Source organism: Python bivittatus, unplaced genomic scaffold (assembly GCF_059951505.1).
Source record: "Python bivittatus isolate LINGU-HERP-01145 unplaced genomic scaffold, Pbiv_v1 ctg000320_np1212, whole genome shotgun sequence".
Lineage (NCBI taxonomy): Eukaryota > Metazoa > Chordata > Lepidosauria > Squamata > Pythonidae > Python > Python bivittatus.
Window position 1 is genome coordinate 7751892 of NW_028277052.1, and position 72089 is coordinate 7823980.

A 72089-nucleotide genomic window follows, 5' to 3' on the forward strand; every position below is an offset into this window, starting at 1 on the left:
ATCACCTAAGGTTTTCACAAAGGTGTTCTGTTTTTCAGAAGGAAGGGTTGCACGGTTTTGGCCCACACAGTATTTTTTATAGTCTCCCGTGGTTTCATGCTGATATCGGATCAGCGGAGGAAAAAACGTTGTGGCTTAAAGCAAAGAGTGGTGTGACTATATTGCAGAAAGTACAGAATGAATATTCCTATGAGAGACCCATATTCCTATCTATACCTGTCTCAGCATTACAGTGCATCCATCTCAAACATGGCTATACCAAGAAAGAAAATGTTTAGACCCTTAAAATTTCTCATTTCTAGGCAAAGCAAGGATCTGTTAACTTCTCTAGCCTAGTCTTTCTCTGTGGGTTCTTCCAGATTTTTTGGACTGCACCTCCCTGCTTTGGCCATGTTGGGTGGGGCTGGGAGACACTGAAATATCAGCTCTTTAGCTGTCCTGGTTAAGCACGTTGGGCAAAATCCAACCCCTTAACCCTAGGAATTAAGACTAAGTAATATATTAGTACGGCTATCAACAAGCAGTGATGGAACACTGCTTGTTTCCTCTAATGTGTGTAGACTTCTACTGAGTCAGAGGTTGTAAATAATCACAGCAAGGTGAACAGTATGAATGACCCATTTTTTTAAACTTTCTAACGACTGCGTTCTGAGACCATTTTGTGGTTTGTTACTGCAAAGTTAAATCTTTTGATTATGCTATATAGCAGGGGTTCCTAAACTTTTTGCCATTCCCTTTAGTGGAATCTTAATGTACACACCTCCCCTAAAAATCCAAACACCATAATGAACACTGAAAACCATACAATGAAACTTTAGGAAAGGTGGATTTATTGTAAGAATGTAAGTAAAAGGTTCTCCACGCTTCCCCTGGACTCTGTCTGTACCTCCCCAAGGGAGGTACCCCTCACAATTTGGGAAACCCTGCTATATAGGAAGTATGAGCCACTATCAAAGTTTATTACGTACAGAGAACTGCAAATGCAACTTTTCTTTTTATACTGTGCTCTAGTAGGTTTTCTGTTTTATACCTTACTTTCTTAGCGAATATATTTAAGAATAGGACTCCAGAATGAAATAACAAAAGAATATGCTTTGAAAAGCATATGGTTAGATATTTCATGACACATCTGTCCAGAAATGGAGAAAGTGAATCGAAAGTTATACCCACTCTTGAGTCTTCATGATCTGTGTTGACTCATCACAACATATGCAAAGAGTAGCTAACCATAAACTGTTGACTTCTAGAGGAATTGCTGAAAGTGTCTTTGACATTCCACAGGACTCCAAAAGACTTGTCAGAATCACCCCTCCCAATGACTTTAACTGTACTGTATGCTTCAGAATACTGACCTAACATAGGAAGGCCTAATGCATCTCTTTGGAAGTTTAAATAAAGCTGATTTTTGCTGGGCTTTGATAAACTGTATTTCCCCTTGGCTTACCTTCCCAAACATATTTTCCTTTCAAAGCCAGACATCAGCAGGACCCAAACCAGAACAGAATCAAGAATTTGAGCTAGAAGTTATGCTTCATTTTAAAAATAAGCAAATAACTGAGCTTGATCTGGGCTGTCAAAAGACAATTATGTGATCTGGGAGGGATTGTTTTTCATAAGAGAGCTATTATCTGCAGTTTTAAGGTGAGCAGAGAGTCACAACGAATGAATCAGCTTTTGTGATGCTGCAAAAGTTAACAGTTTAGTCTAGGGCAGAGAGAATTGAATGTGGTTTATGCAACAGCAGGACAATACTTATAATTAACAAGTGGTTTTTCCTTGTGAGCTAAGCCAACCCTGGCATACCTTGCTTTTGGAACTGTTCCTTTCACTGGAAGTCAGTATGAATGAGAGGCAGTCTCAGAATCACAAGAGAAATACTAATTTTGTAAAATAGTTTACTGAAAGTATGATCTGTAAAACAAAAGGATGGCAATATATAAAGAAACCATAGAACAGAATATTATGAGCCATAATAATATAAAAAGCTCCTTATTATTTGTAGAACATACTTAATAGAAGAAACTATAGACCTCAGCTAATAGGAACACACTGTCAGCTACATTTAACATGCCTGTTTCCTAATTTAAAGTTAAAAGTCTCTAAATGTCAAATGATAAAACCACCCATGTTATAACTTCAGATTCCTGAATGGGTAAATACCCTAAAAGATTGTATCATGGGCAATAAATATAATTATAGATGCACCTAGAAAAGAAAAATGAAATAGGAAGGGAAATAATAAAAATACTTTATGAAACAAAAGGTAGGAAGTCTCAAGACTGATAAAAAGAAGGACTTTGAATATAATGTGTAGCTGGACTATGACATTTGCTGCTATCAGATGTGCAGATGACCACCAGTTTTGATGGCTGTAAAGAGGCTTTGGGCCAATTCATGGAGGGAGTTATCATTGGCCTTGGAAGGAGAATGGTATAAACCATTAAAACAAATAATAGGTATGGCCATTTACTACTTGCCTGAACAGGAAAGAATAAAACATAAACACTCTTGAGTCAAGCTCAATTCCTCGTTACTATAGTTGTTACTATATGGGCACCTCCAAGTAACTTTCTCGGTGACAATACAGAAGTGATTTCCCATTACCTTACTGTATTCTAGAATGACAATCTAGCCTCCTGCTCTGGAATTTTCTAGTGGTTCCTCTTCCAAGAACTATCTCGGTCCCAAGGTGTCTCCCCTTTTTTTTTTAGATCAGAGTTGGGCCTTGAGTCACAGCAGGTCTTCCCAAGACCATCTGGTTGACCACTGTGGGCCACAGAATGCTGGATTACGTGGATACTGGGCCTGATCTAGCCTCAAGGTTCTTCTGCTATTCCCCATTCTTAAACACCAGCCTTCCTTGCCAAACTTCAGCTACACCATACCACTATTCTCTGACCCACACTGTGATTTCAAAGTTCCAGCTGGTGATTAGTGTCCAAGAATGGCAGCATCTGGCATTGTCCACCCCACACACTCCCATTCAGCCCACCATTTATGCTTGCTTTTGCAAATAGTGTGTATTTTTAACCTTCCAGGCACTCTTCATTTAAGCAAAAACATCTGCCTATCAAGTAAAATCCCTTAGCCTGCAGAGTTCTTGTTCATGAGGCCCTTCACTAACACCAGGCTTGTTTAAAGTCAGTTTGACAGTAAAACAAATGAATGCTTGTGTTCAGTGTGGCCCTTTGCTGCTAGAGTTCACCTAATGTTTTCCCAAAGGGTCTGACTTAATTATTTTTGAGGGTGCAAAGCTGAAAGACTGGCTGACAGCACAGGTTCATTGTACCCTCTTTCATTCCCATGGAGAAGAGACTTCGACCTAAACTTCAGCCAGATATTTGAGTCAGTCAAATTTCTGCCAAATTTAGGGGTGCTTGATGGGTCAAAAGATAGATGATGAAAGTTCATTTGTCATGCCAATGAGCAACCAGAAATAGTGGTACTACGATAACACAAAAATAAATATAGAATTGGCTTTTCACAATATTTTCTTTTATTTCTCCTGATGCAATTTAAGAAATTATCAGGGGAAAGTAATCATTGGAAGCAGATTACAAAGCGATACTCATGGTTATCATTCAGTTGTATTGTAAACAAAGGCATTAAATGTTGGAATGCTTTTACGGCGGAGAATCCCATAACATCACTTTGACTTAACTGTGTTGAGAAGAATAGCCAGTCTGGTCATATGCTTGGGTACAGCCCTCAGATTTCTTTCTAAATGCTTCTGCCAATTATTTAACGCATGAGGAATAATCATGCAAACTGCATTTATTTAATATTTTGTACGTATAAAGATAAGCCTGAAAACATTCTGCATCCCTACTTAGGAGGAATCATAGCAGAAAAAGAGATACAGTCCAAATGCCTAACTGATGTTCCTCCTAAATCTTTCAGTCATTGGCTCATTCCCTGCACCAGAAGGAACGAGTCAAAGAGGTGATGGTAACTCCTCAAGACCGTTGGAGAAACCAGTTTCAGGAGTACTGAAAAGTTCACTGACCTAAATCTTTGAGTTCTACAGTGATCATTAGTAAAAAGCAAAGTGGTTGGCGATGGGAAGCAGCTTTCCAAGGGTCTCATTTGAATTCCAGTTTATTTATCTTTGCTCAAGTGAATGTTTTGGGGCAGAGCCATCTTCTGATCTTCTTGGGGTTGGATCCAGTGACTAAGCATTCCCTGCATTGCTTCAAAAGACAACTCACCTTTTTTACAAGCCAGGGCAATGCCAGCATGCCAAAGCTGGGCACTTGGAATCACCCCAAAGCAGCCTATGAAGTGTGGTGGTGTTAGATTAAGTGGGGCTTCAAAAGCATGAAGGACATATCACTTTGAAGGGAGTCTTGAAAAGGAAAGTGTCCCGCAACTGGGACAGAAACACCTCCCGCCTTCCTCAGCTTGAAGGGGATCTGATTACCCACAGAAAGGAAGGGGACCACTTCAAAAGGAAATCCTTGGACCTCTCTGTGTGTAAACTGGAGCTGGTAATATTTTGATTCTGAGTTGTGTCGGGGCTGCAGACGTGTGAGGAACCTCAACCAGCAACCTTTACCGGTACTGCTGCCATAGATGAACTTTTCATTTTCCTTTCATCAAGTAATATTCCAGGAAGAAAGAACAGCAGTTGTATGTATGCCTAAGAGTTTTCCCAATGGCCCTATCTACAGGGAATGAACAAAAGACTGGAGTTTATTGGATCTAATCCCAAAGATCAAGCCCCCAGTACTGCGCTCATAACAGAACGTTCCTCCACCATCTGTGACAGTGTCTCTGGACTATGACCCTGTCCAAATTTCATGCCCACCAAGCTCTGAATAGCAATGGCAACATCATGTTGAAAGACCAAGACCACAGAGATGAAAGAGCACCAGAGTTAAGGAGAAGCACCATAGTCAAAAACACTTTTCGAAGAAAATGTCTAGATCCCACCAAATTGAAACAAGGTATATTTTTAAGCATCCACAAATCCTTACAATGGGCTCTGGGAAATATCATTCTTCTTTGCTGTTTTCTTCTGCTACCCAAGAAGCATAGTTTTGTTTTTTTATTTGTTAAAAATTGGTGGATGGGGGATTCTGGAAATTGTAATCTCAACACATCTGGAGGACATAGGTTAAGAGAAATGCCATTCCAGAGATGCATTGCTAGTTTCTCTTTGAATATGAACATAGAGGTGAGATGCAATCATTTTGGAATATATTCCTTTTTGATGGCTTCTGTGTGCATTTTCCCTATATTCGGCCTTGATTCTGGACATGTCTCTGATCAGCCTGTTGGGCTTTATAAGATAATGAAGTGCACAACATCACGTACATTTTTACAAATAAACATACTAAATTCTGCTTCTCAGAAAAATGTGGGAAATGACAAGTGGGGCTTTTCCCGAAGTCCTTGGTGCCTCCTATTTTTGCCCATTCTGATATATATCTTCAGTTTTCTGGGTAAATACATTCCATTTCATTACTGTATGCTTAACACAACCTAAGTGGGTATTTAGGGGAGGAACTTTTGACTGGAATCACTAAGAACTTTTCAACTGGGGATGGGAAATTAATGTTCAGAATAATACTTTGATGTCAAAATAATATTTTTTTAAAGAAAAAAATATTCTCCTAAGGCCATAGTTTTCCCAAGTTGAGAAACGTCATCTACTTAGAGAATTTCTTGTTCCAGGATACATAGCAATTAAAAAAAAATGGATCCCAAGAAGATAATCTTCCAGTGCCGACTAGCTATAGGTTCAGAAGGCAATTAGCAGAGTTCCTACAGTACTTTTTTAGTCAAGTCATCTCTTCCTTATTTCTGTTTCCACTGCCTATTTGATTATCTTCTTCCTCTGTGCCCAATCTATATAATTACCCAGGAAAAACATGTAAGGCGAATAGAGTTAAGATGTAAATTGGGAACATTTTAATACATCTTAGCTACAAAAATATAAGACTAAGGGAGGCCCAATTTTGTTCTGTGTGACTCACACAGAAATCTGTATTTAGGTCATCTGGAATGCTGGATAAAAGCCCAAAAACCGAATACAAATTGTTAAGTTGATTTCAAATCAGGAGGAAAAATAATTGTATCTCACATGATTCATAAATCTGCAGGATTTTATCATTTCCTACGCATTGCCTTTAAACCGTTTGTTTTATTTAAGTACCCATTGCCTGCATATGGCATTTTCTCAAGGTCAACCTAGAGAGTTTAGCTTTCAGTTCACCCTTCTGCCTTTTCTTCTCCCAAACTGCTGAGTCTGGACTACCAGGAGACTAAATCCCCTCTGAGACAATGTTATTTTTTAATCAACAGCCATTGTAATTGTAAACCAGGATTCCACAAGGAATCAGCAATTCAGAAGCAGTGGAAAGTTTCTCATTCTCAGCCCTGAAGAAGCTCCAGGAAGAAAGATTAACCTAAACAACACACAAATCCATTCCTCTTAAAAGACAGTTGTGATGCTGGAGTTGTGAAAAGATCCAAGAAAAAAACAGTTGCATCTGGCTGAAAACTCAACCTTAGCAAAATGTTTACTTTGCAACCCATCCTGATACTTTATTTAGAATTATGAAAGGAACAGTTTTTTAAAGTAGGCTTCCTGATTGTTTATGTCTGAATTGTATCCCTAAAAATGTCCAGATTTTCTAAGCATTTCTTAAAGTATGAGATCCAAATTAACACACATCGTAAGAATTAAGTGGTGGGGTCGAGAGTCACAGGACTTGTTGCATTCTTCAGATTTAAATGAATTAATGTTGTAGGTGGTCAGCCAGTGCCATGGCAAAAAGTCATTGTTCAAGTTGATAAAAGAGAATTTGCTTTCAACCTTTCTGTCCAGGGAGGAAAGAATTTTGGTGAAATCCTTCTTGCATTTAGTATGAGCTGGCCATAAGTGTGTCCAAATGTCCTACTTTTCATTGTGTAATCGTCTTTCTAGTAGCCTGCAGCCTCCCTGGCTTCCCATATTTCTGCTAGATCCCAAGGAAAGATGTCACAAAGGAACTCCTACTAAACTGGCAATGACAGGCAGGTATCTGGCATGATTGCAAGCAGGTGCCTTCTGCAGGATGGAAAGACAAGATGTACGGTTGAAAACAACACCAGCAGTGGACCCACAATCACCTTAACATTCAGGTCAGCTCAAAACCATCCCCTGAAGAAATTAAAAAGAAATGCTTAAGCACCGTGAAGAAGATATAAAAATACTTCATTCCCAGAACAATAACATTTGAAAAATGGCAAGGTAGATTTAAGCATTAAATGGGGTCTCTTCATTTTTCCAGCTTTAAGTTTGGCTCAACCCATTTCTGCATCAGTTTATTTGAAGGGTTGTTTTTTTCCTTTAAAAATGTAAAGCGACACCTCCCCCCACCCCCCAAATTACTCAAGAGCCCCTGCAGGTTCCTACTCACTGTTTGAGAAGCCTTACAGTGGAGTATGCCTGGATAATATAAACGAATAGGGTGATAATTATGTGATTAAATATAAGAAATCATTGTGATTTTAAAGAAAAGATCCTTTTTCCAAGTTATGTTTCAATTATCCAATCCAATTGAAGCCAGGGAACTACTCCTCTTTTCTCCAATAAACACCTACCAAAATGTAAGACAGTTTTGCTAGGTGTACCACAACAAATGCCAACATAAAATATTGAAAGAGCAGGCTGCTGCATCAGTCATTGCAGGTATGATGTTCATTGCCAAGGTCTCACTCTATTTTTGCAAACAGAGAATTTGTCTCTCTGTCTTCTTGTTTGGCACATTTTGCAAGTGCAACATTCGTGCTTGCTTATTTCCTTCTTGCCTCCTTCAACAACATTGAAAAAGTTAAAGCAGATTCAAAATTAAATGACTTTTGCACCCGGATTTCCATAAATGTAATAGCCATGAGTATTCCATACTGAGGTTGGTTAATTAGGCAAAATGCAAAAGTCCTGGAAATTGAGGGGGGCATATTCAGAAAGCCCATCTAATCCATTCACACCAAAATTGCAGGATGATTTTCCTAATTAAGGCTTATAATGTTTTACAGCTGACTGATTTTCCTCTACTTCTTTTATTCAATTGGCACAGAAATGCAGATATAAGCTATAGGAAAAGGACATTGATCTCCAAGTGCAGACCATCGGTCTTCTGAAGGTGAAGTCTTGCTAATCAACTCAGTATAGGGGAGAAAGGCTATAGGATAGTATAACTCCTGTGTACTGAAGATCCCAAGTGTAACCCAAGGGGCCTCCAGATAGTACTGGGAAGGATTTCTTTCCAAAATTCTGGGGAGTCTTTGCAGTCAGAATATTGACACAGACATCTCTATGCCCTAAGAGCACAAAGACCACAGATTTACAAGGATGTCTGCAGGGTGTGGTCAAAAAAGTCAAGAGGATGACTACAATGATGTGATCAAAACGCCATCTGTGTTTTATGCCCTAGTTTGTTGCAACAAGGCCTGAAAAGGAAGGGGTTGTTGCAGAATAAACAGCCTTTGAGAAAGGAATTGAAGAAAGTAAATAAGAGGCCATCACACAAGTTTCTGGGTGCCTACAGGCAAAAAAGAACAATGGGTGGGTAAAAGCCAGTGTCCTGGTTCCAACATTGGACTTAGAACAAAGTTGCATGCACTTTTCCCTGAAAAGACAGATCTGCACGCAATTCCTCCTGATCAGCACCGTTTTATATAGAACACTCCTTGATACGTGCCACTTTAATAAAACTGCCTCCAATATATGTTGGTTTTGGTTTTCATTCTTCCCGAATATTCTCTGGTGTTTATAATTCTGACAGCCAGGAATGATAGAACCTATGCAGATTTCTCAACAAAGTCCATATTGGCAGGACATACCTTCCACTGATTTAAAAAAAAATAATAACATCTGTCTTTTACATTCCTATTTGCTATATTGATCTGTAAGAAGAAGAGTGTGAGGGGGAAAAGGATGTCTGTTCTCTGATCTTCTGGCGTGGGGGTCATGCTCATTCTAGCCCAGCTGTTTGCTCTCAACTGCCCTATTACAAAGAGATGAACTGACAAGCATATGCATTTTTTAATCGACTCATGCACCTTTTTTATACTTTTGCCAGAATTTCTAACCTCCAACTCAAGTGCCACCATATTTTTTTAAAAAGAGCAAAAATAACATTCCCCCCTACAAATACCATTTAAATGTTGATGAGAGCCGAGATAGAGCAAAGACACCCAAGAGCAGAAAATAATATGTTAAAATATGATCACACTTCTAAAAGAAACATTTGCCCTGTCAAGCATTGTCCAAGAATCACATGTTGAATGATTGCTTAAACATTCCACTGGAATTAAGGAGGAGGATTGTTAATGAATGAAAATGGGAAAGGAGGGAAAGAAAGCATTCAGTATCTTGGTGGTTCTTCTGATGTGGGTCAAGTTTGCATCTCCACCTGAGGTACTTTTCTCTTTTTAACAGTTATGCAGAGCTTAAATTAAACAAATTCCTGGGAATGAACCAGGTACCGTTGTGTCACCCTCACAACTGTCAATCATTAAGAACTTTCGTGGTTTTATCTCCAAGAGTGCCAAGGCTTGCCTGGGCCATGGGGAAGTTGTCTCTCTTGCCCAAATAGTACATTTCATTAGGTAATAAACTGTGAATTGTGAATGTGCCTACCCAGTTAAAACTCACCTACGCATATATATGCATAGTCCAAGTAAAGCCAAGATTTCAAATAAACCAGAAATTTCACTGGTTTATTTGAAATCTTGGCTTTACTTGGAAATCTTCACTTCAGCATCTCACTTTAAATAAATGCCTCCTGGGAATCTGGGGCTTTGTGGACCTTCCTAAGAAGCTTCTCCAGCCAAGTAGAAACCCTCTTCAGGTTTTGTAGGTAAGGAAGAATATTCTCCATTTGCTTTAATGGCTACTTTCGATTAGTGTTTTCCAACCTTGGCAACGTCCAGGTTTGTGGATGTCAACTCCCAGAATTCTCATCAATAGCCATGCTGGTTGTGAAGTTCTGGAAGTTGCAGTCTACACACTTGGAAATTGCCATGACTGGGCAAAATGGCTTTAGATCATGGATGGGATCTCCGTGGCCCATGCTTTTTCAGATCTCCAAGAATTTAAACATGGAGGGGAGAAAGGGCTGCGTTTACTGTCTTTGCCTGAGTCCCTCACCTAGGATTAGCTCGATTTTGTATGTTCTCACTCCACTTTGAACCATTAATTGTTCAGGTTGTATTTACACATTTTAAGCTAAAATGTGGTTGACTCATTTCAATGTACTGTGTAAATATAACCAGTCTCTAGTTCTGTACCCTCCGTTCCTGACTGCAGCATTCATCTGAATATCTCTTTAGAGCTTTGTCTGATTTGGGTATTAGGAATACCTTGTTCCACAAACCCTAATCCATTAATATGGATAGAACTTCCATGCAGTTCCACTTCAACATGGGGATGATGACAGATGGAGAGCAATGGATCAGAAGGTGCGAAACTGGAGTTATATTCCCATTTCCTCTCAGCATTTCAGTAATATGTAAGCTTGAAAAGGATAGTCAATGTAGAGAACTATATCTTCCTACATGTTGAGAACAACTCCTGGCATCCTTCACTGTTGTCTATGATGTCTGGAGATACTTGGATTTGTAGCTCTTCTGGGTTCTTCACCCCTGGGTTATAAAGATTTCGCTCCCAAAATCTGCCAATGGCAATATAACTTTGATTTTATTGCTTCTAACCCCAAGCGTCTGAGAGCTGTTGGCAGTAGCCTATCTCTGCCTTCACTTCTTCTGTGGATAGATTCAAGGGCTGTTCCAGGGAGTAAAATAAACCAAGGGAGGTAAAAATATGACCAAACAAGTAAGGTCCCTTAATCTTCGCCTGAGGAACAGTGGAGCAAAGCAATGGGTTATTCTGACCTTGCAGTGGAAGAAGTAGAACAAAAGGTTCTCTTTTTTATGATAAACAGGTTGTATTTGCAAAAGGTTGATCTATCTAAAGAGATTGTAAAGTACTGGATTAGATGAGCCTGATAACAAGAAAGAAATGAAGAATTGTGCCTTCTGGAGACAGCAACACACAACACTCTTGGCAGGATCTGTAACATCAGAATATGCTGGTCTTTGCCCACAATAAAGTTTTTGTTTGTTTGTTTGTGACATCAGAAACAGTATAACCCAAAGCAATCTTGGTACCACAGACAATTCATTTAACTAGCATCTTCTTCCCCTGAATTACTGGTGCAGATAAATAATCTGTTTCTTCTGACCAAATGGGCTATTACAGAAATTTGTACACATCCTGTCCCTGCTAAGCCTTCCCTCAACTATTTTTAAAGCCCCAATGCAGGTGTAGGATCAGGCACAAACTAAGAACCAATCAGAGACCAGCCCTCACCAACCTACATCAGTCAGAAACCAGCTCAGCTAAAGATCAGTCAGAAGTCAGGACACCTGCTTATACAGGCAGGAGCCGAGTCAGTCCCTGCTCAGTTGCCTATGCTTTGTGGAGTAGAACACCTCATCTCTCAAGATGCCAGCCACAGTTGCTGGCAAAACATCAGGAAATCTGTTGTCTAGACCATAGTCATTAAACCCTGAAGCCCAACACTTCTCAATGCAGGCTTCAAACAGACAAAAGTCTAAGAGTATATGTATGAGAGTAGTGATATTTGGGAAATATAATAAATGGAAGTCCCTAGAAGATTTTTGCAATGAAGCCTTTGGCAGATACATTTCTATGCCACAGTGCAGATCCCCAGTCCAGGGCCCAGCAGTAAATCTTAGTCTCCTGACTTCACACAGCTTAATTTGGCTGCTAGGCTCAGATTTATGGCTGAATAGGAGTCCTGACTGGAAACCAGAAGGAAGCCAACTTGAACAATTGATTGCATTCTGCCAGTATGAAAGTTCCTTTTTCTCTTATACTCATGGCAGTGATTCTTTGCTTCTTGCCTGCACTTGTAAAGCCAAGCAATTGTTTGCTGTTAACATAACCAAGTTCTCTGACCTGAAAGCCACTGGCTCTCAGCTTCTGTCTTAAATGACCAATGAACTAAATTCACTCTAGGGTGACTTCCCCATATGACCCACCAAATACTCCTTGTCTCTCTTGAAATCCTAATTAAGATGGGGGGAATACTCACCATAATGTAGAAGCAAGGCGTGATTAATAACATAGCCTCATATATGTGCATAACTATACGAGTTAAGAATCAGGGTTGTATGAAAGATGTTGAAATCAGAGGAAATGGCAATTTGGGGTCAGTTTAACCTGCTTAACAATACCTGCCAAAAATTCTCTCTCTTACAAGCCAATTCATTATCATCTTGTTTCACATGAAGAGTGAAAGTGTTGGCTTTCCAAAGCCACACACAACTGAATCGCATGTTTACAAAACGTCTCCAGTGCTATTCCTGGTAAATCTCTGTTTTGAACAATGAATTATTGGACTGAATAGCCTCAGAAACTGGAACAGAGATAGCATTTGCCTGAGAAGGCCACAGAAAACAGAGGTCTAAGAAATGAAGGCCAGAATAAAAAGAGAAGAAAGGAGATGGGAAAGTCAGAAAGAAGTGTTGTGCATGGTCAGGAGCTGAAAACATAAGTTTAAATTCCCTTTTGATTTCAAGCCAACCACCAGTTAAATTTTTCACTCCAGGCTTCTGGGCCTATATATTATGCTTCATAAGAATTAATTCCAAAGCCACATTTTTCCCATCATAGAGGAACACCCGTGGAGGAATGCAGGGGAGGAAATAATGTTGAAAAAAATGCAAAAACCCATGTGGAACGCCCAGAAAAAGATCTGAGAGCAAAAGCTTGCAGGCATCTAATCTGCTGCCCACAGATCTTTCCTTCATCTGCCTTGATGTTGCATCCAGACAAAAGATTTCTCATGAGTATTTCTCCATGCAGGAAAGAAAAAATATGACATCTATAGACAACCTTATGATAGCCAGATCCCTCATATTACTGGGCTGAACTTTGATCGCGATCTTCAGAGAATGTCCATGAGATTCCTTGCCTCCAAATTTCTCAGCAAATTTTGTTGCTTTACTTCACATTTCCTGCTTCTGTTCTGCTTTCCAAAATAGAACTTTGGATTTACAAGGAATTATTGTAATTATAAAAGTATTATAGTACAATCTTTCATCATTATTTTGTGTGATAGAAGTGGCTGATCATTTCATTACTTAGTCCTTTCATTCACATCTGTCTTATTGCTATATTTTACATGGCTAAAACATGTAAAAATTAAGTCTTCATAAATTTGATCTGCATGTAATGCACTAATTTACAAGAGAGTGTATGTTTATTACTAAAATGCTTTACAAGAGAACTTTGATACAATTTCACATGTGTTTGCTCCAATTTATCTATTATTTATTAGATTTATCCCCACCACAATTAGAGACTCTTGGGAACTTACAGCATTGATCATTACAGAAAAGTAAATGTCCAAAGTGAAAAGGAATAAAACAGAATAACATTTTTTTTTAATTATTTATTATACACATGTCTATGCCACCATGATCTAAAGAGGCTCTTGGCTTACATAGAACAGATACAAACTAAAACATCCACAGTAGGAATAAAACAGCTATGAACACAAAACAAGTAAAAGCCAGATAACATCCTTACAAATAACTTCAACAGAACTAAAGATGGCAACATTTGCATTAAGGGAAAGCTCTCTGAAACAATTCAGTTTTTAGAAGCTTCTGAAAGACCAACCAAGAGGACAAACTTAATAGCCAGATCCTAACATACATGGCACATAACTGATGAAAACTCATAATCTGAAGGCTTCCTGGAAAAGCTCCATCTTTAAAGGCTTATGGAAGTGGGCGACCACTAACACGTTTTCCCTGGCTATACTTGTGACGTCGGTTGAGATTGGTTGGAGAAGATGGTCCTTTAAGACCTCAGTGCCAACCATGAAGGGCTTCAAAAGGTAAAACCAGTACTTTGAACTGCACTCAGAAGCAAATGGGGAACCAGAGCAGAGCCCAATACATGGGTATCAATACACACAGACCTATGTCAGCCGTTACCTGGGTAGCACATTCTGAATCAAATGAAGCTTCTGAAGCAGCCTCATATAGAATGTGTTGCAGTAGTCCAAATGGGAGGTTATGGTGCCATGAATTACAATTGTGAGGGCCTCCAGCTCTAGGTAGGGCCATAATTATCCCGCCCCAGTCAAACCTGGTGGTAGGCTCCCCTGGGCATGGGCTCTACCTGCCTGTCTAGCAGCATCTCTAAGTCCAGGAAGAAATCCAAACCATGGATCTGCTTTTTCAGAGACAGCGCCACAACGTCAACAGGCAATACCAGAACATCAGAAAACCCCAATTAACAAATAGGCAATGCAAAAGTGCAGGGCTGAATTGGGGGGGGGGGGTAGAGAAACACTCTGAGCTTTTATTATTTTCCAAGCAGCACTACAATGAGCCGAAGACCATATTGTGTCACATGATAACCCAGTGCCAGTGCTAAGGAAATTAGCAAGTGTTAGCTGATAATAAAAACATGTCTTGGAACTTAGAGTTATTGTACACATTCCCATCCATCTGCCAACAGGTACACTTAAGGAGACTATCAGCACATTTTACCCTTAAGCCTAACTACTTTCTTTTTAACCAGCTACAGAACTGCCAGTAAGCTGTTTTTACAAAGCGGTCATCCCAGGAAATCACTCTTGTTGCTATACCCCTCTCATATTCAGCAGCCCTGTGTCCTGGGGCGGTAGGGTGACCACACACATTTGTGGTATTCCACCTCTCATTTTTCTCCTTCCTTTTTCCCACCCACTGATTTTCCTTCTCTTACATGCATTCCTCCCCACAGCCCACTCTGTCTGTCTCTTCATTCTTTCTAGAGACTCCTTTTATTAGGGGATGACACTGGTGACTATTCTATTTTGCTCTTTTGTCACCAGAAATTGGGTATGCTGCAGAGCACAAGCAGAACTGTGCCCTGCATCTTTTATTCTTCAAAACAGAAGAAGAGCAGGATGGCCAGTCTAACACATTTTTATTTTTTTGATCTTCAGCAGACTGCTCAGCCTGGTAGTCCTAATAATATTGCTTTTGAGATTGATGACACAGAGGCTATTAGTGACTTTATGTATGACAGTATTTATGGGGAATATCATGGCTTTCCAAAATTGCTTCAGGGAAGAACAAAGCCTCTGCTGTTCTCTATATTCTAAGGGGTTATGACACAAACTTCTAGGCTCACCATATGTGGGCTGCAAAGCCCTAGATGACCACCAGATGGCAGCATAGAGGCACCAACAACCCGACTCTGTTGCCCTCTAGTGACTGCTCTGAGATTGGCAGCTCAGATCTGATAGCCTCACTCAAGACTCAAGACTCAAGTCATCTGTCCCATGAGCGCATGGCCGGATGAATATTCATCTCCAGAATTCTTCCCAGACTTGTCATTTTTTAACGGGCAATGCCAGGTTTCAAGCTGGAACCATTTACATTTGTGGCATGCATCCTTTTGCTACCACATTGTATCCCTCTTCATAGCACTTGGCTCAAAGTCATGGTCATGTGTTTTTCATCAAACTAGTTGTCACAGTAAAATGGAGCATAAAGAGGAACAGGGGGTTTTTTTGGTAGAACTCAAATTCATCCATCACTTTCTGGCTCTATCCTTGGGGAGTTGGGTAGAGAGGGCTATTATTGAAAATCATCATCATCGGCATTGACAAAATCACCATCAGTCAATTGCAAAAGGCAGCTTTACGTGGAACAGCTTACATCTGTGACAATACCTTTAACACCATCAAACAATATCTGCCTATCCCAGGGAAGGATTCGATAGGTGGACAAAAAATCTGGCTGACTATGATCAACCCTAATAATACTACCATCTTTACATGAATATGCGGTTTCCCTGGCCAAATTTAGAGGCTGACAAACTTGCCAGAGTAATTTCAAAATGATAATCTTTCTTTCTTTGGAGGGGGGGACTATTTTTTTTAAATGGGCAGAACAGTGAGGAGAACAACTTGTCCTGGAACAACCTTTATTTTTCTTTCAACAGACATCTCAGTAGAGACACAGTTAAGACAATGAAGCAAAAAACGAAACAAAACAAACCACACGAGAAGGCTGCACTTCTTGTTTCAAGGTTGGCCCTGATAACGGCTCCCAATAAATGGATGGAGTCACCCAAGGTGTCCTGGGAAAAGTGGCAAGAATCTGGATTCATGAACTTTGCAATGCCTCTAATACGACTCAGCGGGTGGAGGTTGGATTCTGCTGTCCTTGCCATTATTCTGTATGATATTTAATTGTGTCATTTTCCTACAACACCCTCCTGGAAAGCCTTTAATAGTGAGCTCATCCCAAAGTGTTGCCATAAAGTAAACAGCTATCAGTGTGCTCACAGATGCTTCCTCTTTGCCATTAAGCTCTTTAACCAACTATTTCTAAAAAATAATAATAATAATTAAAAATAATTGGGAAGCACAAATCTGTGAAATCATCCTTACTTCCAGTAGTGCTGCTGGGCCCCACTTCGTAAGCATTCTTAGAAAATAAAAATGTTGGGTAAGCAACAGCAGTCTGGTATTTTATTCTGCTCACCTGACTACTGAAAAAAAAAAAAAAAAAAAGGAGGTGTCCGTGACACCCTCCCAACATTCCTAATGACCATCATAAAATTTAAACACTCAACATCAAAAGAAGAAAATAATCTTTTGCCGCATTCTCGCTGGGTGATTGCTAGCCCACTGAATGAATGGAAGGGCTTGTGAGGTGGAACATGGTACCCTATGCCTTGGCCTCAACAGAGTAAGGTAGACCCACTAGATTTTGGGGGGAGGGGGTCCCTTCAAGTCAGTTTTGACTCCTGGAAACTACCTGGACAAGTCCCTGCAGTTTTCTTGGCAAGATTTCAGAAGTGGTTTGCCATTGTCTCCTTCCTAGGGCTGAGAGAGAGGGACTGGCCCAAGGTCACCCAGCTGCCTTTGTGCCTCAGGCGGTACCTGAACTCACGGCCTCCTGGTTTCTATCCCAGTGCCTTAACTACTACACCAAATTAGCTCTCACTAGATATTTAGGAGCCATTTTATTAAGCAATCCTGGGAATGTTTGCAATTGAAAGGCAGGATTAAACCTCCAATGAAGTGAACTGCAACTCATGAAATTTTATGCCTTTGAATAAAATTTATTAGTTGGAAAAGGGGCTACCAGACTCCTTCTGATTCCATCCTTCCTCCAATGGACTGAAAATAATACAAAATGCATAAGGTAAACAACAAGGCCAAATTGCAACATAATGCTGATAAAATGATTGAATCCAGGACTCAAATCATCTCACAAAAGACAAACTGTTTAAATATTTAACCGTTTTTATTTCAGGTTTGCCACTGACACACGAATAGCAGAAATTGACATATAGTATACATGGTATACACCAAGCACCCAGTACCATAGGCATTTCCATCCTTTTGCTGTATATTTTGCAAAAGAACTATTAAAAACCCACATACAATTAAAAGCCCTTCTCTCCCCAATATCACCACAACCAAAAAAGGACTTCAGTGCTGTATAGTTTACAAGACTCAACTGTTATGGAAGTGAAAAGTTTAAGGCAAGCCTCAGAGAAACACGATAGACCAATCCATGAATAAGTGGGTAGGAGAAAATCTTTAAAAAACATCAAATAAGATTCGTTCTCAGATTTATTGTCGGATATTCCCTCCTATTTTTATATTCAAGATATCTTGAAACTCTTTCAGCAAGTCTAAATCTCTTCAGCATCAAATTCCAACTTTCAGAATTCTTTGGAATGTAATCACAACTCATCTTAGCCAGTAAACATAGATACCTATGTTTTTGGTAGATGAGTAATAAAGGTATAAAATCTTTGACTCTGACACATTTATCAGTCTAAGGAAAGGAAAGATATCCCTCTATGAACAATAATTACATAAAGATTCAGGTGTGTATTAGGCAAGGTATGTGTGTGCATAAATCATTTGGTATTTGAACCCCAAAATATACACACATCTGCAAAGCTTTTGGGTCTAGAAAAGACAAAACAGTTGAGCTTGGTGGACATAGCTACAAACCTAAATTAGTTGAACAGCTGTTTTTTCTCCCAAAGGAAACTTGGAAAACACAGCTGTTTGTGTCAAGGAGAGAATAGTAACTTCTTACTGACAATTCTCAACATCCTTGCCAAACTGCAATTCCTGGGATTCTTAAAGAGTTCACATACATACAACCACGCATACACACACCATATCTATAGGAGGAAGACAGTCATCTTCCACTGTCTTTCATTTGCTTTCCATAGGGACATAGATATTGTACACCATAGAATTAAATGGATTTAGTCATCTTTTTCTCTAAATAATAGAAGCTATGGATTTCATAATGTCTTTTACCCTACAGACTCCAGAATTGTTTAGAGAAAGCAATGGCAGAATAATAAAAATAAAAATGGACAGAAGCTTCTGGTATAATCATAACCAGAAACCAAACTGACAATAAGAGGAAGTGTGAATTTCTATGAGTTGGCTGGAGCCAGAACATCTATCTGGAAGATTTGTTGCTTTTAGGCCTTAGAATCTTTGACATTTTTCTTTTGCATCTGAAGCACAGAGCATACGAAGAGCCATGCTGGAACAGGTCCACCAGCCAACTAGTTCAACATCCCATTTTTCCATAAATATTCCGTGACTTATTCTGCCTTTGAACTTGGAAGTGTGTCATAACCAGCATGACACACAGACACAGACCATGATTGATTATTCCCAATGAGTCAATGAAAACCAAGTAATGGTGACCAAGACCAGCTGAAAATATGACAAGTAATATCTAAATCAAAAAAGCTCTGGAGCTAGTTCTAAAGCCAACCTATTACACAACCTAACTCTCCTCTTTAGCAACATTCACAATTTTACAGTGGAAAAATACTACTTTCTGGAATTTGCTCATCTCTAGAGACACACTGGAATTATTAACATCCTCAAGGGCATATCCATACCAAAAATATATATTATTTTTATTCTAGGATAGCTGTCACAAGAAACTGGAAGAAAAACTTGGGAAATGTTATGTAGTGAAGAACTCAAGTCTTCATTGTTAGCAGTCCTGCTCTAGTGCATGCCATAGCACTTTTTTGAGAGTTTGAAATCAGATAGTTAACTTTTAAAAAGTGGCTGAATTCCATCAGAAATTGATAAATAAATTGATAAAAATTCAAAGAAAATGTGTACTTCTTAAATGTATCAGGTTTGATATTTCCAATATGAATATTAAAGCATAAAAATTTATATAGGAAGCATGAGAAATTTCTGGTTTGGACTCAACAGATTAATTTTAGAACCCTTCAGAATGTTATTATCTATAATACTACACAAAGGTCTAGAAATATAATAACAGCAGTCAAGCACCTTGAAATTACAGTACCGCTAGAGGAGGAGGTCAATGAAAACCATTCTGTCCGCCCAGTAATTTTCCATTCTACACGCACTACACTGTTGCCAATGAATCTGATGTCTTTGCAATTCTTCTTCCTTCCATCTCAAGGTAGGGAGAAGCCCTCCCACAAAAGGCCTAATTCTGATCTGCTAAAAATCTATTGGTTTTTATGGAGCCATTTCAACAGGCTTGGATATGACCTAGTAGAATATAAGCCCCAGTTCTCTTTGTTCATGGCTTTGTGTATATAATACACTTTTTTTAAAAAAAGCTTGTAAACAATCTTGAAGAAGAGAGGGGGATGATCCTACCTTTTGTAAATAAAGATCCTATTCTAAAACAGAACAAAAAAACTCATAACAGAAGCACCATTTTGAAAACCAGAGTTCCTCTATTTGCTACATGCAGCTGAGAACAAGCCAAGCCACCAGCAATACTTATTTCTGGAGAAGGTATGGAAAATTTGGAGGAGGAGCATTGAATATAAAGACCTAGAAGCTCTAGGATAAATTGTCACTCACCAAGGTGGAGCTCTGGGGACTAGAGAAGCCTTTGGCTTTTATTTCTACCCCAGACTTCAAAGTGTGCATTTTGGGGGGGGATATTAAGCACATGGATCGCTACCATTATATAGTCAACAGATATCAAACCCTCCACAAACCCTCGTGGAGAAACAAGACAATGATGGTTGGTAGCCACCAAGACTTAGGCTTCAGTTTAAATAAATCCAGGATCAAAACATTAAGGAATGAAGGATCTGTGGAGTCCTTGGGGTTCTCTGAGCTTGTTTTCTTGCAGATGTTTCATTACCTGGCCAGGTAACATCTTCAGTGCTAGAAGGGAGTGGGGTTTGCTCTCTCTTTATATACAATAGGATAATGAAGGATCTGCTTTGATTAACTGGTGAAATGAAACCTCCCTGGCTATTGAGCCTGTCTCCCCAAAGTTCTCTCAGCCTAGGTCTTGTTAGTGCTACCTGATATTCCATTATTGTGGATTTCTCCTTAAGGTTTCATGGGGGCATCTGCAGCCCAAAGCAGAAGCCATTTTCATTCCTTCTTCTCCCATGCATTTTACCCCAGAATTTAAACCCTCTTGGAAGGCATGGAGAGCACCTATAAAAGAATGACCATTGGCACAGAAACATGGACATCTCTATTCTCTTTCACACAATGCTATGGAAACAGGATGGTCTTCCAGAGCACTGTCGACAGCAAATGTTGTGTTCACCTGCAAAAAACAGGAATGGTATGTGGTTTGCCTATTCGTGTGTTTTTAGAGAGCCAAGGGCTATTGTAATGATTGCTGTAAGAGACTCCAGCAGCTGCCTAAGAATGTTGTCTACTGTCCCCAAAACAGACAGCACTGGATGTAGAGCAACAACCCTTACAAAATTGAGAATCCTGACTCTGGACTGCGTTTCACTTCACATATCACTTGTCCTGCCCTGCCCTGCCCTGCCCTGCCCTGCCTTAGGATGAACTTTATCACTGCATTCCCATCTAGTCCATCTTGTAGGAAGATATGCACCAAATACTGCTCCACCCTTCCACTTTTCATACACAGACCAAAGCTAGCCTGGCATAAATCCAAAACACTGCAAATGAACAAAAACTCAGGTGTTCATAGGTATTTTGCAGACGTATTATGGATTGGAAAGGGCTAACGTGAAACAGTAACACTGGAAGACATGTGGGTTTAAATAACAAAGGCAGGAAGGAAAGGAAAAAAGGTGAGCTCCTATTCATTAGGGGATAGGAAACTAAGAGGCAGCTCCACCTTACACAACGTGGCACGGTCTCTTGGAAAGGACCATGAGAAATAGGCAAAGTGGTCAAGCACCGTTAAAATTTGCATTGCTCGTGTTAACTGGAATGATCGATAGCTACCAATCAGTGACTGGCTGTTAGCCCCGCATAGAAGCATGAACACCAAGACAAACAAAAAAACCAAAAAGAAAAAACAAGTGTGTCCAGATACCCGCACTTCCATCACAGCTGGGATATCACTTTCTTGTGGGTACCATGTTACACACATGGACGTCTTACAATATTTTGGTTCCAGATTCAGTGGTACTTTCTTGTGGTCCGCTATAACCCTAGGGAGTTGTGGGGGGGGGGGAGTGGTCCTAAGAGCCCCTTTTATTTTTTAGCCCCTTTTTATTTTAGCAGGGATTGAAGCCATGCGTTTAAGGAACCACCTTCCTTATCTTTGGTCCATCTCAGACAGTGCTGTCTTTCAGTTCTGGCCTTGCCTTCTCCTTCAGGGCCACAGAATGCATGGCTGAATCGTGATAACATTTAGGAGGTTTGGGCAACTTCGAGGTAGTTGTTTACTTCTGCTTTACTATTAAGTGACTGGATGGTCAAAACCTCTATCAAGCTCCCTTCGTATTGGCACTCTTCCTCTCCCTCTTCCTCTAAAAGAATGTTTTTCTTGGTCAAAATGCACTATGTACCAGACCCCTTCTACTCAGATGGTTCCCTTTCCCTCCCCCCAGAGGCTATTTTTACACTTTCAGCCACTTGATCACAGAGGGTCAGAAAGTTGCACATTACGCTTCGGTCAGATGTGGGGACAGCCCAGTCAGCAATGTCTCAGGGTGCAAAAGTCCAACTCCTGTGGCTTCTTCCTGAGGTTGCAGCGTTCACGGGGTAGCAGGATGCCACCTCGCCCTGTGCATCTCAGTATGCGCCTTTTAAACCCCCTGCCACAAGTTTTGGAGCATGATGACCAGGGAGACGCCTCCCATGTTGGGCAAGGGTCTCCACATATCCTGATGTCAACAGGCCTCTGAGTGGCATCACAAGAGGAGGCCAGCTGGCCAAGGGTGTCACGACACAGCACCATGCGCTTCTGCAGACCATTGCCACAAGTGACTGAACAGTCTTCCCAGCTGGTGGTGGCCCATTTGTAAGAGGGGCGTTTGTAATCCGGCTGACCCAGTTCCAGGCGGTTGGACAGGCTGAGAATACTGTTGTTGAGGACTGGAGGACGCTTCCCATCTTTACGGTAGGAAGACTTATCCTCTTTGCTTTCTTTGGGCAAGTAGAAGGAGTAGCGTACTCGAGGTGGCGTCATCTTCCCAACCGATAGCACTTCCACTGTCAGAGGCTCCTGGATGGGCATAAAGGCTTGGAGGCTTTCCACAGCTGTACCTGTTCCACTATAACGCATCACACTGCCCTTGACTATTAAGTCCCTTTCCACCGCGGAGACAATGAAATGCCCATTCAAAAGATATTTGCCATGCCCATTCTTCAGGGCCAGGTAATTATCATCACTGATCAGACCCTTGTAGCCTCTCTGACGGATGTCAATGCTGGAAGCACCAACTGGGAGGAGCACCACAAAGTTGTAGCCATGCCTTTATAGGGTAGAAGAAAGACAAAACTTTAATATGAGTTAGCAGATTCACCTAAGAGATGCTTATTTATGTTGGCCAGAAACAAGGGTTGAAAAGATAGGACAATGATGCAGGCAGGTGAGCTCATGCAGTGTCCCTATACTGGACCACAAACTTCAGTTTCATTTAACAGAGCTAAGCAGGGAGAATGGATTTTTGGACTACAGCTCCTGTAAGCTCCAACACTGTAGCCAGTATTTGGGGATTTTGGAGATTGTTGACATACCATTTGGTGGGCACTAGGTTTCTGCCCTAAAAATGATGTGTTCATTTTTCCAAAATGTCCTGTTTGTTCTCTCAGATGGGTACTGCATGAACATGGCCCATTAGCTTCTGATTCAGTGTATTGGGAGAAGTGAGAAGATGGGTTAATTCAGTAATTCAGTTGAGCATCTGATACAGATCTAGTGGAACATTGCCTGACACTGAATCAGGACATTGGTCTACCTAGTTCCATTCAGTCTTTAAGCTGGCCTTTCAGTGTCCCTACCCAAAGTTCACTCACATGGGTTTGGTGAACAAGCCTGAAACTTTCTTGCAGCTTTTGTTGTCTCCTCCGCACACTCCACACTTGTCAAATTTCTTTTTGGAACCAAGTTTCCCATCACATCCAGCTTTGATACATTTTCCCTGGACACATAGCGAGCTAGAGTCTGGAGAACATGGTGTACCATCCACCACCTGTAAATCACAAAGATAAGAATGGAAACTAGTGCTGCTTTAGTAAAATGTAGAGAGGGCTGGAATGTTGATCAGTGTCCATTTGTTTTGAGAGCAAGTCATCACCAGTCATCCCTGTCCATGGTCCTACAAAGGAAATCTGATCTTTCCCCTGCCCAGATGAACTAGTTGCATCACATTTCACAAGGGCTTCTGTCATTTGGTCGAATATTCCTCAATGCTAGGTATGAGAAATACCTTCATGTGAATCTGAATTTTTTAAAATATAACTGAGATCTTGGTCACCTCTTGGCAGTGGAACAAGGGCTGGAGATTCAAAACCACCAAAATGATTGGGAGTAGCATTCTACCCACACTGTAATATGCCAGAGAGTTTTCCATGGCTCCCATAAAAAATGGAGGCTCTTTGTGCATGGAAGCAAGTCGCATGTGATTGCAAACATCGCACAAATAATTGTGGACAAAAGAGTAGTACTAGCATTGAGTAGGTTTGTAGATCTAAGGAACCCAGGAGAAGAACAAAAGAAAGACAAGCAATCAGCAACACTTAGTCCAAATAAATTATGGGACTTATAAGTTTCAAGGGAAATCTAAACACCTTTGATTAGTCTCCCTTCAACAAACATCCCTTTACAATTTCTCTTTTTCTCTAAATTGAAAGTTTATTAAAATACATTCTTTTCATTTTAAAATATCCAGTATGTGGGCCTCTTTTTTCAGCCATATTGCCCTTGCCCTAAATCTGTCCAACTTCAGCAAAAAATAAATAAATAAAAAAAATTCCAACTTACCTTCGGGGCTAGGACATAAAAATAGCCAGTTCCATTGGCACGACAGATGAGCTTACATTTATCCCGGGGAGACACTCCAGAATATTTGGGGACCCAGGAAACAATGGCGGTCAGTCGATTTGTGCTATGGTTATAGCCATTGAAAGCTTCACATTGTTCTTCCCGAAAACTTTTCCCTGGAACTATGAGAAATCAGTTTCAGAAATGGTTTGAAGAGCTGATTCTTACCATCGCAAATATAGTGACCATCCACTGAATCTTCAAACAACATTGCACTTGTTAAAAAACACTGGATTTGAGCAGAAGCAGAGCAAGAAATGCCAAATAGTTGAACATTTTGTCCCCACAATGACCAGGTGCCAAAGTAAACTCGAAAACCACAACATACATATTTCTGAACCTCAGAAGCATTAGGCCATTTCAACTAAGATGGTTTCTAATATTACATATCACATAACTGTATTCACAAGTTTCGTAAGAAGTGTTCCCATTACAACTTGGGAAAGCCCTTCCGTGGGCATCTTTGAACTGCCATCTTGGTAGGCTTCAGATTAAAAACTCTGTGGCGGTGGTGAGATTGAATTCCATGCTTCATTTCCTGTAGCGGTTCTGCAATAATTTTACCCCCCAGAGCATCTTAAGTCTCATTTTCAAACTCCTTGATCTGCTATCGCATCAACATTTAGAAGAAGTAAAATGACATTGTCAGCAGAACTGCACGCAGTGGCTAATTTAACACAAGTTCTTTATGGATGTTGATTGTCAAATGAAGTGGGAGCAAGAGATCCGTGCAAAGCCTTGGATTTTATTTTCCTTTTTTTTAAAAAAAAATTATAAATGCATGGTAATTTTAAAAGAGATCTTGCTCATATAGGAATTTATAGTAGTAGTTGCCACAAGCTATCTTTAGCAGGAGCATGTGGGCACAATGAAAAATAAATAATATATAATGGTCTCCCATCCAAAGCATTGATCAGCCCCTCATAACAATGCCGCAGTTTGCACCTTTATAAATTCTCACCTGAATCAAAGCAGGGATCCAAACCACAGGAACGATATTTCACTCGAACCCCTTCACAGTACTTTCCTTCATTGGCTGGAGGGGGATTGTTGCATTGACGTTTAGCCAGCTGGACTCCTCCGCCACACGTCCTAGAGCATTGTCCATAAGGTGCCCACTTCCCCCAGCTGCCATCCACCTGCCAGGGCATAACACATTGAGCAGATGCAAAACTCACAACTCAAACAGCATGTGCTCCACCTGAATTGTGCTGTCATATTCATGCAAATTTCTTTGGCCTTGTGCAGTAAAATAGAAAGGGTGCCGTTCCTATTTTTTGCTCAAGCAATACAACGCATTTGCTAGCTAGAACCATGGAGTACGTGCAAAATGCTTTTTCTGCTTTTAATAAGGAGCAGATTAGGAATTATTTTTATCCCTAGCATTTCAGAAGAGCTGACTGGTTATGGAAAGTAACAAGCAATTAAATCAACTGCTCGTGCAGATCTCTGCAACTTTCTTAAGTGGATTAAACTAAAGCATAACAAAGCAAATAACCATTGACTCAGGAGAATATGAGTACAGCTATAGAAATCCATGTGGACCACAATGGTTAATTTAGATGCTTCCAATACTCTAAATTCTGGATAACTCATGTCTGGATCAAATTATGTTGGTTTGAGTACTTAGCATACTCTTCTTTTGTTTGCACATGTGAGAGTGTATCTGTAGCCTGAACTAGATCTTTGTGAACATCAGCTGTTGTACTGTTCCCCAAGCATCGTGCTCAGCCAAGAGCCATCAGTACTCACCCGGTACTTACTGATGTTATGCCTCTCCACACAGGCACCCTTCAAGCAGAACCTCCCTTCTCCACAGCTGGTGCCATCAGCCCAAGGGAAGTGACGTGTCTGGCACATGATGTGGCCGCGGGCCTTTCCCGTGCACCACAGCTTGGTGCAGTATTGCATGTACGGGCAAGGCTTGGAGCCAATGCCAAAGGCCAGCTCACACTGCTGGTTGAGGTTGTAGCTGGAGCCGGGAAGATCTTGAGGCAAATGGATTGGCTTGGTGGGTTGGTCCAAGAGGCAATCACCTGGAGAAGACCAAGGAATGCAATGGGAGGCCATCCAAAGGAAACCTTCATAGAATCAGGACTTGCTTTCTCTTGCTTTGTTACCAATACTAGTCATAGTGGTGACAGAGGTGAAAGGGGACGATTAGGATTTGCATCTTTACATTGTGGACTAGTTTGGATAGTTTGGATAGTTTGGTTGGAAATTGGCGCAGAATTTTGCGTTATCTTTTTTTTAAAAAAGTCTTCAAATGAACAAGGAAGAGTGCAGCTGACCTGCTGCCATATAGCACCAGACCCTTCTAAAATGGGTGTTCCAAGTTAGATTCAGCCTTAGCATTTCTAATGATTTACAGCTCTCCAAGTGTAAACTGTTTAGTAAAAGGAGAGGAGTGTGCCAAAACAGCTTGATCGGGTGATTATTCTATTCTTCTAGACAGCTGGTTTTAAGAATCTCTGACACCCTCGAGGTTTACCTTCTCTGGGGGGCTCAGTTTCTGTACACTCCTAAGAGCAGATTCACATAAACATCTTGATAGCGTAAAATCAAACCTTAAGAATGTGCAGAACCTACCCAAGATGTTAACAATATTTTGTTAATATTTTGATTCCCTTTGTCCAAAAATATTTGTCTCTTTTTCTGTGTTTTTTTTAATTAAAGCAAGAGTCTTAACATTTCAGTATCAAAGTGAATCTCAAAATTAAAGGGAAATTAATCCCAATCTTGGGATTGAGTGAAGTCATAGTTAATGCTGTGTTCGCACATCACCCTGAGCCTTAATGAGGTTTGCTCAATTTTGACTTAATGGTTTCTTGTGTTTTGTAAACTGTGGTTTATGGCTATTTATTCTGTGTAAACCCATTGTGGCTTATTCAACAAACTATTGTTATAACAAAGCCCAGCTTAGTACAGTACATGAAGCCATTATAAATAGAGTATTACCTCACCAGTTCTGGACTCCAACAAGAGATCCAATAATGATGAACAAAGGATGATATCCAGGTCACATCTTGACTACAGTGTCTGTTTATGTTTTTGTGGGCCTCAGACTTTAGGAATATGGAGAATCCCACAGAGAAATTTTGTTTGTTTTACTGAGTTTTGCTGGATTCTCCACCATAAAAGTAAACTCCAAGATTCATCCTGAAATCTCATGTTTATGGAATCAGTATGCTATAAAAAGGTGAACTCTACGGGATAGCCTTTGTAACAGATTGCTTCAATTGGCTGAGACTCAGTGCTACCAAGAATGACCCCAAGCTCAGATCATCTGAGGCAAAAAGCATATATTATAGTATATTTGTGCAAAATCCAACAGTGACTAACCACAAGAATTTATGATTCCAAAGTTCAGGCTTTCATCAAGGTGAGAAAAGAGCAAAGTTTCTGGAGCAAAGACTTTGGTTTAGCCACTTACCTTTTCCCCTAAGTGTATCATTTCACCACTATTCTGACTTATCCACCTGCATTTTGATGGCAAAAATGTCTTCCAGCTCTTTTCGAGTCAAATATCCCTAGTCTCTTACCCCATCTCTCTTTCATGCACCTATTCCCCCTCCCCTCCTCACCATGTCCGCTGTCCAGGAAATCGGTGATGATGGCAGTGCTACAAGGTGACCATGGGTTGATACGGTCAATTTGGATGAGAGTGGGGGACATCATATGGTTGGTCTTCAGTTTACCAAAGACTTCTTCACAAGCCTTCACGTTGTCATGGGGCATGTTGAACACATGTCCTAGAAAGAAAGTGTTATGGTTTGAAAATTGCAGGGAGCATACTGGCACTTCCTGAGCAATAAAATTAGCAATGAGCAGAAGTATTCCCCATCCAGTATTTTATGAGGTGTTCTGCTTAAAGTACCAAAATGATTTCTTTGACCTTGAATATCCCAAACACTGATTTGAAGGAAAGGAGCACTGGCTACCTGCTAAAGGAGGAGAATTTCTTGCACCAGCCCTAAACCTAGGGAATCAGAAGGAACTAAAGATTACAATTAAAGGAGAAGAACACTTATATTTGATGTACTAATACAGAATGAAGCAAAATATTTTAACATTGGACATATTGAATGATATTTTCGAATAATGGACCCAGAAGTTAATTTTTAAAATGTCTGCCTCTATAGATTGACCATGTTTAAGAGATGTTAGAAAAAAGGAACGAGTTATATCTGACAAGATTGAGACTGATCTGAAAGTGGTTTTAAAAATGACAGGCTACAAGAATGATATGCAAAAAAGATGCTACACTGAACATACAAAAGAAACCAGCTGATGTCTTAATAATTAAAAAGGATATACAAATAACAAACCCTGAGAGTGCCCTGGAAAGTTTTCCTGTACTAGATTTACAGAAGAGGTTTGTTAAAACTTCGAAGAATTTTGTGAGAAGGGACAAAGAAAAAGTGAAAAGAAATCAAGTTCTAGATCATTATTTGAAGGGACTAAAGATCAAGGTTGTTAAAAATAAAAAGAAAGCATATAAAGTTGGTTTACCTGATCAAGATTAAAATAGATATGTTATCTCTGGTAACCCTTAATGGTCTTTTGCTGAAACAATGAGGCTTTAATGATTTATTTATGGATAGGAGATGAGATATGGGAGGAAGATCATTTGTTATATTTTAAGAGAAGGTGTTAAGTTACTAAAATTGTTTATACTTGTGATGAAAGGAGAAGTCATTTCTTTATATCTTTCCTTTCTTTTTCTTTACTATATTCTTATTTTTTCTTTCTTTTCTATTTTTCTTTCTATTTTTTCTTTTTATCCTTTTATTTTAGTTTGCATTAGTTTTTTTTTAATTTTTTAATAAAATTACTATATATAAAAAGACTCGAACAGGCCACAAGACAGAGCTGTTGGGCTTGGTGGTTTACAAGAGATTCTTTTGGTCTTCACCTCCTCTTTGCTCTTTCTTCCATAATCCATGAAAGGCTTGACCTCTGTTGCACAGAGTTTTGCAAGTGCCTGCAGCATAACGGTTGTACTCTACATTCCCTTTCCTAGATCCACAAATATCTTCCTTCTCATGTTCTAATCAGGTTGTCTCTCAAAAGCCAACAAATTTACAACAGATGCAGTGTGCAATTCCTGCCAGCAAGACCTGCAAGCCAGCAGTTTTCTTTGCCAAGACTCACACCATTTACTTTGTATGCAGATACTTGTCCCTTCAAAAGACCTGAGGGGGAAAAAAATGAGAAACCAAGGGAGGAGAAGGCAAAAAGAGAAAAAGAGAATTCCTTATTCAAACTCACAGCTACTCTGGGTGGAACACCCGAAAGCAGACAACAGACATATTGGGAACAGTGGAAGAACTTCTAGTTGAACTAGGCCACAAATAAACTAGGCATCTTGGTTTAATGTAATTTCAGAATATCAAATATCTCACCCAGCATTCTGCTTCTCACTGGGGCTGACCAGATGCCTTTGGAACCCCATATGCTGTGCTTAAATACAAGAGCTTTCTCTCTCTTCATTATCCTCCTCTGATACACAGAGAATAATGAAAGAAAGTATTCTCTGACTCATGGAGGGTGCCAGAAAGGGACAAGTCTAATAAACTCCCCCTCCCCAGCATGGTTATGCTATTGTTAGTTCTCATGATAAGAGAACTAGCATAAAACTCCTTTCTAGCATAAAAGGAGCTAGAAACATATGCATACAATATTGTGTTTCTAGCAGATTCAGTATTTTTGTACGTCTGTACATTTTATTCTAGCTTTCATCCAGAATGTAGTCATCATTCCTCTAACTTTCCCCATAACAACTTCTCAGTTGGACTGAGAGAATGACTGGCCCAACATCACCCAGTGAGCTTCCATGACTAAGGTTAGGCTTAAATCTAGATCTCTGCAGTCACAGTTCATCACGTAAACCTTACACCACACTGGGGATTGTGGGGAATAGATTTGTCATTTAAATTGGTGTCTATTTCCTGCATTCCAGACCTTACTTCCAAAGTTCTAAAAATATAAATTAAAAAAACAAACAGTAGCTAGCCTTACAAGTTCAAACACCAGCAGTAGGAGGAGTAGTTTTATTTAGTTTCCAGTTATAAATAAGTGCAGTACAGATAAATCAGAATTATAGACAACATAAACTAGAATCAAAATAAAACAATAACCAGTTTAAGGCATTTCCTAGCACAAAATCATAATTAACATTAACAGTTCTTAATATTAGCATAACATTAGTATTAAGCCTTAGCAAATAATGAAAGAGAAGGTCCTTTGAAAAAGAAGTTAGTCTTTTAAAACTTCTAGAGAATTGACTCCAGACACAATTCAAGGGGAGTTGAACACAAAGAAGAGGAGCTACATTCCAAACCATCCTAAAATGTAGGATGGCAATTTTAACATGAGGAAAAGCTAACTGACCTTGATTACACTATCAAGCTGAAAAGCATGATCTCTAATCGAGGGTTTCAAATAATAGGGGGGTTCAATACACATGGCCTGGGAAGCAAGTGCCTGAAAAATTAAGACAATCCCTGTGGGAAAAGAATCTAAAGACTACTAATCATCAAAACTCACCTGAAAGCTAAGCCTACCTTTAATGTTAACTATAGACCTTAAGAAAACGTAACCCTACTTTAACTCTACTGAAAATAGAATTCTTTCACCTTAAAAGCTTACTTCTACACAATCCCTACCATATTTAACTAGGATGGACCCTAAGGATAAAAACTCAAACTGTTCCATTAAATGTAGGAAGCCTAATGTTAACCTGAGCTTCACCCTTATGGTGTGATTGATTGATTGATTGATTGATTGATTGATTGACTGATTGATTGATTGATTGATTGATCCATCCATCCATCCATCCATCCATCCATCCATCCATCCCCTAAAAGTTACCTTGGCAAGCAATCTGCATGTAATGTAAATCTAAGACTGTCATTACTCATAAAAAGTTATCTTTACTCTAATCCTCCCCCAAATCCATACATTGCAAAGAAGACCAACCCTAACTCTACATTCAATCTACAGCCACCCTACACCCCAAAAATTTCGCTCAGAAACAATATCCACCATATCTTAAATGTAAGACAACCATTAATCATAAAAAATCACCCCAAAGTCATTGCTATTTTTAACATTAACCATAGACCTTACAGAACTGCAACACTAACCTTGCTGCCAATAGAAATTTTCCATCCAAGATTATCATGGCAGGCATCTACTGTAACAAGAACCTAAATCATAAAAACTCACCCCAAAACTCACTCTACTATTAAATTTAACCAAGAGCTCATGGAAACCCAACTCTGACCCTAACTTCATCCTAATGCCAATAGAAATTCTTTGTCCTAAAAATTTCCCTGGCAGGCAATCCCCACTGCAACATAAATCTCAGAGTCCACTAACCATAAACCTCACCCTAAAGTTAACCCTGGAAGACCTCAAAGCAGGGAATTATCTGAGAAATTGAAGGCTGTCTCCTCCCTTTTGTTATGTTACTTTTTGGAGCCTACTGTCTCAGCCCACTTGTCCTATAACATGCATATATGTATGTAAGTACGTGCATGTGAGTTGTTTATATATTTCTTTCTATATTCCATAGAAACATTAGGTCTAGATAGTGGATAATCAAAAATGTACCAGCCTCCACATTGTTTTGTTGGCTTCATTCACTACATTACATTACATTTGTCACTCACTGTGTTAGTCAACTATGTGAACAGATTGTCCTGCAAGAGAATGCAGATGAATTTAATCCAGCATGGGTCATTCAGATAAAAGTGCCACCAACCCTTAAGGGAACCACCAAAGGTCAGCAAAGGCACTTGCCATGAGCTAGCCTTTCCCAGCTAGAGAAATCTGACTTGCAGTGAAACCATTTCTAATTTTGGGAGCTATTCTGAATCAGAATGATTTGCTCCTCTAAACCCCAATCCTCTTCCTGCTTTCTAAATGAAAACCAAGCCATTTGGTTGTCAGTTCAGGAGACACTCTGGCGCTCTGGATCGAGGTGTGTGTCTAACACATCCCAGCAATTACATATTATTTCAGGACCTCTAAAGCCTGGGAACAGAACGGCCAAAAAAGATGAGTCCCCGGCCTGGGATTGCTTGTCTGTCTAACAGCTGTTCTCTGGCAGTTCCAACTGAGCCTTGCTGTTGCGTAGGGAATAAAATTGCAGTCTCTTGCTCTCTCTCAACCCCACAAACACATATACACAGTCATGTACATGGTTGACTTTCCCACAAAGCTATTCTTAAACTTTTGCTATTGTCAAGACTTCCCGAACAAAGTACTGGGACTTATTTTAAGCATCAAGCTTCTTTCCCTAATTAAAGATAGAAAATCCTCCCTTTAAAAATGGATTCAATCCACGCTCCCCTCACTCCATTCCCTTGGCAAAATCTGCTTGGCAGGTGTCAACCACAGGTGTGGGCCCTACCTCTCTGCTGTGGCTTGGGTTAAGTGACCACTTCCAAAGCCACTGGCTGATGGATTGAAACTTCAAGCCAAGAACGGTCTGCCAAACATTGGAAGGAGAGCATGCAAAAATGGGCAGATGCAAAGCACAAGCTGCAAATGATTTGATACTGTTGATTCAAAAGCTAAATAGGCTGACTTGGAACCATCTTCTGCAGATCTGTGCTCTCACAATTCCTAATCTCCATTTTCTTCCTTTTCTATCTATAGATGACCACCACTAAATCATAGATCTGAAATGCCACAATTAGAGTTGGATTACAAGGCTAGTAACTCAGAAAGAAAAGGTAGGAGGACCAGGTCATAACCAGGAGAAGAATGCCTACAGGGACATCGTTTCAGTCTTTGCAATCTTCAGGAGTTTTTTGCTTATTTTGTTTTATGGAAAAGGTAACAGGTGATAAGAAAGGCTTCTCTTTGCAGAATTGTTGCCAGTCAAAATATTTGGCTAGATGGGACATGTCGCACTTTGTTATAATGTTGTTTCTTACATCTTGCCCCAGGCCCTAGGTTTGGAATCCCCAAAGTGACACCCATCTGCCCACTGGCTTCAGTCTTGGTGCCCCTCCTGGCTCCCTCCCCCACCCGAATGTTAAAGTGCTTTTTAGATTCTTTTAACAATAAATAAATAAATAAATAAATAAATAAATAAATAAATGGGGAGCTCACTGCAAAGCACAATGCCAGCAAGATGTCTTGATTTTTAGGAAAGATCTCCAAGAATGCTACTGGGCCACAGAGAGATTCCAAAGGCATTCTTAGAAAATGAAAATAAGAGGAGTCAGTGACCTAGGATGTAGCTTGAGACCTGCTATCTGAACAACAGCTTCTTTTGGAAAATGTGAATTTCATTTCATTTGAAAATAAAAACAAAACTAAGTACGGCCATCGCATTCGGAATGTTGGTAAAAACAAAACTTATATTGACCCTGGCAGCTGCACTGAGCAGAAATCACTAACATTTAGATGTTCTCCTAGATCTTCTCTCTCTCCTTTCTCTCCCTTTTGAAAGCCATTCCTTACCTAGCTCATGAGCTGTAGTAAAAGCAGAGGGAAGGCCATCGTCCTCAATGACTGAGCAGCTGCGTTTGGGATCACACATGGTACCGACATCCGCCATTCCCAAGGTGTCACAGGTGGTAGCACCACACAAATCCTGCCAGGAACAAGAAACTATCCTTTAATCTCATTTTTTTTTTCATCATTTAAAATGTTATATAGATAATTTGGCGGCGACGGCCAAAATGCTTCCCAAATATCAACTTGCTTGGGTTGATTTCAACTTCAAAGGCAGACTTTCAGAGCAGTTCTAATTTTATCTATCTGTTTTATTCATTTACATCCCAGCTTTCAAGAAGGGCAATCTGCCTAAAGCAGTTGATAACAGGAAGAATAATGAAGAACAGCTCAGGATACAATCCTATATACGCTTATCAATAAACAAAACTTGTTAAATTCAATGGGACTTAATTCTAAATAGGTTTGTTTCTTTACTTATTTATAGTGATCTCACCTTTCAGTCAAAAAGCCTCCAAGAGTAACTTACAAACAATACAAGAAGACTCTTTGCAAATAGGTGGATTGCCCTTTGCTAAAGATCTTCAAGTAGTTGCTGAAAAACCACAGAGAAGTTTTAATTCTGGATATCTAAACTGAACAAGAGTTAGACTCTGTGATCTACAAGATCCTTCCAACTCTTCTGATTATGCTTGACCTTAGAAGTATGCACCAAATTACTTCCACATTGGAGTTTTATCCTGAAGAATTGCAATTAGCCATGGCTGACATCTAGATGTTTGTCAACACAGTGCTTTTTATTTGAGATGAAGAGTTCCAGGTGATAACAGAAAGCTGGAAATCATCATCATTCCATATTTGAAAGTCTGAGTTGATAGGGGGATGAAAGATTTCTGCTTGGTCCCCAAAAATGTGGGCCATTTCTTCTTTTCACAAAACAACACAGCTAAGTTCAGACTAATTAATTATCTAATGTTCTTCATATCATCCATGGGGGGATTGATTCTAACACTTATATTCTGTTCCTTATTTCCCTGTTCCTTCTTCTCTCTTGTTGTTTCCAAAGGTGGATTTATTATCCCATAAAATGGTCATGTCTTCACCCCACATTTTGAATACTTGTACTTGAGCTGAACCCTTCACAAGTCAAATCCAGCAGGCTCAGATCTACTGGATAAGCCAATTCTTGTTGAGAATTGTTAGGGCTTAGTCATAGACAGCTGTCAAAGTAGCAGCCAACGACCAAGAGCAAGAGGTCTGGGCTCAAGTCAGAATTCAGAACCAAGATAGATGAATTGGGAAGCCATGCCAGGAAATAAACTATCGTTACCAAGCTATGTCATCCCAGCCTGATTAGGATGCCTTCCTTGTTCTTTCTTTCCAAGAGACTCCTGGGGCAGAGTATACCCAGGACCTGCAAACAGTTTACCATCTAGGAAGATGTCCCTATGTAAAGTGCCGGTGGCTCACTGTAGCTCCAGAGACTCTTGAAAGAAGGTAAATTAGTTCTAAGAAGTGAGAATGAAGACAGATACGTCATTAATTTAGTTCAGTGTCAACAAGAGTGCCTTAAATCCCAAAGTTCCCAAATGTTTGGCATTCAAAAAATGATTTCATGCATTACCCAGAAACAAATCCAGATCTGCTTTGAATACATTCCCATCAGAGTTGGTCACAGTTGCCTGACAACTGTGTACTGTACGTTAAATGCTGCCTGACCCCAACCAAAGACCAAACCAGCTAAGAATTCTAGGAGCTGCAATGCCAACACATTCAAAGGACACCAAGCTGCAACACACTGATATGCTTGCTTGCTTATGCCACACTCATGCTTTATAGCCACTCTTAAAACATCTCAGGTGTCTACCTAGTAATGTTATGTATGAAGCACCCCTAAATGGCAATCCTATTCATACTGGGATTAGGTGGACCTGTGAAAAATACTCAGAAATATGGGTTTCTAGCAGGCTTGACAAAAGAGAAAAAAAAAAAACTTACCTAGCAGAAGAATACTAGGAGAAAAATTATGAGCAATGCAGCATGGAGTCATAAGAAGGGACTGAGAATACAGTTAAACAATTGAGCAAGAGACAAAAAATTCACTGTGCCAGAAACAGAAGTAAGGCAACTTAACTTTCAATGCTCAAAAAGTGTCTCTCAGTGGAAGCCATTGAGCAACTGACTCCAGCTACTGACAAGGTGATGCTGGCCAAACTTTCAGTTCCCCTACATCATGGAGAATGTTGAGTGGTGCTCTTTGGTGTTCCTTGAATGGGATGCCAATAGTTCAGCAAAGATCATTCAAGGGGAAAAGAGTCATTTCCCCAGCGGGAAGCCTGAAGATTAGCTACTTCCTTTACATGTATTAGCATCTCATCTTCCAGGCAGGAAAGCTTCAGGCCATGACCAGCATAGCTGGAAAAGACTAAAACCAACAATCCTCTTACCCAGTATCAGGCAGATCATAGGGAAGTCTTGCTGCATCCCATTCTTACTGTTACTGGGATCCAGGATTGACATCATGTCCTGAAGAAGTCAATACACAAGCTGGAGCAAGGGCAGCATTGTTATTTTCTTATTCCAAATTGCTTCCATATCCTCTTGTCCAAAAGCAACAAGGAATAGCTTCAGGACATGTCCTCCAAAAACTGAGGCATATGCTGGGAAGAAAAGATACCTCTAAAGCTTCACCATGCTGGGGAAGTAGAAAGTGGGAAAAATAAACTCAAAATAACTCCACCATAATTGGGTTAGATAATCCACTTGATTAGTTGAAGTAGAGAGAGGCTTTGACAGACTTTCAAATTACAATATCCTAATCACATTAAAATACATTCCAAGATTCCTAGCCACTCCTGTTTCTTGACCTTGACTCCCTTGAAAAGCTGACAATATTTCATCTGTATCAATTTCAGCAATCTAGCAACAAATCTACAGTGAATATGCCTGGGAAAGCCATTGAGAGCTGGCCATAATTATGAAAACAATTAAGGTTGCAAAGTCAGGATGTCAACAAAACAATCAGCAAAAAGGGCCAGAAGTGGGCTACATGGCTTGCAGACATGGTCTGGTCACCACCAAATCATGCAAGATAAAACTGATCCACAAAAGTCAAAGTGGAATAGCACAAGAGTTCTGGGCTAAACATTTCTTAAATGTTCTTTCTAATCATTCTCAGTCTAATGGGGAAAAAATTGCTTTCTTTTTTTTCTCTCAAAGGAGAGAGTATTTCTGTGGATAATTTATGGGCACAGGAATCTTGCAAATGACCTTAGCTGCAAGGCAGCTGAGCAAGATGTTTGAGTCCAGTTAGTTTTGGTACAATCCTCTTTCCAACAGTCTTCCATCTTCCCAGTTTTCCATAGTGCAGTTCAATCCCAAGGGAAGGCATCATCAATTTGCAACAATAAAGTAAATTTAGACACATCTTTACAAAAAAAAATATCTGAAAGAAATACTAAAGCACTTTGAGAATGAGGAAGGAAAAATCAGAAAGCTCTTAAACAGAAGAAAACTTGGGGAAAATTTGAACAGATTTTGTAACTGAATTAACTACATTTAGCATTAATATGATTGACAATTAAAGTTTGTGCCAAAAGGGGTACAAGATTGACATCCCGCTGATTTAAAAGAACAGTTTCTTTTTCACATTTCCTACAACAAGCTAACTCCACTGGAATTATGTCCACAAATGTAGCCAGAATTGCTTGGTGCGTCCTTTCTTCCTTTCTTGACTCCATGGTCATCTCAAAAATGCCATGTATCCCTGCAGCCTGGACAGGTTAACGGAGGCAGGTTTACATCATCTTTACAAAAAACACATCTTGTAGCCAGCACACTCCTTTGTGGTAGACGTAAATCAACAAAGCAGATGATCTGGCACACACTTTTGGAAAAAATAAAAAGAGGAAACTAACCTGACTGAGAAGCCAAAACAACATCTTCTCCTAGGCAACTACTGATCCTTAACAGGAAGCTAGCAGTATGGCTTGTCACATGGGGAAATCAGATGGAGGGAGTCTTTTAGTTTCAGGCCAACATCCGGACAAAATGAAATCAGTTGAACAGGATTCAAGGGTCCCAGTTTAGGACAGTCCAAGATTTTCTTTTAAAAAAAATTATACTATTCTACATTACAACTAGATGACAAATGGCTCAAAGTTCAAAATGTAAATTGTTTCTTTATTTACTATGTTTAAAGACTACAGACTCCAACAGACTCATTCATTCATTCATCCATCAAATTGATTTATATAGCTGCCCATGTCGTCAATGCTCTCTGGGTGGCTGCAAAGAATAAAAACCAATAACAGCCAAGGATAAACCCAAACAAAATAATGAACAGAGATCTCTCAAAGAGCCATCTAACCTCCTGATCCTCAGGCCCTAGGACAGTTTTCAAACATTTAAAATTCATAAAACAACAATAAAAGATCCCACCAACACAATCTACACGCTGGCATCAGAGCATTTACTGTGTGCCTTAAGCATCACAGCTCTAAGGAAAAGTTGGGTCTTGACTGCCTTCCAAAAGGCAGTAGGGAAGATGCCATGTGGTTCTTCAGAGCAATGGGATTTCATAATGGGGGCGCAGCACAAAATACAATGTAATTGTCTCAGAATCGCCAGCTCTGTTCTGCGATCCAGGCCATTAGCAGAAGGCAGCACAGGGATCAGTTTTAAAAGACAGCTGTACCATGCAAAGCTAAACTTTCACTGCCAAATTTTGGTGGCAAAACTACCAATGTTTAGTTTCCACAAGGTAAACAGTTTTGCACCCTGAAACACATCCCAACATTCAGAATAGATCATTAATGGACCAAAAATGTTCATCTTTCCCCACAGAGTCATTACTACTTCACTACCCTGACTATATGACCCTCCAAGACCAAACCATTTTAAAAAGCAAAAACAAGCCATAAAAAAGCGGCTTATCACAGGGATGTAAGACTGCAAAATTTCATTCTCCTGAAGATGTCGCTGATTTTGAATGCTCCTTAGACTTGTTGAATGCAATGCATGGAATTGGCTGTCAGAAGAGGGACACCACAGAGACATCTTTATAACCAGTGACTTTCAACTGTGCTGGAGCAGGCATACAGCCGCTCAATATGAAGTTTATTCTAATGATGTGTATATGTGCAAACTAGTCCTAAGTGTTGAGAAGGGAACATCACCCAGCAATGAAGCATCCGCTTTGCAAAAAGAAGGTCCTAAGGTTAAGCTCCACCATCTCAGTTTAAACCTACAGTAGCACTGGGAACAGTCTCATTCAACCCAGTTCCCTGGGTGAGACCTTGTCAATCAAAGTAGATAGTATTGGGTTTGATGATATACCTCTCAACCCATATCCAGGTCAGGATCCCAACATTCCACTTAAAATTGCAAGAAGAATCTCCACTTTTGTACTCCACTTCTCCTAACATTCACTATGTAGTAGGCAGCACCCCTAACATATACATTTTGGTCTGCTGTTTTTGAGCCAAGAAACATTCCAAGATGAATGCTAGTGAAGACTGAATTATGTGGCCATTGGTGCTGCAATAATCCCATGGCAGATGTTCCAAACAAAAGTGTTGCTGGGAGTGCATTTGTTGGCCACTGGTGGCTTACAAAAGGATGCTAAGCTCATCCATTACCATCAGCTTTTCAGGACATCAAGATGAGGAAGCAACCAAACTTCACAGACTGCTACTCTACTTCCTTGTGCAGGCACCATGCAGATGAGATGGCTGGAAAATGCAAGGATATAATCCCTATGGGCATCCATGAGAGTGAGGCTAGGAGGGCAAATGAGAAGCACACGACAACATCATCCCGCAAATGCTGTGATTTGTGTACTTGGGTCAGACACTGTAACACCAATAGGGAAGGGTGGCATTTGCAGGATGCATCACACGTGTGCCATCATTTGGGCATCATCATAGTACGTCGGGCATATCCCTGGTAATTTCAGCTCTGTTGGTTACTTATGGTTTGTAATAAAATACCCAATCAAGTACAACCCTCTAATTTCACAGCTGTTTCTCTGCAAAGGCTCTAAAAGTAAGCCAGCATCCAATCCTCATATATAAAATTGTCACCAGTTTAAAAGCCGGGGTGGGTGGTTACTTTGAAACTTCCCACAGAAAAATATCATGTATTAGATTTATCTTGGTCTATGGCATAATAAAGATTGATTTGATCAGATTTCCTTATTACAAGAGCAACTCCTATGCAAATGCAACTTTTGAACAAGCTATTAGGAGTGCCTGCAAGACATTCCAGACTTAGCAGCATTGGATCTGTACAGTGCATTTTTTCTCCCTTCCTGTTCTCCCCACCCAACATATCTTGGCAGTCTCTCCAAATCCTGCACAGAAAGGGTCAGCTACACATTCAGAATAAATGCATATGGCACAACCCTACTGGGGGATATTCCCTTCATGCTGATTCCTGCTTGAAACGACGTATTACATCTGCATTGACCTAAAAGAGCAAGCCCATCTGAGTACAATGGAACTGATTGTAACTGTTATCCTCTGCATGGAGATATCTGGTGCACCAGAACGTGGGCTTGACTAGAAGTTTCCCCATTAAGTTAGAACTTTGTAGGTGGATTTGGGCTTATGTAGTTATTGTTTTTAACAGAAGGAAACATTCAAACATAGCAGCCTCCATACCTACTATCTAGCGTAGTCCATTCTCCAGCTGGTAGTTTGATTGAGTTTAAGTACAGTTTTTTCTGCAAGATTGGGGCATCCCATAGTTTTCAGGGGAGGGGTAAGAACTTTCTACTTTAGAAACATCACCTGACACAAGATACAATCAATGGCATCTTTCCTTACTTCTTCTTTGCCCACCTTCTCCCTAGCTTTAATAATCTTGGTGAATAGTTGCAGATTTTTTTCCCCCTTAGATTAAAAATGGAGGCCTTGAAAAACACAATACTTTCTTATGTGAAAGAGGGCTTAGAGGAACCAGATACTTCTGGCTCAGAAGAGCTAGGTGAGATACCAAAAAAAACTCTATTAAATGTGTTACCTTATACTTTTCCTCCCATTGTGATAGATAGATAGATAGATAGATAGATAGATAGATAGATAGATAGATAGATAGATAGATAGACAGATAGATAGACAGACAGACAAAAACCACCTAGCATAAAGGGTAAACAATTGTAAAATAGTACATTTAATAGCATTTCATGGTCTCACTCATCCCTCTATTCTCTAGGCTTTCAAATTCTTTTAATGAGCATTAAGTTGTTAGTTCTTGGAGACTATTATGTCTCCATATTTCAGTGAATATGTCAGAAGTGTTTAGAAGAGATCATTCTCTTGTCTAGACTAAGCAGAGTGACTGTGGAGGTAAGAGGTTATTCCCTGTTTGGCCCCATAGTTTGCTCAAGTGTCGTAGGTTCTGCCACCAATCCTGTAGACGGATCCACGTGGGAAAAGTTGTTTGGGAATTGAAAATCCAGATGTAAGGTGTTTTTGTTTTGTTTTCTGAAAAGATTTGTGTGTAAAAGCCAAGAAGTATTGGAAACCCAGACACAGACTGACTCCAGATCAGTGAGTATGAGGTTCTCAAAGACATTTGGCAGGCCATAGTTGTTCATAGCGCACTAAGTTAGATGGGCCCTCTGTCTGATCTAAAGGCAATTCTTCATACTCACAGATTCTTCCTACAAAACCTATGCAGATACTTTGCAGGATCTTTAAGTGACATTTTCCAGTCACATTTGTCTGCATTCATCTGTGGAAGAAACAGAACAAACTAAATTATCCTAAGGGCTTTTTAGATCCCGGAGTTGAAATTTCAGTTCTTCTAGAAGGTACCAGGAGAGATACTCATTCAGAATTAAGACAAAGATATCCATCATGACGTAATATGAAGCTGTTCCCTAAATGGTCCAAACTTACTTCTCAGAGGAAGCATAGTTTGGGGGTCCTTTGGTTCCAGAAGCTATTCTAGATTCAGAATGCTTGAGCTACAAGTACAACTTGGATTCATGTGAGAGGGAAAAAGCTGTTCTGTGGAAGCTAGCCAGTGGCCATTTATTTGCTTTACTAACTCATTGTCTTCCTTTAAAAAATATGTTTCCTTACTAGCTGAAAGTAGCCCTTGGCCCTTTGCCAAACACCTGCATTGACACACTGACACAGTTTCTTTTGCAAACCTGGCCTGCTTAGTGCAGGCTGAAATTAACAAATAGCTCTTAATGCACATTCCTTAGGCCTGGGTTCAAGGGGATATCAAGAGTCAACATGATTCACATCTTTTCTCAGAAACTGTAAAGTCCAAGTAGACTTCAACACAGCTTGCAAGATTCCCTTGACTGTGTACCAAACCTTCTCACAGGATCTCTGGAGGCCTCTAACTTAGCCCATTAAAATGGATATTAAAAGTTAATGGAGATCTATTTTTACAGAGATATGCTATTAAGAGGAGTAGTAAATGAAGGAGGTGGGAGGTAATGGAAAATACTCTGTGAGTCACAACTCATGCAACAATAGGTTGTCAGTACAAAAAAGCTACCAAATAGCTTGCCCAATGTCAAATGGTTATAGGAACTGTTCTCCAAGCGATCTGAAGGGGCACCAAATTACCTAGTGGTTCAAGGCTATCAGTTTCTTCCTAATGATCTCTTGTATGGAGAGCAGATTGAAAAAAAGAAGTCCTGGGGTTCTCATGTTTTTAGCATAGTAAGCAGCATAAACATTATTGGGGGAATAAATAAATAAAATTGCACAACAGTCAGAAAAGGGGAGATGGGTGAACAGAAAGGGGGGGAATAGGTGCCCTCACCCACTGTTCGCTCTCAACTCCATCAGTCACTGACTCACCAAAAGTTTCAGGGCCACTTCCAGAGAATTCACCCTTCGATGGGAAAGTTACTTTGGTCCCACTGACTGGCAGTGCTTCTCCCAGCTTTCAAGAGAGGGATTTTCCGATCAGAATTGGCAGTACCAAGAGTAACACTTCTGCCTTTCTGCACGCAAAGCACGTGCTTTGCTGCTGAACTGAAGCCCTTCATTTCTATGCTGAAATGCAGGGAGAAGATGAACAGCAGTGAAGGAAAAAAGAGCTCCATAGCACTGTATTCCTTGCCTGTGCATTTACGGTGTGGAGAACAAGCTTACCCAAAAACCAGAATAAAGCAAGCGCAAGCACTATCCTCAACTTGTTGTCCACAGCTCCAAACTATCAATTAGCGTCTCTTTTCTCTTTCTCATTTCTAATGAAATGAGAGTTCTGGGGTTGTATAACAACTTTTGGCAGGAAAATAAATTTTATGATATCAAATAAATGTTATGGTATCAAGAGACCACAGATGGAAGAGTTCAAGAAAGGCAGATGTCTTTGTTGATCCAGTGCCCTCACAGTGGGATCTGAGGAATGAAAGAACAGCTCAGACATGCTTAAAAAACTCAAGTAGGTATCGTTTGAAAGATGGGATGAAGCTCTCATAGGATGATGAAGGCCAAGCCCAGCCTGAAGGTAACTCCATAGGCTTCAGATTATTTCTACCAAGAAGTATGAGTTAAGCAAATTAAACTTACAAGCCTCACACTTGTAACTTAGGGCACTTCCATCAAGAACTCTGTGTCAGCTTGAAACCAGCTCCAGACTTCTGTGGTTTCACCATCTTGGCAGCGCTCAAGAGGTAAGCCAATTTATTTCTGGCTTCTCTGCAACACACTTGAAACTACAGTAAAGCTAATATTTTCTTTGCATTATTGAAGCTCTGTGGAACTTGTGGCTTTTGCAATTTGCAGGAATTCTTGCCTCACTTTATCTGCTCGCTTCTTGGTTTCATCCACCTTAACAGGTTTTTCAAAGGGAAAGGTGTGGCTGATGGTGTGGTTGTTTCCTTGGCTCAGCTCAAACTTTTTATTTTTTGCATACAAGACAAACACACACAACATGAAGTAAGGCCATGGGAGGTAAGGAATGGAAGCAATTTGTTGTTGCAGTTCCTTTTGTCACGGAGGGAAGGTGAGTGAATGTTTATTTCTCCAGGGACTATGGCACTGCTAGCTGGTGGAAGAGGAGGAAGAACTGTGGAGCATCTTCAAACTGCTTTTGACATATTGGAGAACAGAAATGATGCCCACAATGCCCTTAAATAAGACTGGGACAAAGTAAAAGAGAGAGAAGCATCTTCAACAGAAAGCAAAAACACCACAACTGCATGAAATACCCATTCATGTTTTTTGAGCAGGGAGGATTTTAAATTTCATTGCAGAGAAGCACAGGATCTCATCAGCTGTTGGAGTAGAAGTACATCTTGGGTTAATTATGTGGCTTGCTGTGAAGTCTGGGAGCTTAACAATTTAAAGCACGCACCATAAAAAAGCGGAAGTAATTTGCATCTGGTCCCCAGCAAATGAAGGAGATGTTTTTCTCTGTCTTCCCCATCCCAGCCATGATCCTGATGGGGCTTGGTTACCTACTCTGAAACTAGCGGCAGGGAGAAAAAGTTTCCATTAGTGGCAGTCAGAGTTCCTTTTCTAAGAAGTAATTGCATCTTGGAGATGTCATGGATGGGAAGAGATTAATCTTCCCCACACTACATGCTGTGACCCCAAAAGAAGCTCTCCTCCCAGTAGGCCAAGGACAAAATCTTTATTACCCACTGAGGAGAGGGCAACACTACCCAATTAACATTGCACATTGGCTGTGTTCACACAATATGCTTAAGCCAGGGTGCAAGCAGTGTAGCCCATGAAGCCTGGCAGTAGTCCTTTGTGGCTCCCTGGAGCCAACCATGAGTGAACGGGGCTCAGAAATGTGGCTTTTTGTGCATTTCGGGGGTTAGAGGCTGAAAGAGTAAAATCATCACTATAAGGGTCACAAATACTTGCATGCACTTCACGCTTCAGCTGCTTCTCCCCAAAACCAGAAGCGGCCCTGCCTACATTTGGGGTGCAGCCCTCAACATATCATGCAAAGCCGAGAGATCGTGATCCTTGAGCTGATGGAAGTATGTCCCCCTACCTAACGGCTACAGACACACAATATGCTGTGCATGATTAATTTTAACCTTGGTGAGAGCCAGTTTGGTGTAATGGTTAAAGGCACCAGCCTAGAAACCGGGAGACCATAAGTTCTAGTCCCGCCTGAGGAACAAAGCCAGCTGGGTGATCTTGGGCCAGTCCCTCTCTCTCAGCCCTAGGAAGCAGGCAATGGCAAACCACTTCCAAAAATCTTGCCAAGAAAATTACAGGGACTTTTCCAGGCAGTTGCCAGGAGTCAAGACTGACTTGAAGGCGCGCACACACACACACACAAAAAGGTATTATGCAAACTCAGAAGTGAACTGAATAACCAAGTTAAGCATGTGCTCTTAACACAGCCATGGTTAAATCAAATTAAGCCATGGGCTTAACTTTTCCAAACAGTGTGAACTTGTTTCTGAGTTGGACCATTTTAGTTTTCAAGTAGAGTTAGGTAGGAGACTCAGAGGACTGAAAGTTCCTGCATAAACAACATCCTTTCCATAATTAGCTTTCAAGAAAGGATGCTATTCTTGTCTTCTCTCTGATTAGGTCAAAGACGTTCACTCACATGACACTGTTCTGTTGTTCTAACCTGAAGGAGAACAACAGAACAGTAGAACATTCACACTTGAGCCTACTTCTTCACTATAGTTGCTGAGAACCAAGACATAGCACCCAAGCTGAGCTAAAGGTCAACTCTCCATCCAGTCATCACAATTGTCTAAATATCTACAAACTTGCTGAGATCAATTTCCTGAGTTTCCAAAAGTATTTACTCTGGAACTTCTTATGGAAAAATATACTCAAAAAAAAAAAAAAAAAAACAGGGAGGGTGAGATTTCTCATCTGCTGCAGGATTAACTTCTACAGAACGAGAAGTTAGGAAAAAAATTAAGACACCTTTGCTTTATCTATATAAAAACATTGTTTTTCCTTTCTTTGTTTTATTGTTGTTGTTAGAGAAAGCAGGAAACCATCATTTCTGATTTCTAAGGATCAAACACAATTCTTTTATCTTCATTTTCTGCAAAGGAATTTTTAACCATCCCAAAAGTTGCATCCCTCTTGTCACATTCACATCATTTACCGCAGTGTCACAATGGAGACAGTGGGAAGCATTCTGCTCTCTCTGAGTTGAGGGAAAATGTTCCAGGACTCATTTGGCTAAAACAAAGGGCTCACCCACTGAACCTGTAATGTACATCATGTGAAATTCCTACATCTCATGGACAGAGGGAGAACAGCCCAAATGTGCTAGCTTTCATTTTAGCTGGAGTGGAAGGGGAAAGAATGGGACTGTGTCTTAGAGTCATGTCTTCACTCAGCACCTTCTGGGGAGCCTATTCTATATACCAGACACTAAGGCCAGTTATGTACTTTGACATGCCCTGCCACTCCAAAACACAATGGTGTGGTTGTTTTTTTAATGACCTTTCCCTCACCTCCTTTTTTTTTTTTTAACTCATGCAGCCTACAGGCCAACAGCAGTTCTCCAACCCTCTCCTTTCCCCCACCTCCAAAGTCCACTGAAACTGGACAGGGTGCAATTGGAATGGCACATAATGCCTACCTTATTAGGCTTTAGGAGATGGTTAAGAACTGGTCTAAGAGCATCTTTGATTTGTAGATGTCACCATCTATTTCTATTGCTGGTTGGTTGGCTATTTTATGATTTTATCTATGATTTTATTGGGGGGGGGAGGATGCTCATTTGTTACTGGCATGCAATTGGAATCATTATTAAGATTGCAAGCCACAAAGGGGCTTTTGATTGTGGCAGGCAACTTAACTAAATAAAGGGTTAAATAAATAAACGTGCCACTGAACTTTGACAGTGCAATTGCCCCCCTCCAAACAATTTGAGTGATGGGTTTTGTACTATTTTAAGGAAAGAACACCATGAAATGTAGAGTGTCAGTCTTAATAATAGGCTTATTGCACTTGGGAAAAAGTCCTACCTTCCCACGGAAAGATCAGCAAGAAAAAAATCCTGAAAATCCACATCTGACCCACACCTGTGGGAAGGCCCCACCTACTTTACATGATCATTCCCATTCACCATGGACTTTGCCCCTCTAAAAGAGAGCCTACCTGTTTTAGATAGGCATAATGGATAGAGGAAGGCCCAGTGGACCTTCTCAGGTGGATCAAAACTTTCTGCTTTGCCCTGGCTTGAGCAAACTCCATGTCTAGATGTGAGTTGCATAGTGGCTGTATTGATTAAGCTGGAGCTCTTCCAGTAAAGAAATCTTGGCCTACATCATCTCTGCATCTGGTCAACTAAGTTGGGCTGGCAACTCATGCAAAATCGTCATCTGTTTTATGATGTTCTACATCATATCCCATTCCTCTTCCACAAACAATAGTAGTATATCTTTTGGACTGAACCTGCAAAGCAGCAAGGGAGATAATTTTCCCATGTTAGACCACAGAGCCCTGTTAAATTTATTAGTGGCAGCCACCAACCATCTTGAATAGTTTTCCCCAACCAGGTTGGACTATTAACTCCCATGATTCCCATGATGATGACATTAGGAGAATTACAGCCCAGCTAATCTAGTGATTGCCTGGCAGGAAAAGGTATACTGACATACAAAAAAGAAAATATGAATGGCAATGAAGCCTTGAAAAATGAGGTGAGCAATGAAGAAAATGGAAATAGTAGACACTGAGCTGAAGTTTCTGTCATATCAAATGAGAACTCCTGACCAGACGTGTGCAAACATCTTCCACAAACATAACTGAGGTTGTTGTCATGTATTGGAATGATAGGAGCAACCAACATTCCGCATGAGCGTAACAAGGAAGTCCTCAATGAAGTATGAAGCCCATTACCCGCTTAAGCCCACTCCAGGCAAAAAAAAAGCAAATCTCTCTTCCTCTTCTCTGATGGTTGATATGGATTCACAAGAAACTGAGAACTTGCTTTCCCATTGGTCAAGAAGCTATCACACAGACCAATCGCAGCTCAGGTTGTCAGCATCCACATAAAAAGTGAAGGGCCACATCAGGGAGATGCTCAAAAAAGGTCCAACATCTGCTCTCAGGGTTTACTGCCATGAAGCTGTGAGGACTGGTGATGTTTTTAGAGCATTCCTAGGGCAACTGAATCCCACCCGTGCTCCACCCCTGATCTCCATGGGTTAGTGAAGGCTATACCACAAGCCTCAAATGAAAGGAAAAGAAACCACATTGTAATAAGTAGAGTAGCAAGGCCTCCTCTAATTAAGAATAAATCACAGGATTTCCCTTGAAAGACAAGAGTCAGGCAATCAGATAAACAGTTGTTTACCCCAGCAGTAAATAAATCTTCCCATGAAAAAATTAAGGTTTGAGGAGATTTTCAGGGAAGAAATGGAAAACTGAAGACAGCTCCACTAAAAGCAGAGCCGATGACCACAGTGGAATGAAGAGCCGGCGAGTAGACCAGCTCTTTGTAATTCGTCTCAGGACAAGGAGAGGACTTGAGATCCCTCACAAGTGCTCCATACAGTTGCTTCTTGCAAGGAGACTGCAAGACAGCAGTCTCTGGCAGATTTAGTGTTCTGGGAGATGAGGGTATAGCCATATTTCTTCTCAAACCATGCTCAGTGCCTTCAAAAGGACACTGGGTGCACATACTTCCTTTTCTAATCACTTTTGGATATTGCTTGCTAACTGCTTTTCAACTATTAGGAACCTTCGGATCAACACATTTTACAACACTGGGTGAGTTTCCTTCAGTTTTAAATACAAGTTTAAGGACTTAAAAAAAATTATTTTGGAATAAATATCAAAAGGGTGATTAGAACTTTGATTTTGAAAAGTTACAAACAGGCTAAGGGTCCAGATGGATTTGAAATAACATTTTGGAATTAATTATAAGAATCCTTCCTGTGGCAAAATACTTTTGTTTTGAATTCTCTTTAAAAAAAACATGATAGGATGAGACTTTGAAGGCTGGACACTAGAGGGAACCAGAAGGAAGTAAAGATTACAATTAAAGGAGAAGAACACTTACTTTTGACTTATTAATACAGAATGGAGCATAATATTTAAACATTGGACATATTGAAGGATATTTTTGAACAATGGACCCAGAAGTTAATTTTAAGAGTGTCTGCCTCTATAGATAGACTATATTTAAAAGATGTTATGGAAGAGGAACAAGTTTTACCTGAGAAGATTGAGACTGATCTGAAAGTGGATTTAAAAATGACAGGCTACAAGAATGATATGCCAAAAGATGCTACATGTCAGAATCCTCGCAAGATTTAATAGTAGATTTTACTGTTGGGTAGTTAGTAGATGCTTTTTACATGCTGTGGTTCTGCCATTGTAAAAGGGGGGGGGGGATGACGGAAAATGGATGAAGCACAGTTAGAGGCAAATGGCTCCTTATCACAGGTGCTGGAATGCTCAAGGCCGTACCAGCAGGAGAATCAGGAGACTAAGGAGGCAAGGGGGGTGTAGGAGGGAAAAAGTAGAAAAAACAGCTTTTGGCACGCAGAGGCTTAGTCTTAGCAATGCTTTGGAACTGTACACTTGTTCTCAATAAATGAACTTTCTTTTGAATCAATATTGGTTGCAAGGAAAGTTACTGGACTTGGGAGCAGCGGGTGGCAGATCATTACACTACACTGGACATACAAAAGAAACCAGCTGATGTCTTAATAATTAAAAAGGATATACAAATAGAGTGCCCTGGAAAATTTTCCTACATAGTGGATTTACAAAAGAGACTTGTTAAAACTTTGAAGAATTTTGTGAGAAGGGACAAAGAAAAAGTGAAAAGTAATAAAGTTTTAGGACATTACTTGAAGGGACTAAAGATCAAGATCATTAGAAGTAAAAGGAAGGAATATAAGGTTGGCTTACTTGATCAAGGTTAAAATAGATATGTTGTTATCTCTGGTAACCCTTAATGGACTTTTGCTGACATCAGGATTGAAATGACAAGGTTTTATGGATTTGCTGATAGATAAGAGATGGGATATGGGAAGAAGAGATCATTTGTTATATTTTAAGAGGTGGTAAGTGACTGAAACTGTTTATACTTGTTGTGATGAAGGGGGAAGTCATTTCTTTATATCTTTCTTTTCTTTTTCTTTATTAAATTCTTTTTTTTTCTTTTCTATTTTTCTTTTTTTTACTTTTCTGCACTTTCCATTTTTTTCTTTATATTCCTTTATTTCTTGTAGTTTGTATTAGTTTTTACCTTTTAAATTGTAACTTTTAATAACAGTAGTATAAAAAAGAGAAAGAAAAATTGAAGTTGGAGGGAAGTAAAACCAAAGGAAGACAGTTGGAAATGCTTGGAAGAAGGGGAGAAAGCTGCAGTTCCTCTCAAGTCTCTTTAGACCTTCTTTCAATCAAGGGTCCTGAAAGGGCTTTTGAAAGGAAATGGCTCCTCTATCCAGCTGTTTGAGTGAGTTCAGAAAAGAAAGCAATTTCCTGGCTCTATTGAATACATAAGAAAATAAGAGCACTGAATAAATAAGCAGAGAGGAACAGACCAAGAGTTCATATAGCTCGGCTCTCTTGCTTGCTTTTTTCATGCTTAGGGCAAATGTTTTGTACTACAATTCCCATCATTCCTCAGTCCTGCAGCCAGTCCTGGGGTGCTGATTGAGCAGAGTTGTAAACACCTAACCCTACAGCCCCAAGTTCTGGAAAGCGACTCAACAGCAACTCAACTTGATGAACTTAACTGCTTCTGATCATGGAAGTTTCTTTCTGCAATCCAGACTAACTCCTCATACTTATAGCAAGGAAACCCACTGAGTCATTGTACCCCAAAGAAATGCTTTCTCCTAAACTGGCTATCTGATCAGAGGGTGACCTTAAGTTTGGGGTAATAAGCAACCGGGCATTCTTCTGATGTTTTCAACTTTAACCCTTATTAGGCAAGAAACTGGGGAAGTTGTAGTCGAAAACTTCAGCAGGCACCAGGCTGCCTACACTTGCCCTAAGTCAAGCATAGAAGAAGCAGAGCTGCAAGAACCGTCAAGAAAGTCTTCCAATCCATACTGATTATGTCTTGTGTATGTTTTACAAGGTCTATTCTCCCCACCCCCTTTGTTTGTCTTCTCTCTAAGTATAAGTGAAACCTTATACTTGCATTCACAGATGGAACTGTTCAGAAGAGGAGATGGTGGGATCTCTAGTTCATCAACTGAGCAACAAGACTGGATATCCAGCAGCTGGAGGAAAGGAAGGAGGACTTTTACATCCCACCAGCGATTGCAAGGCCACCTCCTGCTTTCTGCCTTTTTCTTATGTATTGGTCTCACTACAAACTGTGCCAAAAATGTTCCACCCCAGGACAATGTTCAAAAGGAATTCCAGGTATGTTGAATCTACAGCCCACAAGTTCCCAATGGCTGCAGAGCATCACAACATCAGCTTTGCGGGAAGTGGGCTATCAAAGACCCCGGCCCCAAGTTGTGCAATGATCCACCCAGAAATTATCCATAAGTCACTTGCTACATTTCCTGCCTTTCCCCAGCAAAGCAAGACCCTCTAGGGTAGTGTTTCTCAACCTTGGCCACTTGAAGATGTGTGGACTTCAACTCCCAGAATTCCCCAGCCAGCCATGCTGGCTGGGGAATTCTGGAAGTTGGAGTCCACACATCTTCAAGTGGCCAAGGTTGAGAAATACTGCTCTTGGGTTTCAGTGGCCCATCCTGCTCCTCCAGCTAAGTGACAGCACCCAAGTGACCTTGCCTGAGGTACATCCAGTCAAACCAAGTGACCTGTAGGTTGGGAGGCCACAAGGAATACCCAGGACTGTAGATTCAACTGGGAAGTCAAAAAAGTCATCTAGGATGAAGGCAAAGGCCAAGCCCTCTTCCATGCTGCTAACAAGAAAATTAGATGGATACATCCATGAAGTCACCAGGCTGCCTGGCCTCCCCCAGAAGCATTTCCAAGCCAGCAATTTATACTGCCAGCCACCTACCACGAAGGCAAGCTTTACAGTGCCACAACGGGCGATGCTCTCCAATCCCTAATGTGGGCATGTTTCAAAGCATCTTTGACAGCACGTGGAACTGGCCTCTTGCCCCCACCTCCCACCATGCTTATTTGGAAGCCAGATCCTCAAGGAACACTGTGCCTTGCTCCCAGGGAAATGTTTCTTAGATAGAGATTGCTACCTGAGACAGGCAGGGAAGAAACCCATGCCAGGGAGCAAGGATGATTCCACCCACCCTTGGCAAAGGTGCTCATTGGCTGCGCCACATCTGGGATCCTTACAGCTCCTGCTCCTCCTTGCCTGGTTGGGCTGCAAAGACGGAGTTCCGTCATGTATGGGACGGTGGGTGGGGGGGAGCTCAGTGCTTCTGGAGGCAGTGAGGGGCAAGGGCATCTCCCGCCTGGGGGAGGCTCTGAAGCAAAGCCCCGCAGCCCCCGAGGGAGGGGACGGGCAGAAACATCCAGAGGGGAAGAGAAGGTCACCCCAGGCTGGCGAGGAGGAGGGAGCCCTGATTCAAGGCACCACCGTGGGCGAGGTCCCCGAGATCACCCCTTCCCCAGCCATCCCGTCCCTCTTGCCCGCTTGAGCCCCACACCTGTTTGGTGAAGAGGATGGCCGTGTCCCAGTACTCCGGGTGCTTGTCGCTGCCCTTGTTCCACTTCTTCTGCCAGACGCAGAAGTTGCGCAAGGTGAGCGCAGCGTTGCCCGTCACTTTGGGCCCTTTGTCGTCCTGCCCGATGACCAGGAATTTGACCACCGCGAGGTTGATGGGGTTCTGGATGCTGGGGTGCCGGTACAGCCGGGCGGCCGTGGCCATCAGGGTGAGCAGGTAGTGCTGGAGGTCGTCGCCGTGGAACTTGACCATGGACTCGTCGGCCACCACCAGCGTCTCCACGTACCTGGGGATGGAGACGAAGCGCTTGGCGCGGCTGCTCCTCCGGGCCGCCGCGGGCGGCAGCCGGCCCGTCTCGTTCTGCCCCGGCCGGCCCCCGCCGGCCCCGGAGCCCTTGTACTTCTCCAGGGCCTGCACGAGGGCCGGGCTCGGGGCGGAATCCACCCCGCAGCGAGACGTGGCCGCGGCGCGGCGCGGCGCGCTCCGCCGCTGCAACAGGTGCGCCCCTTGGCTGTTGCGCAGCGCCCGGCCGGGCCCGCCGCTCTCGGGGCGGAAGGGGCTGATGAGGTACTCGGAGCCGCGGTAGCCGAACGCGCCGGTCAGCCCCCCGCAGAGGCTCAGGGCGGCGAAGGAGTCCCGATCCGAGTTGACGTCGCCGGAGTAGAAGCAGCGGCGCAGGTCCTCTTGCTCTGCCCGCCGGGGGGCGCCCAGGTACTGCGTGGCGAAGGCCGGCGCCAGGAACTGGGCGTCCGGCGTCAGGTTCAAGTAGAAGTCCTCCTGGAAGGCGGTGATTTGGAAGATGGCCCCTTGCTGCGGGGACTCCTCGGCCCCCCGCTGGAAATACTGCCGCCCATTGAGGTCCGGGTCCAGGCGGATGGGAGTCACGATCTCCGTCTCCATCGGCGCCCCCAGCGTGGGTAGGAGGGCCACGCAGAGCCAGAAGGAGCCCCGCGCGAGAGGCGGCATGGCTCGCCGGGCCCGGAGGGGGAGATGGCTCGCCTGGGCTGCGAGGTCACTGGCGCATCCGCCCGGCGGCAGGGAGGCTCCCCCGCGCGCTCCGGAGCCCCCGACCGGCGCCCGTTCCGCCCTCCGGTCCCTTGCGCTTCTTTAGAGAGGCATCTCCTCCTCCGCCGCCGCCGCCGGGCCTTCCCCCGTCCGGCACCTGGCTTGTCCAAAAGGCGCTGGGCTGGTTAAGGCTTTATATACATCGCTGTCATGTGCCAATTTTTTTCCCCCGCGGAGCCAAAGGTTTGCAATCAGACTTTCTTTTTGTTTCCAAGGGGAGGTGCTGAAAGCTCTTATTGGGTCTGCCCGCAGCCACTGGAAGCGCGCTGAGTTACCGCTGGAGCTCGGCACCGGCGCTCTGGCTCGCGACTTAAAGAGCCAGCGGCAGCGCTGGGCCGGTCGCCCACGTTTAGCTGCCGGGGGCCATTCTCCTGCCCCCCCCCTTTTTAAAGGGGGAACGATTTGCAGCGCCGCCGCGTTTGGGTGCCTTTTTCTGCTGTCTCTGCAGCTACTTCGCTCTTGGCCCCGTTTCGGGGCGGTCCCCCTCCCTCCCTCTCTCCCCCCTCCCCCCTTCTCTCTACTTAAAATTTATTTTTCCGAGCCCCCTGTTTTGGGACTAGGTTTTGTTTATGGACAAATCCATTTATGTTCCGGATTCCCACAAAAGTGTTGACAAGCAAAGGGCAGTGTGGTCTAGTGGTGAAGGCACCAGGCTAGAAACCGGGAGACGGCGAGGTCTAGTCCCGCCTTAGGCACGAAAGCCGGCTGGGGGACTTTGGGCCAGCCCAACTCACCTCACAGGGGTGTTGTTGTGCGGAGAATAGGAGGAGGAAGGAGTATTAGGTACGCTCCCTGCCTTGAGTTATTTATAAAAATAATAAAGGCAGGATCAAAAAAAAAAATACTTAAGGGATGCTAGAGAGGAAGAGAGAAATCTGGCCAACAATGCATATGGCTGCATTAGGTCTCCTTTGTCAGATAGACAGAGAGACAGACAGACACACACACACACACCCAACACACACACACTTTTGAGTCAGGTTGGCTCCTGGCAACTGCCAGGACAAGTCCCTGCAGTTTTCTTGGCAAGATTGCAGAAGTGGGTTGCCATTGCCTGCTTCCTCGGGCTGAGAGAGTGACTGGCCCAAGGTCACCCAGCTGGATTCATGCCTAAGGCGGGGACTAGAATTTCCTATCAGGTTTCTAGCTTGACGCCTTTACCACTACAAATAATCCTTGTTTTAGCAACCACAATGGGGACTGGCAGCTCAATCATTAAGCAAAGCAGTCGCTAAGTGAAACAGCAATGGTGCTTATGATCTGATTTCAGCTTTCCTTTCCTTTTCAGACCTTCGAAGGTTGAAAATGTGAGGATTGGTTGCAAAGTTACTTTTTCATCTCCATCATAACTGTGAATGGTCACTAAATGAGGCAGTCACTAAACAAGGACTACCTGTGCACCAAACTGGCTCATCCCTTCTCTTATTTATGTTCCCCTTATTGTTTCTGATTTGGAAAGTGCTCTGGGTGAACTCTGGAGTACTGGCTGGAACTGGCCACTGGACATTCAACAGGTCACCCTTCAATTATCCTGCCTCTGGCACATCCAGGAAAGCCAATTTGTGGTAGTAGTTAAGATGCTAGACTAAGACTAGAGAGATCCGGGTTCAGAACTATCCTCAGCCACAAAAGTCACTGGGTGATCTGGGCTCATCGTCTCAACCCAACTTTCTTCACAAGGATGTTGTGGAGAAAAAAAAATGGTGCTGTTACATTGATTTGAGCTCTTGGAGGAAAGCCACAATCTACAGATCTTACAAAGAAATAGAAAGTGCCTTTCTACCTTGGTCACCTTATGAAGGTCGCCAAGATGACAAAATAGGATAATTCCAGATCTACTTGGAGGAGACAAAATAAAAATGTAACCTCACCATCACCAACGTCATCTTGTTATTATCTCTAAGTCTTTAATATAAATATATTTAAATTTAATGTAAATTTAAATACAAATTTAAAATATATATATTAAATATATATTAAATACTGTATATTTATATTTGTATATATATAAATAATATATATCACCAGAGGTTAGGCAGGCTCTTACCCTTCCAATTTTCCGGAGGGAATTGAAGACTTGGCTCTGCCAACTTGCATGGAACGAGGAAAGATACAACCAACGCTGGGGATGGCTGGCGCCTTGAAGACGCTCCCTGAGTTTATTAACACCTCATTAACACCAGCCTCTTGGAAGTTTTATATAGGGAGTTTGTTAATGTAGTATATTTTAATTAATATTTATCTATTTTAATTAATGTTTCTTCTGTTTTTGGTGTAAACCGCCCAGAGTTACTCTGCAGTGAGATGGGCGGTAACAAATTTGAAATATAAATAAATAAAGATAAAACAAATATAGTATGTAACATCCACTGGAGTATCAATGTAACGTGCACACACCCACCAGTATAATGCATAAAATATAATATGGATTTTTTAAAAACCCTGACAGATGTGTCCTGAAAAGGAACTGAACTCTTTCATTTAAAACTAGATCCTTAGAAACCTGGGAGAATAATATAGGTTCCCAGTGAACTCTCCTTGATGGGAAAGAAAAGGACCAGGAAAATCAGTTGTAACTGAGCGCAAGTAGGGACTTGACTTTGTGGACCATCTCTTTCCTTGGAAACAGTGTTCTAGAGTTGGGGTAATACTCTTCAAACTGGTCATCAATGGGTGCCCAAAGAAGCTGGCTGGATTTGTCACCCCAAATCTGCCTGCCCAGAGGCATCAGTTGTGAGAATAATATGATAGCCTTATGGATGCCATCCAGAAGAAAGGTGTGATACAAATATTCGAACCAAGGCATGTTACTTGAAGTCCTCTTTTGAAAGGAGATCTGAACACATTCACAAAGGGGTGAAAGTTGTATGAGTAATACTTCCTGGTTTTAGGAAAAAAGGGTTAGGGTTCTTAATACCTCTTACTAGGGAGCGAGGACAGGGGAAGACATTTGCCTCCATTTTCTTGTCTTGAGCTTCCTGAAAACCTCTGATTGGAATAGGAGGGTGGAATAGACAGGCTTCAGAATATTCTTCCTTGGCTGTCTACATTAATCCACTCCTCCCATCCTTTCAAAGAGAGAAGTCCAGTGTGGGGATGGTGCTGACGCTGAAGCATTGAAGATCTTGGTTCATGAAAAGCATCTCAGAGGTACGAGAGCCAGGAGTAGAGGATCAGTTATAGTCTAGCATGCTTTTTCATACATATAATGTAAAAAAACATACATTGAATGGATCCAAAATATCATAGGCTCATTCCTCATTCCTCCTATCACAGGTTTGATGGAAAATGTATCTAAAAGAAAATCCTCTTAAAATCAAACCTCCTTGGGCTGGTGTTCCCTCATTGTGTTGGACTACAGCTTCCATCCTCTCCCAGACAACTTGACACAATTTGAATTCAGTTGAGATAGATGCAGTCCAGCTGTCAAACTGAACTTGGGGGTATTGGGGAGGTGGGGGAGGTGGAGAGAGAGAGAGACCATATCAACATTGCCCATAACCTTATTCCATTACCTTTAATACTGTCTGTGTAACATCAGCAGTGGAACCAGACAATCCTATTCATTTCCTCTCTCCTCCCCATGCAAAAGGAAGTGATGAAAGTTGGCCAGAGCATCAAATGAATCAGATCTCTTGAAATGAAAGCAAGGTGGAAGGCAGTCAGCTGCCCTACTTGAAATGGATATGTGATTCTTTACTGAAACCAGAGAAAGCATATATTGGTGATGCAATCTGAAATAATGAGGAATATGGCTTTTTAAAAAAGATAAGAGACTCAAAATAGCAGACTGGAAATCTATTTCATAAAGGCTTGATAGGGATAATGATAATGATATGCAAAAGCAGCTTTACTTGGAACAGCTTACATCCTATGATGATACCTTTAACACCATCAAACACCATCTGCCTATCTCAGGTCCTTGGGAAGGACTTGATAGGCAGATAAAAATTCCAAATCCAGTCTACACATCTGGCTGACTGTGCAACCAACAATAATAACAATATATTTTATCCATTCTTTATCCATGTCATTCTCCATGCATTTGGAGGAGCCCATAAGTAGGACAGCAATATTAGCATCTGAAATTGACAGCCAGTGTGGAGACTATCCATATTATGGATGAATAGTTTCATCTAGCCACTGTTATGGTAGATCAGTAATGTAGACAAGCTTTCTAACACCACACTTAGCAGCTGGATTGTGTTCTCAAAGCTAGTCCAACTGCAGGGGTGTTTAGCTGGTGTACAGAGCCATGGAAATGACCTTGGAAATGGCATCCAGAAGTCATTAAGACCACAGCAGGTGCAGAAGAAGCCTGTGAACTCCAGGGGTGTGGAAAAGTATTAGAAAGAGACTCAGATTGGCTCCCCCCTGACTCCCTAGAACATCAGAAGGAAGGAAGGGAAAACATGGATAGACCTACGAGATTCTGATACTGCAGGGTGTCTCAATAAAGTATAGCTCTGGAGTCAGTTTCCTGATCTGTCTACCTTGCCGGGATCACAGTCCATGCAAAGTGGTTAATTGGGGGGAGGGGGGGAGAATGTCTTCCTGGCTTCTATCCAAGGGGTATCATGCTGGTTCCAGGGGCTGAGCCTGAACCCCCGTGCTAGCCAATCTGTGCATTGAACCTACTGGTTGCAGGAGAAGACATCATCGCGTGATGGAAGGCTAGGCCAGCTCACTGCGCAGCTTGCAATAATCATGTTTGCCTTGTAATTAAACATGGGATCGAGGGCAGGGAGGGAGTAAACATAGTAAAACTAACATAGTTTTCTGTGCTTGAGGGTGGGGGGGAATATAGGCAAACTGGTTATTGCCTCATTAAGAAACCCTCTCTGAGATGGGTTCATTGCTTCCAGTGTGGGAGGTTGCATATAACTCAAATCACTTGTAATCCTTGTATCAATGTGTAATCTAGAGAATTTTGTCCCTACAGACCTTTGTACTGAGCCAATGTGGAATTTGCCCTTTCTACAGGGACCTCACATACAAGGCTAGGAAAACAATAACTTATAATCCAAACAATATAATAATAATTTTTAAAAAGTGGGATTAGGAGCCAGGGAAACCATCTGTTGTCTTAGATTTCTCCTTCAGGCAGTTTGAATCATCATTTTTTCACCTAAATTCAGCAGCTCAGTTTCGGGAAGATTTGGAAAAGGAAGGCTTGAGGGCCACAAATTAAGTTTCCAATTCTTGTAGTAAAGATATGTTGAATCCAGAGAAGGGATGGGTTCTTTGTTTCTGTGGGGGACAGAGGAGCCTTTCTTTTTTTTTTTAAACCCTGGAACCAATTACTCAGAAAAGTAGTGTCCCCTTCACTGGGTACCTTCAAGCATTTTTAGGGATACTTTCATTTGAATTCCTGCACTGCACAGATGATTGCATTCAATAGCCTCATTGTCCCTTTTGTATGCTATGATTTTATCAAATAATTAGGTAGGCTTCCATATTTTCACACTCTTGATGTCTTGAAAGTCATTCTATTGATTATTGTAAATGTTTATTTCCATCCATCCTTGCCTCTTCGTTGGTCTTGCAGAAGGCAATTCCTAACAGTGTTTCTTCTGAGAAGTACACCAAAGTTATAGAGTCAGCTGACCAACAATGTGAGAGAACAAATGGAGGTCCCTGGTAAATGGTCTATTGAATGATAATAAAAAAATGAGCAAGTCAGTTGGAAGGGACACAAGCTGGAATTGGAAAATTTCCATCAGCACCAAAATGTAAACATAAGTAATTGTGCTGTCCAAGCAAGCAGGGTTGTACTGTTCCATCCTATACTTTAATGAAAATAGGAAATATTGGGCAAGGAAATTCTCCTGCATTTTTTCCCTGGCCTTCTTCAACCGGAGAGGAGAAAATTTGCTTTGAAGATTATTTCAAAGTAGAAGAAAATGTCAGAGAAGTGTTCGTGCAAGGAAGGTGGTGTTTTCGCGTGTGTTTTATTATGAGAAGACTTGGGGTGGGAATGCGAATGCGAATATCCTCTTTTTCATTGCAAAATCCCCCCCAACAGTTTTCAGCTTCCCGTTCTTCAGTTAAATCTCAAAGGAAATCTTCAGGAGGAGCTTTTTCCATTCTGGTTCTGCTGTCACCACCAAGGGGGATTCATGCTCTCAAGAGGCAGTTTTGAGAATTTCTCTCCCCGGGGGAAATTTGGGGAAATTGACTGCTCTATTTCTTTGCCCATAAATTTGGTTGAAAATGTTGAAAGGTCACAAGTACTGATAATGGAATAGTTCATCATTATAGAGTTTTTGTTTCTGTTTCCACTCTAAGTCTAGACCTGTGATGGAAAGGAATTATGAAGGCCAGGCTCAGGGAGATAAACATTTTCTTAGCTCGCCGGAGGAGCGTGGGAGCTACAAGAGGATGAGACTGGCACCTCCCTGAGGAATTCACACTGTTGTGGCTGGCTGACTTGGGAGATGGGGTTTCAGTCTGGGAAGATTCTTGCTAGAGGTTGTAGCTAATAAACATAGCTGGACTGAATTTGCATTGTCTCTTGGAGTTCCTTGGGCTAGGCCTGACAAGACCATAGGTTAGAGGCTTTCTGCTAGAAGGGGACATGTGGCTTGTGGCTTTAACACTTTTCTTTTTCCTAAGGATAACATCAAGTCACATCATTCATGTAACTGCCTTTTTTTTTTTTAAAGTACCAGGGTGGATTTCATGGCTATCCTATAAAGCTATCCTTCTAGACAAGGTGGGTTTTTGATGTAATTTAAAGATTTTCAGGGATACAGCTTGAACTGAATGACTGCATGCATTTCTGAAATCTAACCATAATGTGTGTGTGTGTGTGTGTGTGTGTATGTGCCCGCACATGTTTATGTATGTTCAGAACACACAGGGATGCATGTGGACCCCCTGCCTGCTAAAAGATGCAAACAAAACAAAACAAAACCCACCACTCTGATGCAGCTCTTTCATCCCGAAACCATGAGTGGATGTGAGATCAATGAACTCTTCTGGTAGAGAAATAACATATTTTCTTTTACGTTATCGTTCTTACTGTTTAAATTGTAAACCGTCAAGAGACATTAGGAGTTGGACAGTCTCTAAATTAAATACATACATACATATATAAATGGGTGGGCGGATGGATGGATGGATGGATGGATGGATGGATGGATGGATGGATGGATGGATGGATGGATAGATAGATAGATAGATAGATAGATAGATAGATAGATAGATAGATAGATAGATAGATAGATCTCTTAATATATGGGAAAAGAGAGATAGAATAATGGACTATGGGGAAAGAATTAAGCTCCTGTAAGTGTGCTTGACTGAAAGATCTACCTAATTATCTGGCATCAGAAACAGATTCTTCTTTATAGCAGCCCCTTAGCTGTGGAAACATCTTTTGGATGAATTGCACTTTGGCCCCTATTGGTCAAGGGTTCAAATCAGCTTTAGGATGCTACATCTTCAATGCCACCTTCTTCTAGGACTTTTTAAAACTGTTCTGTGTATATGAGAGAAAGAAATCTGAAACGGATCTTAAATACTTGCAACTACAACTCTGGTCTGAGAAATAATGTCCTTGCTATTATTTGTTTTTACACATGCCTGCATTCACCCCATTCTTTGTGGGTTTGTTGCCTTCAGCAAATGGGAAAACAGCATTATATACATAATATACATGTATATTCAGCTACCTAATTTCTAAGGGAGCACATGGAAATCAACAGTTTTTCAACACCTCTCCAATCTTTGATTTTCATATTTATATTTCAAGCACAGAACTACAAAGGTAAGGGAAGAATCAGGAAAGGGCCATTATTTGCTGAAGTCAACAGGAAAGTCATCCCTGCTGAATGAGCTCACAAAGAATTTTTGGCAAAGGTTGAATAAGAACTTTGATAAGGTAGCATTCGAGAGTATAGTGGTGGGTCAGCTTCATCCGGGAGGATGTGGAATCTGGAAAGGTAGCTGATAACAATTATGCCCTGTAAAAGCAAGGCTGGTTTTAATTGTTGCTTGTGTAAAGGCAGCAGAACACCCAAGAGTCAAAAGTACAAGCATTTGCCTAGGAGGATTGAGGTTGTTATAACTGAACACGTGGTGAGACTCATTACCAACAGAATGTAAGGGGCTGGGGTACCTTACATTCAGGACTTGAGAAGCAAGAGTTGCTCTGGATTCCATAACCCAATGGCCTGACAAGTTGCAGTAATAATCATGAAGTAGTGAAGGCTGCCATTTCAAACTCACCCACCTTAGGGGCTCCCATTGAAGCCAATCCCAAGAGCAGAACTTCAAAGGCTGCAGGGCTAACTTTTTTGAGATGGAAAATATAAGCCTGATCCATGGGTCTTCTCCCTTTTTATACATTTTTCCAGTCCCCAGATTGAGTTGGAAGGATTTTCACAGGCAATCAAGGATCCAAACTTCTCAGATCTCCTTCACACAAACTACAGTGGAACAGTAAAATTATTGTATCTGTAGCTCCAAGTGTTCTATTTAAAAATGCATTCTTTTTATGTAGAACACTCACCTATACATAAGCCTTCAGCCTTGTATGCCAGCTTTCTATGAGAAGGAATTTTATATTATTAGTATTATTAGAATCGTTGTTGGAAGAATATTCAATCATGAGCCATTATAACACAGGGGGTTCATGTGCCCTCAGAGTCCTCAGATTAACAGTAGCTGCCAGGAATATTTAGCTGAAAGCTTGGGGAAATGGGACAGTCTAGGCCAGCATTTCTCAACCTCAGAAACTTTAAGATGCATGAACAGCAACTCCCAGAATTTGTATGTGCTGGCTGGGGAATTCTGGGAATTGACATCCACCCAACTCAAAGTTGCCAAAATTGGACAGCGCTGGTCTAGAAACTCTTTTGGCTACCAAATCCAGGCAACTGCTTAAACAGTCCATTGCTTTTAATGCAGAGTTATTTTGGCCCATGGACATGCTAGAGAGTCAGTTGTTCACATGTAAATTGCTATTGATGCAGAACTATTTTGGAGAAAATGTTCTGAATTACTAAACTGTCACTTGCTAAATAGTCATTCCTTCTGATGCAGAACTATTTTGAAAAATGTGCCATGAATGTTGTAATTTAAGCATCTGCATGAAGAAAAACTGTGGTCTTGAAGCAGGGACAGAGAGAATTGAGTTTTCAACTCTGTAAGCTAAACGTATTTTGGGGTGCTGCTTGTCTCCCTGAAAGTCTCATATCTGAATGAGGGACTATGGTTGCCTTGCTATGCCTCTATCTATGCTACATAGTCTGCATATTTGGGGAGTGGGGGTGGCGAATATACACACATGTTAGAAAACAAATGGATCACTGAACAAATCAACACAGAGTTCTCACTTGAAGCACAAATGACCAGGCTCAAATGACACATTATGCAAAGACCCAGCTCTCTGGAGAAGGCTCTAATGCTGGGAAAGGTAGAAAGAAAGAGAAGAAAAGGATGACCAGCAGTAAGGAGGAGGGACTCAGTTTCAGTGGCAATGAGGGCACTGTTAGAAGAGCTGAAGGACCAGGTTAGGGACAGATTGTCCTGGAGAAATGTGGTTGCTCAGAGTCAACACCAATGTGATGGTATCTAATCAGTTAGAAAACTCTTGTAAGTTTCCAGATGCTGATAGACAGACAGACAGACAGATAGACAGACAGACAGACGTCTTAAGAAAGCTGGATCAAAACACCATTATAAAAGGTTAGTATACCCCCTCCAAATATTCAAACTGTTCTGCTAAGCTGCATCTTAGGAAACCCTTCAAGGTGAGTTAAGGAAGAATTCAGATTTCTCAGAAACCTGAATCCGTCTGTCCGTCCTTCCTTCCTTCCTTCCTTCCTCCCTTCCTCCCTTCCTTCCTTCCTTCCTTCCTTCCTTCCTTCCTTCCTTCCTTCCTTCCTTCCTTCCTTCCTTCCCCCTTCCCCCTTCCCCCTTGCTTCCTTGCTCCCTCCCCTCCCTCCCTCCCTTCCTTCCTCCCTTCCTTCCTCCCTTCCTTCCTTCCTTCCTTCCTTCCTTCCTTCCTTCCTTCCTTCCTTCCTCCCTCCCTCCCTCCCTCCCTTCCTTCCTCCCTCCCTCCCTCCCTCCCTCCCTCCCTCCCTCTCCTCTTCCTTCTTTCTTTGTTCCCCATATCTTTAAAAAAACACCTTTGTTTCTTATTCTGAGTCATCAATAGGAACTTAATCTGCCCACTGAAATGTGTTGTGAGCCACTTGGAAAGGGCTATGATTGGTAGGGAAATTCATACCTTATTTACTTGTCAGATTGTTAATTTTTGAGCAAAAATATGTATAAATGGCTTTCCATTTTGGAAGGAGACAGAAGCATCTGGAGAAGCATTCAAATGTCAGTCACATAAAGCCACTTTTGCCACCAAAATCTTAGTTCAGCTGGAAAAAACGAAAGGAAGAAAAAAGAAAAGGGAGATACTGAAAGCACATTCCTCTTTTATTACTTAATTTCCTTCTTGTCATACTATTCATGCACTCTGTTACAAGGGACTACAACAGTCATTTCAATCCGTTTATTCCTCATTAAAAATGGTAAAAATTGCCAGCAACTTCCTATTTTGTGATAAAGTGCAGTGCGGTTTACTCTAGAAGCATTTGACTACAAATCCCAGAATTCTGAGGCAGAGTTATCATCGTGACTCGGAGTTATGCATTTGAGATAGCATAAGAGTTCTTCATATCTAGCATCTCAATCTCCAGAGCACTCTTTAACTTTCTGAAGCCTCCACCTTACTTCAACCAGGGCTATAATACCATCAAATATGTTCACATTTCCATCCCAAACCCAGATTTTTCTGTACCCCTCACCTATTTGTTCAAAATCATTTTTTTTTCTCCTTGATCTGGAAATCATCACTCTATTTACAGACATAAATTTGTCTCTCATTTCATGTTACTCTGATTGCATTCTTTTCTCTCTCTCTCTCTCTCTCTCTCTCTCTCTCTCTCTCTCCTGGGGGTGAGGGTGAGGAGACATGTTTGGTCCCCTCCCAAGCTTTGTTTGAAAAGTCAAATAATTAAAACCAAGAAGAAAGCAGATGCAAGAAAAATTCAGCGATCTCAATGAAGTTCTGGTTTAAAAGAATGATGCTGTTTCTAATATAGCTATTTGGAGGGTTGCAAGCCAAAGATAGACTGGAAAAGCCTTGAAATGGTAAGGAGATGTTGGCCTGGTTTCTTCTCCACTTGTCTTCACTCAAAAGGCTGGCAGCGGAATGAAACCTGGATTTTAGCCCAAGAGAGTAGAAGCTACATTCTTCCTGTTCCCTGAGCCAATTGCTTGACTGACCAGGAAGAATGGCCTCTCACTGCAAAAGACCAGAACAAGTCCACCCTAAATGCAATGGAATATTTACAAGACAGTTCATCTCAGACATGGTATTAAATTTGCATTTGCTCATATCCATGCCAAAGGAGCTACAGCCAATTCTAGCTCCCTTATGAGCACATCTGAAGGATTTGCTACATTGAAACATTACAATTTTTAGGTATAAAAAAGACAATCCCTAATCCGTTCATCATAATTACAACCTAGATCTAACTGACTTCTTTGATCAGAGATAAGACAGTATCTACGTTTATTGCTGACCAGAAACGCCTGTATAGACTTTTTGCATGAAACAGGAAAAAAAATGAATTTAGGATGTATGGTGTTGTTGATAATTAGAAAGAATAGATTATAGAAAAAATAGAGTTGTGTTGTAACCATAGAACAAGAGGTAAATTTATAGTTGTACTTCTAACTGTTGTAAAGAAAATTGGAAGTTACTTTTGTCTTTGCTTTTGCACTTTAGCTCTTTGACTTTTTTCTTTTTTTTCTTTTTCTTAATGTGCATTACTTTCTATTAGTTTTTATCTTCTTTTTTAATTTTTTAAATACAAATTTATAAATTTTATATGAATATATAATAACCTAGATATCCCCTCCCCGCCCCTCCCTCCCTCCTGTGACCTATTGGAATCTTTCCTGGAGTAGTAGAGGCTGTTTCAAGACTCTGTCCCAAACTGAAATTTTCATCTGAGTTTTATTTTATCTGCATCCAGCATCAATTATTTTTTTTCTTCCTTTGTTCTTTATCCATTGATGTCAATGGCCCAGGAAATGGGAGTGTGGAGGAAGAAAAAAATTTTTGGGATTATATTTAATGTCTTGAAAGAAAAATAGTGATCCACGTGATCATTTCAAATATTCAGTCATAGTTTAGATAGGATTTCTTCCTGTATGAGGCTTGAGGCAATGCCACTGCCTAAACACGTCCCTGACTTTTGGGCATAGTACCATTAACAAACATGGATCTGCCAGCTGGAAACTCATAACAGTGTTGCAGCCAGTCTTGGCTTCCCTGGTTGGTGTGTATTAGTTTAATTAATTCAGTACTTTTTAAAGCAGATCATCACATCTTTGTTATGCCTGAAAATGCAATGCATGATGCATTCTGTTTGCTTCTGCACCATTCCTATACAGCCTGTACCACTTCTTATATCTGCGTGTAGCATATTTTTAGCCTTGATTTTCATCCAGCCATGAATTCTGCCAGAGCCAGTGAACAGAGAAGACATGTAACAGTTACTAAGAGACTGTAGGAGATACTGCTCAATCATCTACCTCGTTCAGAAATCACATCCTGAAATTGCCTAGCAACTGCTGCAAAATGGTCACCATATAAGGCTACAGCAACAGTGGTCTTCAGATGGGAGGGAAGAGACTGAGAAGAAGTCATTTTAGAAATACTGAATTGCCCACCACTTAATTTTGCATCTCTCTCCTTCAAGTCTGTCCTGCACGTTCTGTCCCTCAGGTGAAAAAATGGAGCTGTATTGCATCACACCTAAAGAAGTGACTAGCAAGTGGAAGATATAGCTTGAAAATCTGAACAACTTCCAGTGATGGATTTAGAGAAAGGTCTCCCTCTGTAGCCAAATCAGGCTGGTGGTAGGGCTTTTAACATACTCAAAAGATATATTCTTGCACCGAGATGCAAAATTTGTTTTTTTTAATTAATATTTATTAAGATTTTTTTTCATAGAATAAAAGACAAATCAAAAGAAAAAAAGGAAAGAGAGAAAGAAATAAAAAAGTGCAAGCAATGAAAAAGAGAGAAAAGAACCCTAAAGTTAAGAAATAGATGAATGACTTCCAACCTTCTTTTCAACAGATAATTATGGTCTCATTATCCCTCCTCCCTCTTAGATGTTATACAAGTCTCTTCAGCCCCTCATTTAATCCGCATCTTTCTTAATATTCACATCCATAAATCATCATTTCATTTCTTTCTTCTTTCAGCAAAAAGTCCATATAAGGGTTCTAGTCTTTCAGAAAAATTTTTGTTGTTGTTTTTTCACTGACCAAACAGCTCAGTCTTGCCATTTCTGCAAATTCTGACATTTTCACAATCCATTCCTCCACTGTGGGGATTTCATTATTCAAAAGAGATGCAAAATTTGGAGGTTTGCCAGCAAATAATTGGGGGTGGGGGAGACAGACTTAGGATATAAGGCCCTCAGAGACTGCATTTTCCCCCTTAAAATTGGTCCTGCTAGCTCACAAGCACAGAACCAGAAACTGAATGATGTGGCCTTCTAAAAAAATTTGGATACAACCTTGCAAAAGTTACCAATGCAGAGAAAAGCTATTAAATATGGGGAAATTAATCATGTGAATTTAAGTAAATTATTTTAATGTCATTTTACTTAAATCATATTTAAGTTTTGTCCTATCCCCACTCATTTCTTTATTCTAGGAACCCCTATTTTTTGGAAGGTGAGCCCTTCCTAACCCATCCAAATGCTACGTGTGGTGCTCGGCCCCAAATAAATTGACTGCCCATTAATGAGCCAATCTTCTTCTGTTCTGCATTTTTTTTCTTAGTCACTGCACCCAAGTTTCACTAATGCATTGCACTCATTATTCTGCACAGTTCTAGTGCTTCGAAGGGGTGCTTTGCCTTGGAGAGGGTACAAAGCACTCCTTTAAGCAATGTAATCCCCTGGCTTTTAAGAGTGGAGTGCAATGGCCACGTTGCTTCAGCACATGGATAGCGTATGTACAGCCACTTTCCATTTTTACAAGTGTCAGAGGAAGTTACAAGGAGGCTGCAAAGGAACATAAAACACTTCATCAAGGCAAAGTGCATTACTTCTTCACCATGGCAGGAAGGAAGGACTTTTAACCCAGGTTTCTGTTTCCTTCAGTGACTCTTGAGGATCCATTGAAACAGAACAAATGTAACAGTTAATGAATGTTGACTCTTGTATCCCAGCTTTCTCTCCAGCTTCCCCAGTTTTGGGAACAGAAAGGACCACACCCCAAAAACAGAAATCCTGAAACAAAGGAGGAATCTGAATCTGGATAAATAGTATACAATCATATAAAATATTCAGAAGAAATCTTTTAGAGAACTGCATCAAACAGATACGATGCACTGCCACGGACATGGGATGATCCACCTGTTATAGGTTTCAATGCAATCAGTGAGAGTACCAGTGAAAGTAAAGTGTTAAACGTAGCCAAGGTTTTGTATGTATGTATGTAATACACATAGATATATATACACACACACACTCATATATTTCAAAATACAAATCCCCCCCCCAAAAATGATAGAACATCTAAGTACACTAAACACACACATACATACACAGGGAGAGACACTCCTAAATGGGACTGTGTGTAAACTTAAAAAAAAAAGCCCTAAGGGGAAAAAAAGATTTTTAAAAACCCTGAACAAACTAAAGAAAGGAAAAAAGAAAAAATCTACCTTATATATTGAACTTATCAATAGTCACTGGTTTACTAATAAATACCATACACTACTATAATATAACCAACATAAAATATTATTGTAAAATATCACAACATCTCTGCTATAGTAGTACATATTACTTCATTCTTTGATTAGTAGAAAATTGCCTTTTCCAAAACAGATAAGGTACACGTTTCAGAAAGTCAGGTCTTAACACCTGGAATAATACGACTTCTCCAGTTTCTCAATATAATTCTTTTAGCCACCCTCATGCTCAATACAGCCATAAGTTCTGATAGACAGTCAGATTCCAAAGCTTTGGTATAAAATTCAACACCACATTAATATTTTTAGCATTTAAAGATTTTCCCATAAATCTACTTATCTATATACTACTAAAACTCTCGGTGTTTGTCTGCTTGTAACCTTCAGTTGGGAGAAACAGCACATCACAGGGCAATACTTTTTGAATTAACGTACCTCAAACGGGCTAACTTAAAGAATGCGTCCAAAACCCAGGACCTATGACTCCCATGGGATTGAAATTTGGTAAATCTGTGGTCACTTCAGTGCCACCGCGCTTTCTGACTACACTTCCCAGAAACCCGTAGGTTGCATGACGCAAGGGAAGATGGGAGGGGTGTATCCCCACCTTTTTTCCCGCCTCCTTCTGGCTCCTGCGCCCAATTGGTGGGCAGCAAGGCCCAACGGACGAGCAGTGATTGGCTGCTTTGGAACCAAGGCCAAAATTTGAAATCTCTTAACGGCAGTTGGCGATGAGGGAAGGATGAGGGAGTGACTCGGATGCCTGCTGGCAAGGTAGGGCTGGCTGGGGGGTGCTGGCAGCTGACAGGTGAGCCCTCTTCCTCCCTGGAAGGACAGGGCCCTTGGGGACATGCAGGAATGGCTCCCTTTGTTTCCCCTTCCTGCAGCAAAGGGGCAGGGAGTTCCATGGGTCAGCCGAGCAGGAGGAGGAGTGATTTCCAATGCTCCCTGCCAGCTTCCCACAAGCAAAGTCAATGGGAAAGCCAGCTGGAAGTCAGAAGTCACTCCTGCTCCCACTGCTTTTTTGCCCCGCCGTGGTCCTTCTGTTTCTCTGCTTAGGTAAGGAAATACCTCTCAAAGGATGACCCAGTGGGCCACGGGTTGTCTAGTATGCATTAAAGCACTGTACCAAAAAGATGCCAGATGCTGAAACGACCATATCCTACGGTCATTGGACTCTCAAGTTAGCCATGTTTTATGCATGTAACTGAATCCTATCAAACTGTGTCCAAACAGAAACCCAAACTGTATTCTCAGTTGGAGAAAAATAAATGTGAGGGAACCATTAATGATTTGGAATGCACTTGTGCAGACGAGAAGCTGGACATATACGTTTCTGAGTAGGTTAATTACAAATTTCAGTGACACACCTGGCATTACGATAATCTGTGATTTACCTTGTGAAAAAAACATGAGCAAACTGGAAACAGCCACGTAACACCATAGGATGACGCTACCAACTAGAAACCTAACTGTAATTGCAGAGGCATAATATTTCTGACCACAGTGCAAAGCCAGGAGCCTGCTTTCGGCTCAGTGGGTCACAAGGTGTGCAAATCAGCCATGAAATGAAGTCCAAATGACTACTGCTAATGGAATTGTTGTCTGCAAGTAAATATATCGAGAGATGCAATGCCCGAAAGTAACCCACTGTATTCAGGCTAAAAAACTGAAGACTTTTTCCAGCAATGGCCAATTTGCATGTGTTATTTAAATGTGCATGCCTATGTTTTAAAGTGCAACCAGAGCAAACAATGCCTTCAAGCAACATCATATATAATGAGTGTAACTTCCTGTTGAGTGACACACCTGGATTTCCCTCTGTATAATGTGTGATGTGGCTTATAGATATTTTAACTTGGAAAACAAATGCCGTATTCTCTGGCAAGGAACTGTTCTCTGTTTCTACTGGGTAAGATAAAGTTCTCCTGGGTCTGAAGGGGTGGGATGTGGCCTTTCTGATGTTGCTGATTTACCACACCTGGCAGCCCCTGGCTAGCATCCCATACATTGAACTATTCCACATTCTGTTTTACAAATCTGTATTAGAAGAGCTATCCAGAGGCTAGTCATCTTTGTGAAGACATTCTCCGTCGGAAGGGCTGTCCAGTTCTGAGAAACCAAGCAATATGGATCTCGGACTGGCCCATCAGCATCTGAGCATTAAACTGAACAGGGACACAAGTCTCTGCTCACAGCCTTTCCACTAGGGGAAGTGACTTTTGTTTAAATTATTTCTAAATTTGCAGTTATGCAATGTGGTGTAAACTTCTTTTGTCTCCCTTTGTCCTTTTGGGGAAATATACATTTGCTCTCTCCTTTTGGGTGAGGAGTCAATGACAGATGTAAATGTGTCTGCAGAGGGGGAGGAGCCAAAAAGTCAAAAGTGTACCCACAAATGTGCAATTGAAGCTGTCATCTTGACCTCTTTGACCTTCCCTGCAAATGGCCCTGAGTGCAGCTCTGTGATTTTATTTTCTATACTTAATGATCTATTGAGGGTCTCACTTTAAATCATAAGCAGTATTTTTTTTTTTTTTATCTGCGCTCAGTCATTACCGACTCTGCAGTGACTGCTTGGATGAGTCCTTGCAGTTTTCAAGGCAATTGTTTTTCGGAAGTGGTTTTGCCAGAGCCTCCTTCCTAGAGCAGAGCCCAGCTGGCGAGCGCAGAAGGTGGGGTTTCCGTTGCTTCGCGCCCTTTGCGGGCGCGTGTGGTTTTTCGCGCTTACCGGCAACTGCTCCCGACTCCTTTTTGCAAGGCACCGCCAGCATTTTTCCTCCCACCGGAGTGAGAGTACCCATTTATCTGCTCACGTGAGTTTTCAACCTGTTGGGTTGACAGGAACTGGGGAGGAAACAGGAGCTCACCCTGTTTAACGCAAAGGCTGGACTCGAACTGCTGAAGCGTCGACCATTTCTGGCCAGCAACTTTCAGCGTCATTAAGCCGCTGTGCCACCGCGCTCCCCCCATAAGCAGTATTACCTAACTTTAAATTGAAGTAAGCCACTCTACTGTCCCACACTCCTGATGGGCCCCTGGCAATCTGCCCCAAAGACCTTATGCAGAGTCCCTATAGCCTTTCCCAAGTTCCCATTAGGAAGGGAATAATTAAGGGCCTTGTGGCCATACCCTAGAGCATCTTCACAGCATCACCCAGCCATCACTGAAGTGTTGTAAAGTGGGTCCTCACTGCTATTATTTCAGCCCAACAATGGTTAGATGATTCTAGCAGAAGCTGTAAGTTGCTAGTGGAGAAATTACCTAAGACCTGGTGCTCAACAGAATCAGTCAATGAACAGAGCTAATATTCCTTTGGCACTTTGGACCTTGCCCAGTTCAGAGTATAGCCCTTGTTCAAATGAGTTATAATTATAAAGAGGGCAGTTCTGCCAGAAAAATAAAGAAACGATCAATTACATTCTATTACACCAACCCCAAAGGAAGAGTGTCCTCTGGTGGTGACTTTATAACATATCATGAATGCCCACCAGTGTATTAAGCTGTGATGTATTACACAGTTCAGATCACAGTCCTAGGAAGGGAATAAACTGGGAGTCGACCCTGTTTAACAGGATAGCACTTTCCAGTAAAAATATGTTGGGTTGTGCTGCAAATTAAGTTTGCATATCTTTAAAAATAATAGTCAGGAAAAATAGCTCATTCAGTCATTCCAATGTAATCAACAAAAGAAAAGCCCCACATGCATCCATTAAAGGGAGCAACACCCAAAATTGAGAAGCTTTTTTCCTAGCATATTTCTTTTGATGCCAGAGGTTTGTAGGTGTGAATGGGACTCCACATTGCAACTAAAATTTTCTCATGCCAGCCTCCCAGCAGGTGACAGAATCT

At 41.2% G+C, this 72089-nt stretch overlaps 1 protein-coding gene across 1 annotated transcript; it reads right to left on the reverse strand.

The window, feature by feature from the left end:
- Positions 1-17321: 17321 nt before the first annotated feature.
- ADAMTS15 (ADAM metallopeptidase with thrombospondin type 1 motif 15) lies at positions 17322-53958 on the reverse strand. The gene is made up of 8 exons (XM_088139032.1): positions 52367-53958; positions 33838-33970; positions 27942-28109; positions 26110-26393; positions 25319-25496; positions 24298-24479; positions 23331-23506; positions 17322-22786 (listed from the first exon to the last, which is right to left on the reverse strand). The coding sequence occupies exons 1-8, from the start codon at positions 53348-53350 to the stop codon at positions 22006-22008; spliced, it is 2886 nt and encodes a 961-aa protein (XP_087995158.1). The 5' UTR covers positions 53351-53958; the 3' UTR covers positions 17322-22005.
- Positions 53959-72089: the final 18131 nt, after the last annotated feature.

Coding starts and splice junctions, on each gene's coding strand:
- ADAMTS15 (XM_088139032.1), bottom strand. CDS start 53,350: ATGCCGCCTCTCGCGCGGGGCTCCTTCTGGCTCTGCGTGGCCCTCCTA. Junction 28,110..33,837: donor TACTACAGCTCATGAGCTAG/GTAAGGAATGGC, acceptor CTTTCTTTCTAG/GACATGTGTTCAACATGCCC. Junction 25,497..26,109: donor ATAACATCAGTAAGTACCGG/GTGAGTACTGAT, acceptor ATGCCCTGGCAG/GTGGATGGCAGCTGGGGGAA.